We start from the raw sequence: 72,089 nt of genomic DNA, 5'->3' as shown, positions 1-72,089 counted from the left end.
CAGTAGGTTCAGCAAGTACATAAAAATACTTTTAGGTGCCCTGACGGTTGTGTCTAAAGCATCTATGAAACGTGCAGTAGAAGAAATTGTAAATATTAGTGGAACCAGGGACATTGCTGTTGCACTTGATGGGACATGGCAACATCGGGGACATCGTTCCTAGAATGATGTTGTAAGTGCTACTTCTCTGGAGAATGGAAAAGTTGATGTTGAGTGCTTATCTAAGTACTGCCACACCAACCATGGTAACACTGAAGGACATACTGAACACCAGTGTTCTAAGAATTATGATGGTTACAGTGGAGGTATGGAGTGTGATGGAGCTCTAAAAATATTTCAGAGGTCGGTGCCCGTTTATAACATTACATATACGAAGTACCTAGGCGAGGGGGACTCTAAAGCTTTTAATAAAATTAGGGAGTTCAATATTTATGGTGGTACCTTGGTAATAAAACTGGAGTGTTGTGGACATGTGCGAAACAGGATGGGTGCTACATTGAGGAAGCTACAAAGAGGAATGAAAGGAAAGTTGCTGTCTGATGGAAAATCTCTGTCTGGCCGAGGCAGATTGACAAAAACTGAAAAAGACCTTCTTCAGAGTTATTATGCACTCGTCATTAGACGAACTTCACCTCTGAATGGTATTACAGCAATGAGAAAAGCTGTATGGACCACCTAATTTCATAAGTTGTCTACAGATGACCACCCTGTTCACAGACTTTGCCCTAAAGGAGCAGATTCTTGGCGTGGTTACCAAAAAGCAAAAGAAAGTGGTCAAATGTATCATCATAATCATTCTCTTCCTGAGCCTGTTATGAATGAATTAAAACCAATTTTTAGAGACCTGAGTGACCTTGTTTTGCATAGTTAATGTCATCATGGGGACAATCAGAATACAAACGAAAGTTTCAACCACTGCATATGGGAAAGATTACCCAAGAATGTTTCTGTAGGACTAAATACATTAAAAGTTGGTGTACTAAATGCAGTGACATGTTTCAATGATGGAGTGATCGGAAGGTTGGAAGTCCTGAGAAATTTAGGCATAAAATGTGGCTCTAATATGGATGATCAATTTCTTGTGTGTGACAGACAATGGGTGCATGAAGTTGAAAGATTCGCTCTTCAAATTACCAAAGAAGCCAGAAGTGCTAAAAGGAATGCCAAGAGGAAGCTTGAAGATGAAGAAATGCTGCAGGATGAAGACTATGCTTCAGGAATGTTCTGAGGCACAGTTTAAATGGACTCATATCTTCATTTGCAATTTCCTGCAAGTCGTATTTTTCAGAATTCAGGTACAAATGTTCCCTACGGTTTATAAAGCATTGCTCTAATTTTTTCTGTAACTTGCAGTAGTCCATACTTATGTAGTAGACCTAAGGTTGATAGCAGAATCAACCAAATAATAGAAAAAATAACATTTTTATTAGGAAAAAAATTATAAAAATTAAAATGTAAGATGTGATTTTTCTTTATCCTTGTAACATGCATAAGTGGAATTAAATATGTGGAATTAAATAGGTCTAGTATCTCTGCCATCATGTCATGTATATCTGGTAATAATTTGGTTTCTTTCAAATGTATAACATTAGATTAAATGGTACCTCAATTTGAGGAAGCATTTTCGAAAAAAAATGCATCAATTTCTTTGTAATTTTTTAATAACCCTAAGCAGGTTCAAAAATATTCAAAATAATTCTAATTTTTTTAGAAAGTGTGCTGCCTTAGCTGATATCAACAAAAAATCTAAAACATATACATTATAAACAGTGCCTGAAAGAAATAGGTTTTGGTTTTCACATTATATTGAGTTGGAAAAGTACCCTGTATCCTTAATCGATGAGTCCAAACAGTTCCTCATCACCAATTCAAAAATGTGATGACGGCAAAGAGGATATAACAGGTCACAACTGAACAATTTTTCTAGGTTTGTATAGCTGCCATTTACTCAATCTGTATTGCTTGCTGTCGTATCACAGAAAATTGCCTGAATTTTGTCAGTTAAACCCCATTTTTCTAATACCTGGTAAACAGCGATGACTTGATCTTTTCCAGGCGATGTTGAGATTTTAGGGGCTCCTGATAATTGTTCCTTGCCTTGAAAGACCACTAACACAGCCAGTCTACGTTGTCAACGCCTTTAAGCGCTAGGAGGAAAACTTCGTTTTTGCCACATGGCTATTGCAGACTATTAATGTTTCACTACTAATAAAATTGTGATATTTATCATATATTACAATATTAGGATTAAAGTCTAAAAACAGGGCTATTGAAACAAGTATCTCTAACCAAAAGACTTTATATAATAATAATAATGAGGATTCGTGTAATAAAAATAACACAGGAAAAATCGAAACATCATGGTCGATGAGTGCCATCTTGTAGTTATTCGACTGAGCTAAAATTTTGCACCTATAATTTTTTTATTGATTAGAACAAAATAGGCGGATTGGAGCTAAACGTTTAGAAAGTTGAAAAGTAAAGACTATCCGAATCTAAATACATAAGACACGTCGCACATGCTTGTTTATTTCTCTACCATATTACAATACGCCTGTTTCATTGATATTACCTGCGAAGTCTAGTCTGGGCGGGAATTCCACAACTTTTATGTGGTGTCCTTGGATTTGCGCTGGTGCATTTAGTTTGAGATGAACTGGAAATTCTGTTGCTTTGGTACTTACTTTCAATATATTAAAGTAAATACAGTATATGACAGTTGTCTTTGTACGCCTGAGACTTCATTCCCACATACCTACAGCCATACAATGATTCTATGCACACCACCACAGTATGCAAAGGTCTGGCTACGACTGGTAAATACGAGTATGATATAGCTATTCACAGATGTGGTGCAGAACGGAGAATGGAGCAGAGCACGCTAGTTCTTTATTACAGAAAAAAATCAGGAGGTCAAAGGTAAACTGTACTCTGAGTCAAGAAGGTGTTCGCCAATGTATATAGCCCTCTCCCATCTCAAAACCATTCGCCCCAATAATGAAGCAACACATTCAGAAAACCTGCGTTGGGACACACAGTGACAAGTACTGGTCGATGAAACGCCAGTAGGTACAAACATTGTTGCAGTGCAAACCGACTACATCATGTACTTCTGACAGACTAGTTGTCAGAGACCTGTATTTCGGCAAGATTCATCTCAGCAGACAGGAAAAAGAAAAATCAGCAGTCACTCCAAAAGGGCAGCTACGTCAGCAGCCTAAAAAGACAAGCGATTAAAGGGGGAAAACCACATTAGGAGGGTCAAGAAATCCGATTTTTTGTTGCAAAAATCGTTAGCTTAACTATCCAAGAACACGCCGTCAAAATTTCAAAGCGGAATTCGCATTCGTTTAGATTTTATGAGCACCCCGACGTACAGAAGGAAATTCTTCCAATATATGAAGATTTATCAAGGGATGAATTACTGGAGAGATGCTTCGGTGGCCACGCGTAAAATGCAAATGAAAGTTCGGCGATTAGCTCCTAAACACTTGTACTCCGGACTAAAAATCGTTGAACTGGCATCGTATTGAGTAGTGGGCTTATTCAGTGAAGGAAATTCATCCCTTTTATGGTCATGAACGAGACAGGAATTTTAGTAGGCACGCAAAGCTTCAATTATGCCGAATAAATGGATAACCAGCGCGTGAGCCGGCAGAATCGACGTAGTTCATTGGAATCGAAGGAAGGTCGGAAAGCGCGCAAAACGATGGCTATGAGGAAAAAGAAGGATATCATAGATTAATTGGCAAGCATTTTACTTTATTGTTAACTTCCTTGAGTTTCTAGCTTCCGATAATTTATTTTTCAAACGCGTTTATCTCAAAATTGCTTTTTCTACATTTGCGTGCAGTCTAACTCAAAAAGTATAGAACCGATCATTATGAAAACTGACAGTATGATTCTTTATAAAATTACAAATTATATGAACTAACCTGTGAGATGATATCATGATTTTAAGGGTATTTTTCTTTGCATAAGTCGATAAAAAAATCGTTAAAATCGAAGCTAATTGTTCCAACACCTGCAAAATGTTTCATTTTCATTATTTTCACCTCCACTGAGGTTCATATTCTTAGAAAATAAGTTATCAATGTAAAATCTAAACGTTTTGATTTCAGATGAAAATCGGAATGGCTACATTGCACGCAATTGGAGAACATACTCACAACCTTCAGGTACATCACAGCGTAACTTTGTCATTTTTGGCTGAAATTATTCAAAAAAATCCACGAAACCTGTTCGAAATATGAATGAAATGGTGTCAAAATTTGATTAAATTCTAATTAATTCTTCCCATCCAAAAGAAAATCCCAAAAAATCAGTGTCAAACAGTGTGTCACCCCTTAAAAGAAACTATCAAAAATCCTTCAGGAAGCGCACCAAATTCATCATCTCATGTATCTCTGGCAGTCTGTGACAAGTCGTAGGACGACCATATAACTGGAATCTAAAGCCTGGCTTTAGCATCCAGCAAATACTTCTGACAAGCCTCTGACAACATACAGTCAAGGATAATTTAAATTAAATATTTCACATATGATGGATTCAGTGTGTCAGAGGAACGTTGGTGCATTCAGCTGAGGAATTGGAGATCTTGGCATAGTCGAGGCCCATGTGTTTAGTCTCAAAAAATCTCAAGGATCGCGACCGCTCTGTGGTAAATAGCCTCCACAAAAAGGGTTAATTCAGAGGGTGGGATGCTGGAAGTATTGCGGCCACATTTGTCAAAGCCAAATACCATTCGGCGCCTTTTCCCTTCAACGTCTCATATCGTAGTCATATGGAGTGATAGTATGGTCCATCATAAAAAGAGTTCTACACATTGAAACTCTAGACGAAGTGATCAGGCGGTTCCTCCAGTCATTTGTCCTTGAGGAAAATAAAAAAAGAATATCAAGGCATCTTCGACACACAATGGGCCCTGTTCACACGGTGTATGAGAGCTGTGTACCTGTTGAGTGGACGTGACTGCAATCTGAGTGCGTGTAGTGATGCGTCATGCCTGGGTTGTAAGATCTACTCATTTCATATAGGCCCAAGGAGATCGCCTGGCTAAACATTCCCTTGCAACGAACAGACCATCATCAACAGAGTCACACTCTCTTAATCCACGATCAAATGCGCAGAGGTTTGAATTTAATCCAGGCCACTCGTGGAAAGTGTGTCAGGAACTTGGCGCTACCCCATCTACTCTTGCTGGCCAAAAGTCAGTAGCGATAATTTCTTCCACCACCAGGATTTCAAACTGCTATCTCCGAGTCGAGCTACGCCGCAGAGGCTTGCGTCAGCCAGCAGAGGCGGGGCTATGATTTGTTGAGATTGTAAACCACAGCGCGTGTACGAGACACTGCTAGCACATGCCCACTAACGTAAAGTAGCGGAGACGTAATAGAACCTTGTCTTTTGAAAATGGTGCTGATCATGCTCTACAACACTTCTACGAAGTCGTTTGTAACACGGTTTTGCTGAGAATATATAGATCCAGGACTGTGGAGCTCTGGAGAGATTTATATCGTTGATTCGTCACCACTCGTAAAGAGATTAGTTAAATGAAAATGTAGGGTACGACCGATCGCAAAGCTACCTGTAAGTGAGTGTCACGGATAAATTAGGGTTTTCGCGCAAAACTGCCTATCTGTTTGACTGTTCAGCATCAGAGCTCGCAGCCTATAGCTAGTGTTTCATTAGTGCCATGTTTGAATTATTTAGGGACCAGGGAAAAAGGTACAGACGAGTAAGACACATTCTGCATTTGAATAAAATCTCTATATTGCTCTTAAGAAACACGTCAAAAAGCGAGGCAGCCTTCACAGTGAGGGAAAGTAAGCTATCCACGAAAAAAAGAATACATAAATTACACAAGAAAATAAAGGCAAAAGTTCGTTCCAGCCTTCAAGGAAAATTACTCAGTGAACTGAGAGAGAACCAATGAGAAGGAAATAAACAAGCAGTTAACGAGGCACTAAAGCAATAGAGACGGGAAACGAGTACGCGGTCACATGAGAGCATTGCTTACCACAGATGCAATGACGTCCGTAGAACATGATGTGAGGCCGTGCCGTTACCACGATCGCGAACATAGCGTGCTTCTTCTTAGGAGGTAATCGGATTCCTAACGCAAATGTATTGTATGCGCCTGGCTTCAAAGTAATACAGTTCAGGACATGTTGCAACTTAAGTGGCGGCTGATTTCCATGCTAATCTTCTCGATGTACCGAAACGAAGCGACCGCGGCTATGCATACTGCTTCAGAGTGGAGTTCAGGGTGTGGTTCCTGAGCGTATGCCTCTCGGTTTCGTGACCTCGATGGTGACACTGTGAAGTTGCTACCGCGGAGAAAAGTAGTTCCATACTGCCAACTTGATCTGGTAGGCGGCAATGGCCGCTCCTCCAGCATTTCAGGCAGCGAGGTGGGTGAACCCCTGGCGCGTAAATTGGACATTGTGCGGTGGTGCCATACCACCACCCCGGCGAAAAACAGCGTGCCTCTCCCCTGAAGCGTGTGTGCAAAGCGAGGTTCAACTCAACGCTTCATGTCTTCCTTCTCAACGGGCTCTCCATCTTTGAACTATTTTATTACATTGATTTCCAGAAATTTAAAAATTATGTGGACCTTCCTATCCCGTAATCTTTGTCTTTGGCAACCGGTCCAGAACCGCTGAGAAACTACTGTTAAGGATGTTACCTGTCAAATTTATCAGCTCATCATTTATGCATAAAATCAACCTGTGATTTCAGTTGTTTGGATAGTAGTCTATTTATACTCCGACTCTGTACTTGGATATTAAATTAATTAAACATTTCATTTCCCTTGCTACTCGTATATAAGGCTGTAATAAATGGCCGTTGGGACCTCTAAACGTGAGTGTGTGTGCGTTCTAGAAAAGTCTACATTTGCATCTACCTCTACATGACTACTCTCCAATTCACAATTAAGTGCCTTTCAGGGGGTTCACTGAACAACTTCCACGCTATATCTCTACCTTTCCATTCCCGAACAGCAGGCGGCAGAAACGAACTCTTAAATCTCTGTGAGCTCTAATTTCTCTTGTTTTGTTACGATGAAGATGTTTCCCTATGTAGGTGGGTGTCAGCAAAATACACTACTGGCAATTAAAATTGCTACACGACGAAGATGACGTGCTACAGACGCGAAATTTAACTGACAAGAAGAAGATGCTGTGATGTCCAAATGATAAGTTTTTCACAGCATTAACACAAGGTTGGCGCCGGTGGCGACACCTACAACGTGCTGACATGGGGAAAGTTTCCAATCGATTTCTCATACACAATCAGCAGTTGACCGGCGTTGGCGACATCGCGGTGAACGCACATTGGAAGCGTGTATTCGTCATCACCATAATGGCGTATCACCCGGCGTGATGGTATGGGGTGCCCTTGGTTACCAGTCTCGGTCACCGCTTGTTAGCATTGACGGCACTTTGAACAGTGGACGTTACATTTCAGATGTGTTACGACCAGTGGCTCTACCCTTCATTCGATCCCTGCGAAACCCTACATTTCAGCAAGATAATGCACGACCGCATGTTGCAGGTCCTGTACGGGCCTTTCTGGATACAGAAAATGTTCGACTGCTGTCCTGGCCAGCACATTCTCCAGACCTCTCACCAATTGAAAACGTCTGCTCAATGGTGGCCGAGCAACTGGCTCGTCACAATACGCCAGTCACTACTCTTCATGAACTGTGGTATTGTGTTGAAGCTGCATGGGCAGCTGTACCTGTACACGCCATCCAAGCTCTGTTTGACTCAATGCCCAGGCGTATCAAGGCCGTTATTACAGCCAGAGCAGGTTGTTCTGGGTATTGATTTCTCAGGATCTATGCACCGAAATTGCTTGAAAATGTAATCACTTGTCAGTTCTAGTATAATACATTTGTCCAATGAATACCCGTTTATCATCTGCATTTCTACCTGGCGTAGCAATTTTAATGGTCAGTAGTGTATTTTAACATTCGGAGGAGAAATTTGAAGACTGAAAGTTCGTGAAAATATTTTGCCACAACGAAAAACGCCTTTATTTTAATGACTCGCGTATCATTTCGTTAACGCTCTCCCATCTATTTTGCGACAGTCCTCTTGAACTTTTTCGAATTCCTCCGTGAAACCTATATGATAAGGGTCTCTCACCACAGCAAATACTCTAGCAGAGTAGCGTAGTGCAGGCAGTCTCTTTAGTCAATCCGCTGCATCGTGTAAGCGCTCTGCCAATAAAACACAGTCTTTGGTTCGCCTTCCCCGCATCATTATCTGTGTGATCTTCCAAATTTAAGCTGGCCGTAATTGTTATACCTAGTTCTTTACTTGAACTGACAGCCTTTAGATTTGTATGATATATCGTCTACTCGAAATATAACAGATACCTTTCAATATTCAGAAAGTCTCCATTTACAACCATTTACACGCTCCCTGCCATCGATATTTCTAAACGCTCTCCATCCTTCACAGACACTGTTCATGGGGCAGTGATCGACGGTTTGTACTGATCTAACCGCGTAAAGATATGGATATACCAAGCATATCGTGCAATAGTCGAAAGCCAGACGACGAAATTGATGCTCAGCAAGGATATACAGATCTTGTACAGACAGCCGATTGTGCATGCATATCGTCCAGCGATGGATGTACCACATCACGAATGCTGCCGCTACGAAATCTCCAGACTACGCATCTCCCTCTATGGAAGCGAGAGTATCACTCTGAAGTCACGGGGAGACACATGGCTCCGTCATGCTTCAAAGCCTGACGAACTATGGAATCTACGCACATGCCACAAAGCTATTTCGGATGAATGTAAAACAAGACTTTGTGAATGAGATTCCTTTACTTCCGCAGAATACTAATGTTGAATACTTGGCAGCATAAAAGGAACAATACTACAGTTTCAGTGTACCAGATAAATTTTATATACCTTCCTAAGTAGGCCTACACACCGCAACCTCTTCGGCACCGAAGGTTCTAAGCAACGGACAGCAGGGTTGCTCCGAGGCTAGCCCTGATCACGTCTTCTAATTCCGTTTACCAAAAAAACTGTGTGTATTTGATATGAAGCATATGTGACCTTGATGGCAATGGATAGAAGAGACGCAAAAGTCCTCATCTGCTCTAATTTTCTGAGTGCAGTGCGAGGAAAATAGGAAAGAAGATCAGCGTTTCATTCCTCACTGATGGAGAGGTCATTAAACACGAACAAATGGCTGGGATACGAAGGAAACGGGCTCTGTCCAATTTAAAGGAAACCCATGTCAGCATGGCTGCACAGTGATTTAAATTCCAGTGGAATGTGAGTCCACTGCACTCGCCACTGCAGTGGGTCGCTCATTAACCAATTCAAGACATCCACGACATGTCCCCGACAGAGAAACCTTCACAGTCCATCTAGAACAGCCTACATCACTTACAACATCTACCTAAGTTCTATTCCGCTGGGTGCCAGAGAATGTAGTCATCGGGAGCAGGCGGTGGCAATAAAAGAATTGAACGCAACGGCCAACGAGGCCTTACAATGTAATCGCAAATTGTAAAGCTCTCCTACCAAACCATCATGGTGCAGAGCCATGGATCAATGGTAGAAGATGTGGTTCCACATTGGAAAATGCCCTATTTTGAATTGATTCCTCCTCCACTGATAGGAACCGCTAGTGTATGAACTGTGTGTCACATATTTGAAGAGTGCTCTCAGTTAACAATAAATGACAGCGCAGTCCATTATTTGTACAAATACAGTGACTTGACCTCTATTATAACCGATGATGGTCAGAAAGTCATTCTCTAAATTATTTGGGACAGAATAATTAGATCCTCATGCTATGTTACAACAGCCAAGATACCGGGTAGTTATAATTAAACTGCAGGAAATAGAAGAAATATAAAGGTGCTTTATTTATACACTTTTCTTAGAGCTCGACCAACTTCTGAACATGTAATTCCATTCTCAGGTGAACGCAAGCCAATGTTTACCGTAACCAAAAGAGCACGTCAAACGGTCAATCACAAATCAGCTTGAGTTTCCGATTTCTCTTTTGGCTACAGAAACATACTATGGTGTACACTTGAAATAGTAATTGTAGTTTTCGGAACTCGTTGTGCTCTAAGAAATTAAGAAATAAAGCAGTCTTCGAAAAGAAAGAACATTCTAAATATTCAGAAACTTATTAACGAATTCTGTTACCTTACTGCGTATTATGAATATTTTGTTTTATTACGCGATTATTTACTAGGAAGATGAAAACTTTTGTGAGTGGACGCTAATGAGCAAACTTTAGTGCCCCCTCTACCCAAAAACAAAAAACAGGTGTAAAATTCACACATACACAAGATAGTGCCACATCAGACTTCCTCACATACTATCAACAACGGCTAGACTAATGTCTGAAAACATTTTTAGATGTGAGGCTGTTCTCAAATGAGACAGCTGTATCCAAAAGGTCACATGTTTGAAAACTGTTGCGACTCACAGATAATCCGCTTATAATACAAAGACTGGCAACCAAATCTCAGCGTAAACATAAGCAACGATCCTAGATGCTACGTGCTCTTTGATCACCCCCTGGAATCAGTTACAACAGTCTACAGTAGCAGAGAGTATGTAGAAGACGATTTAAGATAGAATGAAAATGCGAATCTCGACCTGCCGAAGGGAGAGGACAGGCAGAAGGTCAAACCGATGTAGTCCATTCACGAAGAACGTAACACAAAACGATAGTTCGACCATTCTTAAGCATTCGTCTTCACCTGTCTCGGACCCTTATCGAGATGGATCAGCAGAAGAGGTAGTGACTGAGTGATTTGTCACGAGTTTGTTAATTGTAAAATTGCTCTGCAAACTCCAATGGGAGACGCCTGTACCATGGCACCATACTTTGCGACTTACTCTCAAAATTTCAACACCTCTCTTTCCTATAAACGAAACATATTATTTAATTCCAACCCTCATCCCCGTACTGATTGCGACAGTAAAATTAGATAAATTGGATATGTACAGAAGGATACCGAAATCATTAGTCCTGTAAAAAGCAAAGTTGTATGGCATGAATGGCTGGGAGACTGAAAGGGACAGATTCAGTTGCCTAACTGGGAAGGTTCTCCCTATCCTTTGCGCCCGCTGGCACCTACAGGTATCCATCGCGAAGTATTAGGGTCGTGTGGGTAAGTGTATTTGTTCAGTGCAGGTGACTTCATGTGTGTCTGTGTGTCGACAAGTGGACATCCCGTCATTTACAACGTATAAAAGCACAAACGTCCGTTACCCACGGTATGATAGCTCACGGAGCGCAAATGCAGATGTTGAAACATAGTGTTTCTTTCTCTCGCGTCTTCTGTGTGAAAAGTTCGCTGTGATATACTGTTGATATACAGAAACTAATAACTGGAGCGATAACGCTGTTCACGTCTCAATACTTTTGTGATAGCAGAACGGGATCATCAGTGGGAGAAGAGGCACTGAATGTGTGATGTGACGCGTGAATACCGCGTGTCCTGACACTGTTATCATCTGCTCCGACTCGTTAACAGTGTTTCCAGGATGACGTGGCTCTCCCACCAAGTTAGGTCAGCCAGGTGTCGTTACAACCAAGTTTCGGCGGGACTTACCCCATTGTAATGAGCTCTCGTCAGACACGGAAGACTCACCCGTTTCTTATTATACCGAGGACAGTACCATCTGTGGCTTTGCTTAAGAACTGTTCTGACATTCACCCAGAATTACTTCAGAGAGCTATTGAATATTCATGTGTGGGTCGTCCTATGCTCACTCCCCGTACTAGTCTGCATATATTCATTTTGCTGACGCGATCGACGCGTTTTGGACGACACTTCGTAAAAATGTCATTTTTACCTTTCTGACTTCTATTCACAGACAGTAAAATAACTAGATACAATACCCAGCAGTAGCTGCGATTGGACTGAGTGCTTTTTGTGTGGACGGGCAAGACAGGAGTCAACAGATACATAACCAATTACAGGTGTTACTTATTGGAAGCGCCTGTTCGTACTGTTTATAAACGGCATATTAACTGGAATTATCTATGGAAAAAATATACGAAGCAAACTGCGAAAAGTGTGTAGTTAGATCTTGACACGCTTTCAATTCAGAAAAATACTGAGGGAAGAATACTTCAGATTTGTCAAAATTAGATTTCAGTCACAAACCTATGAATACTGCCTAACCTACCACATACCGTCTCCGGCAGTAGCATTTCGCGAGAAGACTGCAATGTCTCTAGTCGTCTCTCACTTTCCATACCGGCTAAAATTTTTGATCACGAATACAGAATTTCGTCATTGAATGTATTCGATCTTTCCAGTCTGGGGGAACTTCTTCGGGATTAGGAACGTTGGAACAGCTTTTGTCAAAGAGTCACACTACTTTCGGATATTTTATTTCCTTCGAAGATTCCCTAGAGATTATCAGAACCTGTCCAAGAAGGTGAGTTTTCCCCTACTGATTATTTTAATATCTAAGCCTATTTCTATGACTTCTCACAGAATTACATCAGATTTGATAATGTGGTTAGTCCAGTACCATATCCTAGATGATCTAGCCGAATGTTGTTACATCCTTACTCCCTTTTGTGGTCTTCATCTAGGAAGGCGTACTATCACTTATTTCACTAATAGTCTGAGAAGTCTTAGGATTTTCGCCTGCGTTGCTTTACCGTAAATAATAGCGTTTTCAACGAGCAATCTGAGATGGGCGCTCGCCACGTTTGACAAATCTTTCACGAGGAAGGGGACTTGGTCCACTAGTCATGCTAGTGACTTATTGAAGTTACTTCCTTCTGAAGAAGACAGGCCGTGAACAACAACATTACAACAAATCTTTAATTCTTTTACGTGTATATTAAGATGGTCCATATGCTCGTACTTTGCTTTGCAGAATCGAAAAATTTTGAAAATCTCGATACAGAACATTTGCCTTCTTGGTAAAAAAAATGGCTCTGAGCACTATGGGACTTAACTGTTGAGGTCATCAGTCCCATAGAACTTAGAACTACTTAAACCTAATTAACCTAAGGACATCACACACATCCATGCCCGAGGCAGGATTCGAACCTGCGACCGTAGCAGTCCCGCGGTTCCGGACTGCAGCGCCAGAACCGCTAGACCACCGCTGCCGGCTGCTCATCTTCGCTACTGTGAAACACACCTCACGTACTGAGCAAGTGCTCATAGCTCTTAAGCTATGCACTTTATAGACTATGTTTAATAAACATTTTTTTTTCTTTTTTTGGTCCATACTACCACATCTCAAAATACGGAAAGCAACAAGCTTGTAGTAGAAGAGATCTGTTTTACGATACTGAAGTTGAAGAAGTGCTCATAGCTCGTGAGATATGCATTTCAGAAGCCATGTTTACAGACTCCTTTTTCTTGTTTTGGTCCATACTGCCACCTCTGCAACTCTGTCGGTGGAGTTCTGGTTCATCCTATTTTGTCCTATCGAGCATGACTTTTGAATCACCCTGTCTCTATCGCTGCTGCAAAATAGTGTTTTGATTCCTCCTCCGAACTATTTAACGCCATTTATCTCACCTAAATTCAACTAGTAGTCATCCTAAAAGTCTTATATGAACGAGATTTTAAACATGGCCGCAACAGCAACTGTTGAAATTCTTCACGATAAAGGATGACAGCCAAAACAGTTGCAGGATAAAGATTTGTTAAAATTCTTGACCAAGGCTTCGGTATATATAAATATTCCTTCATCAGAAGTAAAAAATCTAAAATTACATCATGCAATGGAGATTAATAAAACAATTGTGCCAAAGGCGTCGTCAGTAATTAAGACATTATCTCCATTTGTACAACATGACTATGGGCACAGGGTCAATGCGAACAGTTTAGCACCAGTACTTCGCCTATGAACTATCGAGACGAGAGTGTGAAAGCACTAGGGCAGATGGTTTCGCCGAGAGAGGGCACTTGTGGTATGTGCCAGACACTTGCGCATATTAAAATCAATGGATACCTGTGTCCTAGTGTCAAGCAGATGAAGCTTGCGCTATGGAACACATCCAACGAGAGAGGGCACTAGTGTAATGAGCGAGAATCTCGCGTAACGTAGGCGGTGTAATACATACAATGGAGATTAATAAAACTTCTGATGAAGGTATATTTATATATACCGAATGTATTTCACCACCTACGTTACGCGAGATTCTCGCGCATTACACTGTGTGCACCATATAAAATATGCACGAGTGTCTGGCACATACCACAAGTGCCCTCTCTCGGCGAAAACATCTGCCCTAGTGCTTTCACACTCTCGTCTCGATAGTTCATAGGCGAAGTACTGGTGCTAAACTGTTCGCATTGACCCTGTGCCCATAATCATGTTGTACAAATGGAATAGATGTCTTAATTACTGACGACGCCTTTGGCACAATTGTTTTATTAATTTCCATTGCATGATGTAATTTTAGATTTTTTACTTCTGATGAAGGAATATTTATATATACCGAAGCCTTGGCCAAGAATTTTAACAAATCTTTATCCTGCAACTGTTTTGGCTGTCATCCTTTATCGTGAAGCTTATATGAACGGTCTTTTCTGATGTATTCGTTTTGGTACTGTGTCAGTTTTTGCTATTAATAATGATACACTTTGCAGCAGATCAAGAAGACTGGGCTAGACCGAAGCTCTGGTCTCATGCTTGCAGAAAACATCGAATTTGTATGCTCTGCCTTCTTGCAAAAAGATAACTTTTGTGTTTTTTTACGCATTAAAAAATTTTATTCTTACAAGAAGGTGTTCCCTGTTAATTCGTTAGTTTTATTTCTGCTATAGTTATTCTACGTCACAAGAAAGGAGGGACAAAACACAAAGAGTATAGACCTGTCAGCCTGCTCTCCACAATATGTGAGACATTCACTACAATCACTAATCGCGTAGGTAATGTTCTAGCGCCTAGTCACACAAAGGAACTGGTTGGCGTTAGAATTGCGTATAGAACATCGGGCCATTTTCAAGTCGTAATGGAGCCATGAGCACGGATTATGATTTTGAGTGGGATCCATACATTCTGAAAAAGCACCATTTCAGCGAAATCTGTACCAACTGCCCCATAGAAGCAAAGCGCTGACTATAATTACGCGAGTATAATGAAGAATATACGTGTCATGCTGCAGCTAGCTTCCTTCACACTCATCCGAGTTAGTTGTTGCAGTGGCAAGTCACTGGGCCCATCTCGGGATGACGGTGGTGTACCCCCGAGCAGCTGTCCAGATTCAGGTTTTACGTGGTTCCCCCAAAGCCCTTGAGGCAAACGCGGGACTTGTTTCTTTACACGCCTGCGCCAGTTAGTTTACAGTCGTCATGAGTTTTACAGTCGCGAGGTAATACGCCGCCAGGGTAGGCCAGGAGGTCGCCATCGCCCTATAAAATAAGGAAACGCCTCAGCACGTGTCCCAGCTGCACTCAAAATACTCATCCGCGCTGCCCCCAGTTTTGTATTATTATCTTCAAGGCGCTGTTTTCTGAATAGCGTTTCAACTATACCCTCCTCTCCCTCCCCCCTTCCACCACCACCATCTCCTCATGCTCTCCAATCTCCCACTACTTCACGCTTTCATTTGTTCTAGTGAGACACAAAATGCGGGTTGCAGGTGACGTTCATTGGTGTGCACATCATATTTCCTAATAAGGTTAATAATAAGTGTCCGGTAATTAAATTTGCTGCTAGTCGTACTGCTAATGTACCCCCGTCGACGCTCTCTGTTCATTTGGTCGATGAAAATACGACGGATAAGTAATGAATAGAATGCGTATCTAATCCGAAACACAAGTACAAACCATTAGAGCGCAGGTACATGCTAGTTAAGGGTATTGAGTAACTACACCAACAAGCCTTTGTCTTACATTTTAAGGATTCTATAGTATTCTTGAAAAATGTAAAGCATACAATCCTGTATTGTTCGTGCGTTCTTTTCACATTTAACCCTTTAATGCGCTATTTTTTGTATTAAAGATTTTTATAGATGAACTTATGAGTCATGCCGGGTGATCAAAAAGTTAGTATAAATTTGAAAACTGAATAAATCACGGAATAATGTAGATAGAAAGGTACAAATTGACACACATGCTTGGAATGACATGGGGTTTTATTAGAACCAAAAAAATACAAACGTTCAAAAAATGTCCAACAGATGGCGCTTCATCTGATCTGAATAGCAATAATTAGCATAACAAAGTAAGACAAAGCAAAGATGATGTTCTTTACAGGAAATGCTCAATATGTCCACCATCATTCCTCAACAATAGCTGTAGTCGAGGAATAATGTTGTGAACAGCACTGTAAAGCATGTCCGGAGTTATGGTGAGGCATTGGCGTCGGATGTTGTCTTTCAGTATCCCTAGAGATGTCGGTCGATCACGATACACTTGCGACTTCAGGTAACCCCAAAGCCAATAATCGCACGGACTGAGGTCCGGGGACCTGGGAGGCCAAGCATGACGAAAGTGGCGGCTGAGCACACGATCACCACCAAATGACGCGCGCAAGAGATCTTTCACGCGTCTAGCAATACTTTTTTTTTTTTTGTTCTAATAAAACCCCATGTCATTCCAAGCATGTGTGTCAATTTTTACCTGTCTACATTATTTCGTGGTTTATTAAGTTTTCAAATTTATACTGTCTTTTTGATCACCCGGTATATGTCAGGAAGAGTGATCAGCGCGGCAGATGCTGTGCAAAGGGGCCCGGGTTCGATTCCAGGCTGGGTCGGAGATTTTCTCGACTCAGGGGCAGGGTGTTGTGTTGTCTTCATCATCATATAATTTAGTATTTTTGATTAACAGAACAGAACAGTTATACCAGTGCACCAATTTTGTTCGTAATATGATGCAAGGAAATACGTACTTACTTGATGAGTGAAAATTTACGTACGTTCCTGTTTGCTTTTTCTGTGTATGTCCCGACTTTTGGGCTTTTGCCTCGCCGATTTTTTCAACAACTAGAACCTTAGTCCCTACTTTCCATAAAATGGATCTGGCAACAATATTCTTTCCTCTGTCCGAGCTTGCACTCTGTCTTTAATTAAATTTTTGCCGACGGAAGTTTAAGCACTCACCTCCCTTTCTTCGTTAGACTTTATCAGTGTAGCTATATGCTTATGGCTGCAGTCAGTCACATAACGTTGTTAATTAAAATATCCGCTCGGTAGCTGCGTGACAGTCGGCACGGTAGCTCAGTGTGTTCGGTCAGAGGGTTAGCGCTCTCTGTAATAAAAAACTGAGTTAATGGAACGGCGACGAACTTGAATAAGCGTCATGGGACGTCCGGCACGAACGAACAATCACGAACAAAATGAGATAAAAAAAAGTGGTTAGCGCGGTAGAATACCGTGCAAAGCAGTCCGGGTTCCATCCCCGGTGGGTCGGAGGTTTTTTCTCGGCTCGGGGACTGGGTGTTGTGTTGTCTTCATCATCATATTATCCCCATCGACACACAAGTCGCCTAAGTGCTGTCCACTAAAAAGACTTGCACCAGACGACTGGTCTACACGACTAGAGGCCCTAGCCCCACGACACTTTTTTTATTGATTAAAATGATTTTACTGCTTACACGGTCTCAACACTAGGCCGTCTATAAACTGGAGCCTTATTAGATTAAGTGTAACACAAAACACATCAACTGCATATGCTATACAAATACAGTAAAACATATTCCAGCTTAACTCATTGCAGCAGTCTGCTGTTTCTGAAGCCTGACCATGTTCAGCAGCAGGTAGCTAGATGCAGCTGACGCTGTGAATTGATTACAACGATACTGAAGCCACCTTTTATAGAAATACCTGTAAATGTCGCCGAAAAGTTAAACCACCACAGATTGTAAGGAACCAGCACCTGGAGCTGTGCTGTCGCGTTGTTCCTCTTCTTGCCATAAGATGTCGCAACACTACACCAACTTTTTGGAATTACTCTAGCTGTTTTCACAGGCATACATACTACGTCCCACATTTAACCCAAACACTTCTAGTTTCCGCGTGTTCACACTTTACGGGCGTCACTGTTTTCGACTTGCTCCAAAGATACGTACACATCTAAGCTATACTTTTCAAATACTTTGACTATCAATGTTAATAGTCTTGATCGCAATATAAAGTGATAACAAGTAGATGACACTATTTCTCAGTTTACTAACAACCATCCTCATATCTATGGAAACGAAAAGAAAAAATTGCCCATCATTTTATGTAAACCTCTTCTAACAATTTCTTAAAAAACGCGTAAATTTTAATAGAAACATTAAAACATTACAAATAGTAGAAAAACCACCTTAATTACACTACAGTTGGTACCTAAATACTGTGTTAGCAACCACAACATTTTCACTGAGCATAACTTGTGAATATGCAAAGGCTGACCAAAGCATGACTGCCAGCGTGTAAAACTAGTGGGAGGCTACCCTCCCCGTATGCCTGCTCGCAGTCACCATGGTTTGCCAATAACAGTTTACAGATGACGTACCGGCGGCACATTGAGACTTTTAACCCGCACAGTGTGGAGGTTATAGTTTAGGCAGAAAGTGGTTCTGTGATATTTTGAGGGTGTTTTTAGCACCATGACTTGGGCCCGCTCCCCAGGTTCATGTGAACATGAACCAGGATGATTATTTCAACATTCTCCAAGTGTTGCCCTTCTCCGTCTTGGTGATGAGTATGCTGTGAAGATGAAAGCATCCATGCTCACAGGACCGCACGAATATGTTTCCGATTGGACGAACACTTAGGCCCCTCTCACACCTCTAATGGCTCTCTAAATTAATTAATCTTAATGCCATAGAAAAGTCTGTGGCTATCTGGAACAGAAGGAGAAACGTGGCAGTTAACATCCCCGCAGTTTGGCAGTTCTAGTTTACAGTAATAAGTTATGGTTACTGATGTGAATTGGCAGGAGCCAATTCACGGAGTTTGGAGGAAGCCGAAAGGCACGCGTTTAAGCTCACGCAGGCTGGCGTGAGGTCTGGAAAATGACAAGGAATTATAGTAGCCAAAAATAGTACATAGCTTCTGGAATACTTAACTTTAATCCATAATTGGAAGACATCGCTCTTGCTGATACATTAATAACAATCTCAGTATAAACTGGTAATGGCGCCTTGCTAGGTTGTAGCAAATGACGTAGCTGAAGGCTAGGCTAACTATCGTCTCGGCAAATGAGAGCGTATTTGTCAGTGTAGCATCGCTAGCAAAGTCGGCTGTACAACTGGGGCGAGTGCTAGGAAGTCTCTCTAGACCTGCCGTGTGGCGGCGCTCGGTCTGCAATCACTGACAGTGGCGACACGCGGGTCCGACGTATACTAGCGGACCGCGGTCGATTTAAAGGCTACCACCTAGCAAGGGTGGTGTCTGGCGGTGACACCACAGTTACCAAATATTGACACAAATTATTTAGAGGAGAACTAAAAAACAGGTACAGCTGGCTTCGGGGTTCTGCAGAAATTGTGGAACAAGCGAAGCAGTACGGACCCTACGCCTCATTTTAGGAGATAAGTTAAGGAAACGGAAATTGTAAAATGTGAACTTTCACGGCCGCAAATGTCTCAATAAAATGTTCCGGGCTATTATGCCGTGGTCGAATGGATTTCATATTTAAATCTAACTTTTAGTCCCCATCTGTAGATCGTAGCTTCTTCGAGTGTCCGATTCACACCCTGCGCTCGGATATTCAAACATATGACGTCACGCCACTGCGCGGAAACACGCGGAGACGGAATTTTGCCGCAGTCAGTAGCGAGCCAGTGCACGACTCGAAAACCCAAAGAAGCTACAATCCCTTGAAAACATCCTCGGCAGATACGGACGAAACGGTGGATTTAGATGCGAAATACATTCGACCACGGCATAATAGCCCAAAAGAAAAGGCAAACCTAGGTTTATAGCATTTGTAGATTTATAGAAAGTTTTCCACAGTATTGACTGGAACAGATTAATATTGTAAAAGTAGCAGACATTAAATACAGGGACCAAAGAGTTACTTATAACCTGTACAGAAACCAGGCTGCAGTTTTAAGAGCTGGAGGACTTGAAAGAGAAGCAGGGGTTAAAAATGGTTTGAGACAGTGTTACAGCCTATCCGCCACGTCATTCAGTCTGTACACTGAGCAAGCAGTAAAGGAAACCAAGAAAAAACTTGGGAAGGGAGAAGGAATAAAAACTTTGATATTTGCTGATAACACTGGAATTCTGAGACTTTGAAAGACCTGTAAGAGCAGCTGAATGCGGCAAATGTCTCGAAATGAGGTCATAACACGAACAGCTACAAAAGTAAAACACGGGTAATACAATGTAGTCGAGTGAAATCAGGTGATTGTGATAAATTAAGAAATGAGACACTTTGAAAGAATTAAGAAATTGATCAAGAAATGAGACCGTTTGAGCAGCAAAATAATCGACGGTGGCCGAAGTAGAGAGAATATAAAATACTGACTGGCAAAAGCAGGCAAACTGCTTCTGAAAAAGGGAAATATGTTAACATCACTTATACACTGAAGTATCAAAAAGTCATGGATACACATATACAGATGGCGGTAGTACAAAAGGGCAGTGCGGAGCTATGATTTGTAATCAGCTGATTCATGTGAAAAGGTTTCCGATGTGACTATGGCCGCACGACGGGAATTAACAGACTTTGAACGCGGAATGGGAGTTGGAGCTAGAAGCATAGGACATTCCATTTCGGAAATCGTTAGGTAATTCAGTATTCCGAGATCCACGGCGTCAGGAGTGTGCTGAGAAACCAAATTTCAAGCATTACCTGTCACCGCGGACAATGCAGTGGCCGACAGCCTTCGCTTAATGACCGAGGAGAGCGGCGTTTACGTAGAGTTGTCAGTGCTAACAGACAAGCAACACTGCGTGAAATAACGACAGAAATCAATATGAGATGTATGACGAATGTATCCGTTAGAACATTACTGTGAAATTTGGAGTTCATGGGCTATGGCAGCAGAGGACTGACGGCAGTGCGTTTGCTAACAGCACGACATCGTCCACAGCGCCTCTCCTGGGATCGTGCCCGAACAGGTTGGACGCTAGACGACTGGGAAACCGTGGCCTGGTCAGATGTGTCCCGATTTCATTTGGTAAGAATTGATGGTAGGGTTCGAGTGTGGTGCAGATCCCACAAAGCCATAGACCCATGTTGTGAAGGAGGCACTGTGAAAGCTAGTGATGGCTCCATTTTGGTGTAATGGACTGGGTCCTCTGGTCCAACTGAATCGATCATTGACAGGAAATGGTTATGTTCGACTACTTGGAGACCATTTGCAGCCATTCATGGACTTCATGTTCCCAAATAACGACGTAACTTTTATGGATTAGTGTGCAATGTCAACCTGGCCATAATTATTCGCGATTGGTTTGAAGAAAATTCTGGACAGTTTGAGCGAATGATTTTGCCACCCAAATCGCCCAGCATGAATCCCATCGAACATTTATGGAACATAATCGGGAGGTCAGTTCGTGCACAAAATCCTGCACCGACAACACTTCCGCAATGATGGACGGCTTTAGAGGTACCGTGGCTCGGTATCTCTGCAGGGGACTTCCAACGATCTGTTGAGTCCATGCCACGTCGAGTTGTTGCACTACTCCGGGAAAAAGGAAGACCGACACGATATCAGGAGGTATCCCAAGTCTTTTGTGACCTCAGTGTGAATTTAAATGTTCGGAAGTCATTTCTGAAAGTATTTGTCTGCAGTGTAGCCTGGTATGGAAGTGAAACGTGGACGATAAACAGTTCAGCCAAGAAGAGAAAAGGAGCTTTGGAAATTTGGTGCAACAGAAGACTGATGAAGATTAAATGTGTAGATAGGGTAACTAACTTGTTGGGGAAGAAAATGTATGCCACATGTTGACTGCAAGAAGAGAGCGATTGTTAGGACGCTTTCTGGGACATCAAGGAATTGTTAATTTGGTAATGGGAGATAGTGTAGGGGATAAAACCTGTGGAGGGAGACTAAGACTTTAGTACAGTAGGCAGGTTCAAATGGATGTTGGCTGCAGCAGTTATGTAGAGATGAAGAAGCTTGCACAGGGTAGAGTTGCGTGGAGAGCTGCGTCAAACCAGTCTTCTGACTGAAGACCACAACAACTACGCGAGATCTAGTCATCAGTAGCTTCAGGTTGATATGGCATAGCAAAGGTCGTAGCGAAGGGGTGGCGAGAGTACGTCCCCGCCATGGGAACAGACGTAGACGGGGCGCAAGAACTGACCGGAAAATGAAGGAAAGGCTTTAAAAATTAATCGGCAGAGGTACACGAGTTCTGTGTGTGTGTATGAATTCCTAAGGGGACCAAACTGCTGAGGTCGTCGGTCCCTAGACTTACACACTACTTAAACTAATTTACGCTGAGAACAACACATACACACATCCATGCTCGAGGGAGGACTCGAACCTCCGGTGGGAGGGGCCGCGCAATCCGTGTCATAACGCCTCAAACCACGCGGCCATTCCGCGCGGCTCGTGAGTTCTCTCACCTCTCGTGTTCCTATCTTCTGCAAGAAGAAGCGTTTCCCCGGGGTGCGACTGCAAACGCACGCTCTTCTGACATTGTAGTGTTTGAACTAGGGTGCTTCAAAGTATCTGATACAATACTATTTGAATTGGAAAACATATTTCACACATATCACGCCATTTCATCTTACTTTTATTTTTGATCAGGGAAAGTCCTAAATGTATCCTAGATTGAAAAAATCCATATCTCTTTTTTGGTGCGAAATATTGCAGAAATGTTTACACGGAGTCCCAAGTTAGCCGATTTCAAGTTCCAGGTGAATGAGCTGATGAAGATCACTGACAGGAGTACTCATCTTGAATATTTTGATTTTTTTTCCAAAGTATCGGCAAGATGTGTTGACCCAAAAGTCGAAATAGCCTTGATGATATTTATGTCCATGTAATTTACTGCAACATTTTGTGTTTCAGGAAATGAAATACGATAAAAACCGCTTAAGGCCGAGTTTGGGAGATAGCAATCTGTTAAATTCATCTCCATAGAATACTACACAGTTGGTAAACTTCAATTCAGTGATATAATAAATGAGTTTACTTCGTTCAAAGCGAGGATATGCGAAATAAAAGTATAACGAAACAAACCACAGACGTTGGAAAGGAATATTTTCTCAACCCTTTATTATAGCCTCTTTTCTTTTATTTCTAATTCACAATTTATGCACAATTAATAATTTGTGAGGAGCAAATAGAACATGTTATTATTAAACATCACACTAATATAGACCAGTTAATAAAAACACAGGATCATGTGGGAATAATTTTTTGTATTATTCGTTGGAATTTATTAATTGCTATTTTAGTAGATTAACGTGTTGGATTAGAATTCATTCAAGAAGGTTTTTCCTGCAAATAGTATTGATGCCTTATGATTTGTTTGTATTTATTTTCGATTTTCTTCTTTGTCAGAGCGATGGGTTTAAACGTTTTAGGTTAAAAAGACATACACTTTGGTTTAATTTCAGTTCTTTCAGGAAATCTATATAATTTGTAATTTTTTTACTAATATGATACATTTAATTTGTTGTGTGCGATATTTTTCTTGAATGTAGTTCAACTAGGTAATATTTTTCAGTAGTGCTTCATTACTATGAAACCTACTTGCAATATTATAAAATTTGCTGAATCTTCGTAGCAAAAACTGCAGAAAATTAGCTTTACGGGGAGGAGAGACAGAGAACGAGGGCGTAGCGTTGACGTTTCCGACAGAGCCAAGGATCACCTCGGTACGGATCTAGGATTGCCCGGAAATCTTTTGGACTCTTTTATTCGCCGAATTGTGACCATTATCAAGGTTGCTGCTGGTGGTACGGGGTATTAGCGCGATGTCTCCCAGGGGGGCTACCAATTTATCGACCGATCGACCAATTTCGTGGCAACCTACACGCGTCGCGACTGCATTAAGCGATAACAGCGCCGCCGAGTTGTTGTGGTTTGTTTATCTTAAATTCATTGTCTGTATGTTCTGCGAGAACCCACTTATTTTCATACAGAAACAAAAACGTGGTTTACCTTGGCTGTTTTGGAGGTAACAATGCCAAAACAAGACGAGAGAAATCTGTGGGCATAGAAGTGGCTAATACTAGAAATAAAATTGACCCACATTTTGTAAATTAAGGAAATGGAAGCCGATGATTGTCGAAGAATGGTTGAATCATACATTTCGGAGCTGCTGAGCATCATCAAAACATTATTAACGAAAAAGAATTTAGTCATGAGAGAGGCTATACGAGTAAGCTGCGAGGAGCAGCTGTTAGCTACTTTACGATTTGTAGCCAGTGGCAAAAGTTAAGAAGACGTCAAAATTCGGTGTTGTTGTGTCCCCACAATTTGTTCCTGAAATCTGCAACGTGATTAACGGTTGACTGAGGCAATACGTCACTGCAAAGCAAAATAAATCAAACAAAAATCGTTCTTGTAAAATGTATTGGTTTATTAATGTGTGTAGCATAAAAGATACCCCTGTTATTTTAAGAAACTCGTTTCAAAGGAGAAGAAGAAGGCTACAAATGGTGGTAGCGGACATCATCTGATAAATACAACAACAGATATTCAAGAAATGAAGCGATTAGCAACTATGAGAACTGTAAAATAAAAAATTTAAAAAAAGTCATCATTTTTCTCTTAATTGCAGAAGGTTTAGATATAAGCTGAACTTTTTAAAAATTATAAGAACGAAGCAAGTAAATTTTGAGAATAAACGTCCACTGGCTGTGTACATTTCGGTTTTTAAGTTTTACAGTACTTCCGATACGTATCGGAAATGAAATCTAAGATCTAATCTGTCTGCATTTCGGTTCAAAATGGTTCAAATGGCTCTAAGCACTATGAGACTTAACATCTGAGGCCATCAGTCCCCTAGACTTAGAACTACTTAAACCTAACTGACCTAAGGACAACAGACACATCCATGCCCAAGGCAGGATTCGAACCTGCGACCGTAGCAGCAGCGCGGTTCCGTACTGAAACGCCTAGAACCGCTCGGCCACAGCGGCCGGCAGCCTGGTAGGAAAGTGAAACGTGGTCGATAAACAGTTCAGACAAGAAGAGAAAAGGAGCATTTGAAATTTGGTGCTACAGAAGACAAAGGACTGATGACCATAGATGTTAAGACCCATAGTGCTCAGAGAGCCAAGACAGATGAAACAAAAATACAGAATGTCAATGGACTTCTAGTCATGAAATATATACATTTTTTACTTTATATATATTTGTTTCCCGCCCCCCCCCCCCCCCCCATGAACCATGGACCTTGCCGTTGGTGGGGAGGCTTGCGTGCCTCAGCGATACAGATAGCCGTACCGTAGGTACAATCACAACGGAGGGGTATCTGTTGAGAGGCCAGACAAACGTGTGGTTCCTGAAGAGGGGCAGCAGCCTTTTCACTAGTTGCAGGGGCAACAGTCTGGATGACTGACTGATCTGGCCTTGTAACACTAACCAAAACGGCCTTGCTGTGCTGGTAAAGCGAACGGCTGAAAGCGAGGGGAAACTACGGCCGTAATTTTTCCCGAGGGCATGCAGCTTTACTGTATGATTAAATGATGATGGCGTCTTCTTGGGTAAAATATTCCGGAGGTAAAATAGTCCCCCATTCGGATCTCCGGGCGGGGACTACTCAAGAGGATGTCGTTATCAGGAGAAAGAAAACTGGCGTTCTACGGATCGGAGCGTGGAATGTCAGATCCCTTAATCGGGCAGGTAGGTTAGAAAATTTAAAAAGGGAAATGGATAGATTAAAGTTAGATATAGTGGGAATTGGTGAAGTTCGGTGGCAGGAGGAACAAGACTTCTGGTCAGGTGACTACAGGGTTATAAACACAAAGTCAAATAGGGGTAATGCAGGAGTAGGTTTAATAATGAATAGGAAAATAGGAATGCGGGTAAGCTACTACAAACAGCATAGTGAACGCATTATTGTGGCCAAGATAGATACGAAGCCCACACCTACTACAGTAGTACAAGTTTATATGCCAACTAGCTCTGCAGATGACGAAGAAATTGAAGAAATGTATGATGAAATAAAAGAAATTATTCAGATAGTGAAGGGAGACGAAAATTTAATAGTCATGGGTGACTGGAATTCGAGTGTAGGAAAAGGGAGAGAAGGAAACGTAGTAGGTGAATATGGATTGGGGCTAAGAAATGAAAGAGGAAGCCGCCTGGTAGAATTTTGCACAGAGCACAACTTAATCATAGCTAACACTTGGTTTAAGAATCATGATAGAAGGTTGCATACATGGAAGAACCCTGGAGATACTAAAAGGTATCAGATAGATTATATAATGGTAAGACAGAGATCTAGGAACCAGGTTTTAAATTGTAAGACATTTCCAGGGGCAGATGTGGACTCTGACCACAATCTATTGGTTATGACCTGTAGATTAAAACTGAAGAAACTGCAAAAAGGTGGGAATTTAAGGAGATGGGACCTGGATAAACTGAAAGAACCAGAGGTTGTACAGAATTTCAGGGAGAGCATAAGGGAACAATTGACAGGAATGGGGGAAAGAAATACAGTAGAAGAAGAATGGGTAGCTTTGAGGGATGAAGTAGTGAAGGCAGCAGAGGATCAAGTAGGTAAAAAGACGAGGGCTAGTAGAAATCCTTGGGTAACAGAAGAAATATTGAATTTAATTGATGAAAGGAGAAAATATAAAAATGCAGTAAATGAAGCAGGCAAAAAGGAATACAAACGTCTCAAAAATGAGATCGACAGGAAGTGCAAAATGGCTAAGCAGGGATGGCTAGAGGACAAATGTAAGGATGTAGAGGCTTATCTCACTAGGGGTAAGATAGATACTGCCTACAGGAAAATTAAAGAGACCTTTGGAGATAAGAGAACCACTTGTATGAACATCAAGAGCTCAGATGGAAACCCAGTTCTAAGCAAAGAAGGGAAAGCAGAAAGGTGGAAGGAGTATATAGAGGGTCTATACAAGGGCGATGTACGTGAGGACAATATTATGGAAATGGAAGAGGATGTAGATGAAGAAGAAATGGGAGATACGATACTGCGTGAAGAGTTTGACAGAGCACTGAAAGACCTGAGTCGAAACAAGGCCCCCGGAGTAGACAACATTCCAGTAGAACTACTGACGGCCTTGGGAGAGCCAGTCCTGACAAAACTCTACCATCTGGTGAGCAAGATGTATGAAACAGGCGAAATACCCTCAGACTTCAAGAAGAATGTAATAATTCCAATCCCAAAGAAAGCAGGTGTGAAAATTACCGAACAATCAGTTTAATAAGCCACAGCTGCAAAATACTAACACGAATTCTTTACAGACGAATGGAAAAACTAGTAGAAGCCGACCTCGGGGAAGATCAGTTTGGATTCCGTAGAAATACTGGAACACGTGAGGCAATACTGACCTTACGACTTATCTTAGAAGAAAGATTAAGGAAAGGCAAACCTACGTTTCTAGCATTTGTAGACTTAGAGAAAGCTTTTGACAATGTTGACTGGAATACTCTCTTTCAAATTCTAAAGGTGGCAGGGGTAAAATACAGGGAGCGAAAGGCTATTTACAATTTGTACAGAAACCAGATGGCAGTTATAAGAGTCGAGGGGCATGAGAGGGAAGCAGCGGTTGGGAAGGGAGTGAGACAGGGTTGTAGCCTCTCCCCAATGTTATTCAATCTGTATATTGAGCAAGCAGTAAAGGAAACAAAAGAAAAATTTGGAGTAGGTATTAAAATCCATGGAGAAGAAATAAAAACTTTGAGGTTCGCCGATGACATTGTAATTGTGTCAGAGACAGCAAAGAACCTGGAAGAGCAGCTGAACGGAATGAACAGTGTCTTGAAAGGAGGGTATAACATGAACATCAACAAAAGCAAAACGAGGATAATGGAATGTAGTCAAATTCAATCGGGTGATGCTGCGGGAATTAGATTAGGAAAGAGGTGCTTAAAGTAGTAAATGAGTTTTGCTATTTGGGGAGCAAAATAACTGATGATGGTCGAAGTGGAGAGGATGTAAAATGTAGACTGGCAATGGCAAGGAAAGCGTTTCTGAAGAAGAGAAATTTGTTAACATCGAGTATTGATTTAAGTGTCAGGAAGTCATTTCTGAAAGTATTTGTATGGAGTGTAGCCATGTATGGAAGTGAAACATGGACGGTAAATAGTTTGGACAAGAAGCGAATAGAAGCTTTTGAAATGTGGTGCTACAGAAGAATGCTGAAGATTAGATGGGTAGATCACATAACTAATGAGGAAGTATTGAATAGGATTGGGGAGAAGAGAAGTTTGTGGCACAACTTGACCAGAAGAAGGGATCGGTTGGTAGGACATGTTCTGAGGCATCAAGGGATCACCAATTTAGTATTGGAAGGCAGCGTGGAGGGTAAAAATCGTAGGGGGAGACCAAGAGATGAATACACTAAGCAGATTCAGAAGGAGATGAAGAAGCTTGCACAGGATAGAGTAGCATGGAGAGCTGCATCAAACCAGTCTCAGGACTGAAGACAACAACAACATATATTTGTTTAAGTGATGACTGTTCTGTCGGACAAGTCCGACAAAACAGACACCACACACACACACACACACACACACACACACATGCATACACATCTGTAAGAGCGCAACGACTCCTTGACGTTTGTTTCAGTGCGGATACGCTACTACCGTCCGAACTGCTGCGGAAATCAATACTTTGCCAGTAAGGGGTTAATGGACGGTGGACGCTGCATTGCAACGTGCGATACGTTGGAAATTTTAGTCGGTCAGATACCAGGTCCGGATGGCCGAAATGATTGAGGCAACCGGTCGTGAGTTAGCGGTAAGTCCTGGTTCGAGTCCCAGTCCGTTACGAATTTTCAAGTTTCGCCATTGCGTTACCACAATGCCCCGTGCGGCTGGAAGTCACGATATCGCTCTCATCTGTTCCCTTCTTTCTTAATTCTCTATTTCATATAAAACTTTTACTCTCTCTATGTTGCATATAAAGTGCTTCATATCTTGCTTCTTTATTGCTATATTCCTCGCACGACGTGTCCCACAAACATCTCCAGTCTTCGAATGCTTCAGAAACTCTGTCGAAGTTTGGTTCGCCTCGCACTCTGTAGTACAGCATTTAATCCAGCTCGCAGCGATAAAAGTCGGACTTTTGTCGGGAGAGTGGCACGACGGCGTTACGCACGGCACAATTTATTGGGTGAAAGGGGTGGGACGGTGGGGACGGGAGTCGGCTGTCGTCTGGTCCTATAGGCCCGACGTCCCAACATAGTTCGTCGGTCGGTCGGTCGGTCAGAACCCTTACACACGTCTAAATTGTCGGTCTGTCGGTTGGTACGTGTGTAGGGTGATTTAGTTGAAGACGGTAGTGCGTGGTAGGTCCAGAAGAGGGCTTTATCCAGCAGCGGTTGTAAGATGGCTTCTTTGGTAACTTTTCCCGACAGCACTTGCTCCAAACGTGGCGGGTAGATCCCAGGGGAGATGTCAGTGCGTACGAATCGGTTTCCGCCTATGGAAAGAGGCGGGCAGGTCGTTTGCGATGACGGCGCGGGTGACGCGCGCAGACTGCGTGACGGTGGGGGCCGCGGCGTTATAAGCGCGCCTCGGCCGGCTCTCGCGTCAGTCGGCAGAGTCCAGCCTCCAGCAGCAGCAGCAGCAGACATGCCGGGCAGCGCGGACCGCGACCTGCCCCTCTCCACGGTGCCAGCCGTCATACAGCCAGCCAGCGCCAAGTACGTCCGCCGCCTCGCACACCCGCTCTCCTTCGACGCGCATAGCGGGGGTCAGCCGCGATCGCCGAGCCTAATTCGTTTGCACCCAACGAAACGCGCATTCTCAAATTAAATTTCATTTCGAGCGACAATTGTCTCGCCGAACGAGTAAAAAATTCCAGTTGGACCACTTCCGCGCCACCGCAGTAATGTTCAGTGTGATGGTTTTCCGGGTCAATTGCTATACTTCTCCAAAGCGAAATCTTGGTTGTGCTGAAACACTGATCTCCAGCATAGTGTGAGGTATAGGTTAAATCGGAAGATGAGTATTTGATAGGGAATATTCGTTTTATAAATCCGATCCCCTTTTCCTTCCAATAGTGTACAATACACGCTAAAGCTTCGTTTCATCTCTTTACACGAAAAGCATCTTCAGTGGAATTTTTTCTAGTATGTTTCTAAAAGTGATAGAGGGATTCGAAACAGTTAATTTGTAAAAGAACACGGTATTATTCGCTCTGAGGCCCCCCCCCCCCACGCACATTGTAAATGCGCCTGGAATGTAGATTATAAGAAAGGCGTCTGAATTATTTGTTTACTTGCTGCACTAAATGGACGCAACAGCCAACTTACTTGGTCGGGGGTTGGCGCTGTCATCAACTGTGAACGGACATATAGTTTGTGCTAATGGTGATCTGCAACGTATAATTAGAGGTCCACGTTCGTCACTCGTAACGTTTGCCCCATATTATATTTAATGCACTTAATTATGCTACGTGAACCTTGTTTTGATTGCTTCATCCGTTTCTGATTTTGGCAGTAATGTATTATCCAACATTCGCTTCATATTTTGCATATTTATCTTTGTGAACAAAAAAAAATTGAGGGTAAATCTGAGATGCAACGATAAATAACAGAAGTTCCGTCAAATATTTTGGTGCAAATATATATCGCGCATCAACTACGAAAAATGCAGCGAGCGGCCACTACCTATCTTAGGGGTTCTCATTATACTTCCTACTGATTTGATATGGCTCACCACGAATTCATCTCCTTTGCCAGTTTTTTTTTTTTTTCATCTCGGGGTGGCAATTACTTGCTGAATCCAGCCCAGTCTCAGAGGAGGTAAGGTAGTCTAATATAAAACCATAGCTCCTGCAGGGGTTAATTCGTGTTATGCTACTTTATTTTCTCTCGCGGACATAACAAATCGTCAGTAATTTACTTACATATGTATAAAAGCATACTGTAATTACGTAGGAAACTTTCATTTTTCGCTCTTGCTCATCTGGCTGTTCCAAAAATACAGCGGAAAGTACGGTTTGAGGTTTATCATACTTGTGTAAGCTTTGTGTCAAACTTGAATAGAAGACAATTACTTCTAGTGTTTTGTAATCGTCTACTATTACAGTGAGTACCATCACCATATTCTTTAGATTTTAAAGTAGTATAACATAGTCAGTGATGTCATTTTAGTCTTTTATGCTTACATTTGAAAGTGCCTGCATCCTCACACATTTGTCAGGTATTCCTGCCTTAGCCACTGATATTTTGGGGCTATTTCTGCTTGCACTACCTAATTCCGAATGCAACAAGCAACTAAACATATTACTGATATTACACGCCAATTTTCATTAACGGGAGCGTAGTACACAGAGAAACAAATGAACTTAAAAACAATTTCATTGCAAATCAGCGTGCAGAATTTAGAGCAAAGAAGTGATTGTATACTTTGACTGAAACTGATACGTGGTCGAACGAAGACTGTAACTCACGCGTGTACCTAACTGGCCTAGTTTCACAATGCATGGTGCACTATTCACACGTGTATACGACAACAAAAAGTAATATTTGTGGTTATCGCATCGTTCTAAAACACTTGTTTCCTCTCTGCAACAGATATTTTGTGCTAGCTGTTGCCTGGACCTTAGAGCTGTAGCCATATGAAAAGTTTGTTCTGTTATGAGCCGACAGGGTTGCTGATGTAATGTCGCACTTGTGTTGTTGCCTGACGTGAAAACACGTAGAGGCGGTCGCCTATAATTTGACATCACAACGATATGACGCAAGTTTTCAATAAGTTATTCATGATAGTTCTTAAAAAAATTTTATTCAAAAAACTGCATTGATGAATGCACGTCATGAAATAAAAAATGTCGCACGGAAAGAAATTTCAGTAAAATCTAGTTCTCGTTTGTGCCAACAGCTTTGCTGTAGTTGTAAAAGTCGTTATCATCCGCTGCATCTATCAACAATTATTGCAAATTTTGGAAACTATGAACAGAAAGTTGTCTCCTTTTTCAGATAATTTTAGCTAGCAGTTTTTTCGTTATTTCTCTTAGACGCCCGCTGCTAGACGTAATCAGAATATGTCGAAACGTTTCAGGGCTTCCCATCCTAGTACTCGTGCGACGGGTTTCTCTCCAGTTAAACATCTACGTTTTATGGACTGTAGTCTATGGTAAGACTAGAAAACAATTTTGCTATAGATAAAGTAGGGGTAGTGTATTATTTGAAGGGATACTAAGTTCATGTCGTTCGCATAAATATATCGCAATGATGGAGAAACGAGTCAGTTCCTTTTTCTTCGTGTCAGTAAAATTACTTTAGGCAACGCCAGAACAGACCTCATTCGTAAATATTCACATTACGCACGTTTTGGCTAGTATGTAGTATACCTTCATAAGTGTACGTAATGTCAGTCACACATTTAAGACATAAGATACCAACGTTCTCAGTTTTGAGTTATCTGCGGATTGTGAAATTAAAATTTTAAGTGGTACTTGTTTTAGTGATATGTCGATCCAGTCATATTTCTAATGGAACAAGGTATATACAGTTTAAAAGATCATTGCAACTGCGATTTTCGTCATGAACTGGTTTTAAGGTGTTTACTCTGTGCTACGACACTGACACTACGTTGCCAATAGATTTTGCAATAGCCTTAAAATTTCAGGCCCTCAAATTAGTTACTAGTTTACAACTAGTTTCACAACCTTGGATTCTGTATGAAATTTAGTTGGAGGGATTAATAAACTCATTTTCTAAAACATTAAATTACGTTCTCTTGTCAGATTGAAAATTCGCTGAGCCGGCGCGGACTAATTTCCTAGCCCGAACGTTCAAGAAGACTAGTGCGGTGTCGTGTACTCACTGAGCACACTAATGAAGTAGCAGCACAGTTAGATACATTCTGCCGCGACCTTGAAGGGACTGCTGTTCGTTTTTGAAGAAGCAATGCGGATTGCTGAAATATTTGAACTTAGCTGCTTCCTAATGTCTGTCTTGTTCACTGAACTACCGGAAAGTTACCCGGGTTTCTAAGCACTATCTGAACATACGCGAATATAGTTCTTGGCGTCGCCGAATTTCGCAGCAAGTGAAGGATATGCTGTGAGCTAACGTCCCGTGTGGTGCAAAACGTAAGAAGCAGTGAAAGCGAGGGGTAGGCTCTGCTCCTGCTCTCGGTTGCCACACTGTTTGTGGCAGGGCGCCTTTCCCGCTGTTGACAAACAGTGCTGCAATTTTGTGCTGTCCTCGACGATTAAGGCCGGCCGGAACTTGGCCGTGTTAATACCTGCACCATGCAGAGGCTGCGCGATAATCTACACAAATCATTGAAATGCGTGGCAGAGGGTAGGTCCCGTTGTACTAATTATTAGGGTTTTTCATCTTTCCGTTCACGTAAGGAGCAGGGGAAAGAGTTGTTTAAATGCCTCTGTTCGTGCTGTAATTAATCGCTAGGGGTGATACGTAGAGGGCTCTAGTGTATTCCTAGAGTCATCATATGTCGCTCCTTGAAACTTCGCAGGCAGGCTTCATCGGGGTAATTTACGTCCATTTCAAAGAATCTGCTAGTTCAGTTTCTACAGGTTCTGTGACTCTCCTAGGGATAAAACATGTGATCATTTGCGCTGCCCTTCTGTTTTCGTTCAGTATCCTCCCTTAGTCCTTAGCGGGACTAATGACCTCGCCGTTTGGTCCAATAGCGCGTCTCAATCTACCTTAGTCCTATTTGTTACGGCTCCCACACACTCCAACAATATTCTAGGTTGGGTTGCTGGAGTAATTTGTAGGAAGTCTCCTTAGTAGCCTTGTTGAATTTCCCCAGTATTCTACCAATAAACCATTCTAACATCTGATGTTTCCACGATTGGAACAATTTGATCATTCCACTTCGCGTCCCCACATTGTTACACTTGTTTGTATGATCTGACAGATTCCATTTGACTCTTTGGGACTATGTTCATAGGCTACTCCGTTTTGTGTGTAAGTATAGTTTTACATCTCTGAACATTTAAAACAAATTGCCAGATTGGCATCACTTTGAAACGCTATCAAGATCTGATTAAATATTTATGCAGCTTCTTTCAGACAGTATTTCGTTAGAGGTAACTGCGTTCTCAGCAAAGAGAGTTAATATTACCATTCACCGCAAGATCGTTAATATATAAAAGAACAAGAACAAGAGTAAGGGTATAACGTATGAACTCGGAATATGTAAAAGATTTTACAACAAATGTCAAGTATACTGGACAGAAGTTTTGTGGATAACTTCTACCACCCTTCTTCTAAGTGGATTTCTTCAAACTACTGGGTGCGGTGACTTATTCAACGAATCAGACAAATTGTAGTTAAAAGGGGCTAACTCAGCCGGAAGTTTAGTACAGAATCTGAGGGTTCCCTCGGGAACTGGAACTTTGAGTTTCAACGATCTCGGATGTTTCTCAACGCCACTAACACTTTTCACTCAGTCTCCAACATTGTTCTAGTCATAAAGACGCTGTAAATAACATCGGTAGAAACGCGTCGACTGTATTTCTCACATCTGTTCTAGTACTTCATAATTTGTGGATGGTACCATTTGGTTCGTGTGCCTCATCGAAACTTTAGACTTAACGCTGAACTGTAGCCTACCCCAAAGTTTAGGTTAGTTTGAAAAATGATTTGAATTAGCGAAGCAAGGGTAACAGGTAAGGAGCGTAACACATTATGCAATGCGATTTTCGTGTTAAATGACTAAAACCTGAAACGTAAATTCAGAAAAGTACTATTACGTAATAGGCAGATCTGTATGTTAATGCATATTATCTAGAGGGCGTACATCACTAGCAGCGCATGGGCAAGGGGGACGAATGTAACTTTCCACCCGGTTCAGAGATTTTTAGCTTATGAGAAAGTTTTAATATTACGAAAGTTACCTGAGCGTTATTTTTAACGATAAAGGGTAGAGAGGATTTTATTGCTATAAGAGACGAGGCAGCTAGGACAGGCTTCTCAATATACCCGAAAATAGCAAATATATGGAGGTGCTGTTTTCGTTAACTTAAAGCGGACAATGCGAGGGACTTCCAGACGTACACTAATTTTAGCGTTTATTGCTGTCTAATTGACACAGCTGTCTTGGAAAAAATGAACTATATACTTAGTAAGATTTTGTACAGAATGTCCTGAAAGTACTCTTACTTGGACGACGTTAGGGTGTCGCGAACAACTGTTCCTCCGTCAGAAGATCCTGCAAACGTATAGCCTACTGTGTAGAATGTAACCAAATACGGTTCGTATATATTGACTCTCCAGTATAGTCGGGCATCTTCGAATTACTGCCGCAATGTGTGTTATGAACTGTAGGTAATTGTGGTACTTAGTCCATCAATAAAACCGGGGACAATGACACGATTTTTGGAAGCCCGCAGCACATTTTGACGGATTGCTTATCCGCTTCTGACATTTTCGACTGACCAGTAGCGCATATTGTGAACATTGATTTGTTCATGGCTTGAAAAAAGCTCAATCTGTAAACAAAACGTTGCACAAAAGAGCGCCATCATCTTAGTTTTCGTAGACGTTATTCGGATAATAATTTGTCATTGCCATGAAACTGTTGATGGAGCGAAAAGTGGAAAAGATTAATTTTTTTTTGGAACGTGCTACTAGCAAGACACTACTTCGGCTCATCCAAATCGCCACCTCGTAGTGGCATGTGGACTGCGTTGAGATGCTAAAATCTTAACTGCATTTCTCATCAGTTCCTGATTTTTTTCATTGGTGTATTTTATTCTTCACATTTCCAAATTCTTGAAATTTTTAATAATGGTTGCAGAAATGGGTCTTGAGGGTCTGGCACGAACATGACCTCTTTCAGCGTACAACCGCCCCGCTGCTCTAACATTTAAATGGATTTTCCCATAAATGAAAACCATACTCACTTCTTCGACAGTCGTATACTTAGCAAAAGCTACAGCTTAATGAACAAGTTGCACGGTCCCTAAAACAGACAGATGGGATTAAAGAGCGCGGGACAGTAATTTTCGGCGCTGTTATCAAGTTACTGTTCGATCAGGTTTGTGTAAAGGTTAAAATGTAGAGCCTAGGAAAGCCTACAGCCGCACAATTTATAGCGAATTAAGGTCAAAAATATCTACGCGGCTCTAAATAAGACAATTGACTCAAGTTGAATTCGAAAGCTCGTCCCTCACGTTCGTAAACCGCCAGCCTCGACCATTGAAACAGAATTGAAACGCTAATAGTTGCAGTAGTTCTACCCTCGTGTTCCTATATTTCAACAGTTTCTACGTCTTCGAATAATTTTCAAAAAATGACCCGATGAGGTAAACTGAAATGAATCTCGACATACTGTTCACTATTATATTGCTTATCTTTGACGATGTCAACACCTAACTGAAGCTCCACAGACCGCTAGAGCTGTGAACACCGAGTCTTCTGAACTCGGGCGTGCGCATATCTGTTCTTGGACTGTTAAGTTATTAGGACTGGACAATCTTTTCGCTTCTCATTGTACATGGTTTCATTACACAAGTGTCATTCGGCAGCTATGAATACAACGTAGGAGGAAGTGTACTTAAAAATAAAGTACGGCAGCAAACTGGAAGAGCTTATCTCTGCATTGTTTTTATGAGCCGTGTTTTGAAACTGAATTGTTTTCCTCTTTCAGTCCTGTTTCACCTGGCCCTGTGAACGATTTTCAGTGGGTCCCAATACATTTCTTCAAATTTTGAAAAACAAATATTCGACGGTCACTAACAAATATATTAGGTCTTCTGACGAAATTAAGCCGTTGGACACATTAGGCCTTACTGGTCTTAATGTGTTTATCAACAACATTCTCATTTGTTCATTGTACAAACCTACTTAAAGACGCTAATAGGACGGAGTGAAACTTGTTTGGGTAACAAACAGCTCAGTGGCAAACGATGCTGGTCATTTAGGAAAACGTCCGAACAAAGGCTTAAACAGTTTATATAGCAACTAAAGAACACTGCTACAGTACGGGAAGAAAGGAAGTCCCTCTAATACTGAATTCCTGCTCGGTGAAAGTGGATCCCATTTTACTCAGAGGCTGACAATTTTCTGCTGACGAAAATTAGTGGTTCTATGGCCAAAATACCGAATACTGCTTGCAAATGTTGGTGGTTGTGAGCAACATCAAAAAGTGCTTGAGGTAACAACCGTGTGCTATTTGAATAAGAACTGATTTTTTTCATAGGTATTTAACTCAATAATCCACTGTATTTTATGGCGGAGGGTGCATGCTGTGGCAGTCCTTCCCTCTATTCCATTTGTAAATTGTGCACGGAAGGAAATGGCAATATATAGTCAGTATGAAACACTTTAATTCTAAGATTGTACGTGTGGCATAGTAGTGACTCCCAGAAGATGAATTCTGAGTTTGCCGTAGTGACATTCACATCATCAGGAATTAACAGTATCTCACAGGCTTTATTTTAATGAATAAGCCTAGGAAAATGATTCTTTGGATATTGTTTCCTATTTAAAGATACCGATAGCTAAGGTATGCAAAATAGTTAGGCAGGTTTTTGTAGCAATGTTGCGAATGATTCACACGACCACAAACCTAACTGTAGAGAAAGTAGATCAAACGTACAATTATTTTGAAATTGTAACTTTATCAATCATTATACAGAGATCTGATCGTTTATATGTAAACATTACTTTGCCAGCAGTTGATAAGCTTCCGTCGTCACAACTTTCTAGGGAATCCAACACTTCGTATTACAAGCGAAGTCTGAGAGGTGCCATTTTTATGGTGATTCATTATGTATATCATAGTTACTGCCTCGAAAAATCTCAGATGTTACTTAAGCATGACGTTTGTCGGCTGAAGTTAGTGTTGTCTACTAAGATCCACAGATATTGACAAACACATTAAAGTATTCTGTAACATCCTGTTTACTGAGCGGGAAGTTTGGAAAGGTCAGTGGCTATTCGAAAGTCAGAGAATGCTGATTAGCTCCGTTTTGTAAACGTATAAAACTGAGTTTACGAGCACTGTTTTCGTAATCTATTCGTATTCCAAGATTAAATTATTAAAAACGTCATACGAATATGATGTTCCATTATTAAATAAAATGTAGTGATATTGTTACTCATAGCCTGTGACTAGTTTGAAGACTACCTTCACTTTCCTTCAGTTACAAGGGATGACCTCTTCGCACTGAAAAGCAATCGCAACATAATGCAACGGTTGTTCTCCATATTGATTGCTACATTCAATGCTCTCGTTTCAGGAATTCATTCCCACACATGACTGAACCGAGACCCACATGAAGAAATTAAAAACCGTTGCTCCTGAAGTCCTTACACTTCACAAACCACTGACCGCTGAAATTAGCAAATTTGGAAGGGTGAAGATTGACGTCCTGTTTTAGAATACTGAGATTACAGAATTAGACTAGAATTTTCACACTTCTGATGGCTAACATTTGGGCAAAGTGTTCAGTGTTCTGATTATTTCGAATAGTAGTCTAAACTTTTTGGCGTTTGTATTAAGTTATAACGTAATATAAAAATGACTTTCGGTCACTTTCATTTTGGCTACAACACTATAGTTTCTCTTCGAATTTGTCTCCCTAAACTTCAGGTATGTTCTACAAAGGTTTGTTTCAGACCGTTGATTTCTCACCCACTCACTGGTTCGGCATCATTGCATCCGAGTCTGGTCATTTCTCTACCTTGAGGGTTCGATATGGACAGAAATAACTTAAAGGTTTTGAAAGTTAGAAAATCCAATCGTTGAACTGCGTGCTTAGTGGTTAAACTGTATGCGCTGCCCTTCCTTGAGAAACATAAATGTCGCGAGTACAAGAGAGGGAACTTCAGTTTTCTGGCGTGGATGATTCGAAAAGGACGACTGCCTAACTCTTTTCCACAATTCTGCGATTGACACAACGGCCTGCAGCTGTCCTGGTTGGCCTGTATGAGAGCAAAGTGTTGTTACGTCATAGCCTCAAACGGTCGGTTTCTTCTGACTGCAGCGGTGTTGGTGTGTTACGCAGATTGTCTTCACAGGAGACCCGCACCGTGAAGGTGCTGAGGAAAGCGTGTTGCATACATAATAGTGCGCAACGTCACCAAAACTAAAAGGGGTGACTTTTGTTTCGCTCAGCTTCTGTACGCACCTTCCTGGTGGCTCTATTCCGGAAAAGTCGCCCAAAACTGAAATCTTTCTCGTACATGTGACCTTTTGAGACGGACAAGTGGTAGATAAGATGTAATCAAATGGCAGTGAATGAAACATTCGTCGTATCAGTTTTGAAAAGTTAAAATCAAATTAAGATTCGGTTGAAGCTGTTTCTTACGTGGTCAAATGATGGCCTCACACTCGTCTAACGGGGAAAAGCCAAAATGCCGTATGCGGCTAATACTAGGCTATACGCAGCAGCCCGCCATGTACCTGCGCATAGGAAATTCACAATCTCGCACGCTCTCCTGAGGATTCATAGGTCAGAATTGATCAGAACATTATCGAACAAAAGACTGCAATGACGGACTCAACTGGTGACATCTGCTTCTGCTGTGCGCTTCCCGTCAATGAGACGGGAAAAGAAACTAATAGCATCTTCTTCGATGAACTGCTGCGATTTGCAGTGCCAGTTTATTTGCCCATATTGGTAAACATATTTTCGTTACGGAAAGAAATTTGTGCTCTGAAATTAGCAAATATTTTAGGTTCGTAAAATCATGCTCATGTCACCTTAACACTTTATAAAGTGGTGGTACCAGTTTCTTCCCCAAACGCTTTTTGGATATTAAAAGCTATTTCCTGCTGATTAATGTAACTTTGCAATAAATCAATGGCACACACTAATGCAGTTTTACACAATTTCCCAATTTCACCGATCGATGGCATAATTGTTAAATGCGTTATTTACACTCGCTAATTGTGAAATTAGTAACAGCTTTCAGTTTCTCACATCACTAGATCACTATCACAGCTCCCTTGATGTAAAGGCCTGAAACACAATATATTTTGTGCCAGCGTTTCGTCAGCAGCCTCGCCTGCGTACGTAAGTTTCAAACAGTCACATATATACCACATTTACTTCACATTGCTCTATGAATTCCTGAGTTACGTAGTCTTGTCACTCCTTTCCACCCCAACCCTCGGCCATAGAAGCGCTGGGATCTCCTAGCATCCCAGGAAAGTGATTTTTCCACCAGGCTTTGTAGAAAGAAATTGCTTCAGGCATAAGAGAGAAGGTATATCATTGTCTTCGCTCCCCTCCCCTCCCCCTTCCAACGCCCACTCCTGGGGGTGAAACGTCACCTGTCACCAATGAGCCTAGCGGCTTCGAAAACTATGAATTCGACTCTAAATTCGTCTTTATTGAATATTTTTTCATGTCACTGCTTCTCGCAAACCACTCCTCCTCCCCCCTCAAGTATGGTAGTGATATAGTAACTAAAGTTTTTTTGTACAAAAATAATGTATATACAAAATTTGGTAGAAATTGCTTCAGAGGTTTGAGCTAATGTTTCTTTTCACTCCCCCCGCTCACCCTTCTTTACAGTGATGGGTACGTAATTTGGTTGAACTATAGCAAGTAATTTGGGATAAGAAACGTCCGTAAGTATATTTTTATAGAATATGACGTCATGAAAATTGGACACCACCGTCCCGACATAGATTCTAGGCGTGCTGCTGTGTCCAATATCCATAACTGTGTGTGTTAATTTACATGCCGTAGGTCATGTTAGGAAATACAGGCTGCATCTTGGTTCTAACACTCCTGTGTTCTCACAAAGTAGAAAGCTGAATGATTGAAAGCAAAACCTTGGAATCTGTAGTATATGTTCCTACATCGCAAAAATTTGTGCGAATCTGGTGCTCAAACCATATAAGAATATAATTTGCACAATAGACTCCTTCGCTCTGGAACACAACTAACATACAGTACGGAAATTATTAAATACGTCACACGACTCACCTACAAAGTCTTCTGTGGCGTCATCCCCGTAAAAAAAGATTGTCAGAGTGCTTTCATCGTTGAATTAACATTTCGTGGAATGTTTAGGCTTAAAAGGAACACCTAGAGTGCGAGTTACAAAAGGCAAATGATGTTTACGGCATTCGACGCCCCTCACTATCCACCATGCAATTACAATATTGGCTGCTAATGGCAACAGGGAGCTGCACTGAAGGTATGAAATGGTGAACACAGCGGGAGGCTTCGGAATGTTGTTAAACTCCTCAATTGATGAGTAACTCAGAACGGTGTCACAGTGCTAGTGATATTGATAGAGTAATGGCAACGATAAACAGCGCAAATATTGCATTTACATCTACAACAGATGACGAAGTTATTTGGTCAGGAAGCAACCCAATGAAGTTCGCAGAATGAGAAAGAATTGCCAGATGAAATATTAGCATTTCTGCAACATGCCAGTGGAATGTGTGGTGTCGTGCACGCTAGAATATGCCGGCTATGTACGTGAGTATAATCACGATCCGTGCTTAATTGAGTGTGACACTGAGACGTGTCGAGCCGTGTAGTTCATCCTTGCCGAAAAGGGAGCCACAAATCCCGCCTTCATCGACAGGTAGTAAGACTTTTTTTGTCAAAATAATCACATACAAGGAAAATCATCCGCCGCATGGTAAAGAAACTGTTATGGACACATTCGAATAAGCCCGCAGCAATATGGCAGTAGGGCTTAAACTACGGATATTAAAGGGAGGACACTTGTTACAAAAACTGGTGTTTAGCACCTTTCAAGGATGTTAGATACAATTTAGACAGTGCATGACAGTAACCTATGTTATGCACATCAAACTGCGCACAACAGATCAGTGATTTCAAAGGAAGCAGTGGATGGTTCCAGAACTTCAAAGAGTGCTCCAGAACTGAAAGTAGTAACATAACGAAATTTCAAAGCGTCAACTTTATGACGCATAGCAAATAGTGGAATCGGCCCGAAAATTTCTAGATATAAACTTTCCCATCGTTCAGTAAGGAATTTGTTTTCCACTCAGACCAATTGTTATTTGAAGAGTAAACACACATGAAAGGGTCAAAATGGCTCTGAGCACTATGGGAGTTAACATCTGAGGTCATCAGTCCCCTAGAACTTAGAACTACTTAAACGTAGCTAACCTAAGGACATCACACACATCCATGCCCGAGGCAGGATTCGAACCTGCGACCGTAGCGGCCACGCGGTTCGAGACTGAAGCGCCTAGAACCGCTCGGCCACTCTGGCCGGCTCACATGAAAGAAACTGTGGAAATGAGGTACTAAGAGTTGTATCAACATCAACTAATATAAATGGTTTAACGCAATTCTACATAATTGTGCTGACTGTTAATCTGCATGGTAAATTCGCTAGAAAGTTATTTGTATTGTGAGAGGTTGTTCTGCGTCTCCCCCCCCCCCCCCCCCCCCCGAGTTTTCCTCGTGTGCGTGATCTTGCAAGGGCGTTAAGGAATATTTGCGTCACATCGAGCAACAATGGTAAAATGGGCGTAAGAGAACTGCAGCTATGGTATTAGCACTGCTGTTGGTCAATAGCTAGCGAAAGTAACTTGCTTTTGCTTCATTCTTGGTTGAGTCATGTCATCTTAGAGCAAATTATCCCCCTGAAGTGTGATATTGCAATTCATACCATCTGGAAGCACTGGACAAACTCAGCCTCTGGATATGTTTTTCCGTGCCTATAAAACATACTATGGTACTATCTGCAGCTACGCCTTACATTGTTTCACAAAAAGCTGCACGACAGGCTAGTTCGTATTCGGTTGCGCACCACTACATTCAGCCAGTTCTAATCACCCCGTTACACCAATATGATTCTTATATGCATTCTTTGAGTGAGTGGATATCTAGCTGAGAGTCGTGCTCCGTTTGCAACGCCCAAGCCGTTCGCCTTCGGTCTTGATTGTGCGAACTGTTATCACTGTGGCACACAATTTCTCATTCGGTGTTAGTGGTGCAAGTTCATGGTTTCTTTTGAACATTTCTTTGAATGTAAATTTCCATTTTTTGAAATGTAATCGCATCACAGAGGTTGACCTCTGCACCTCCTGGGCACTCATTCTGTCGCTCTGCTGATTCACATGGCGAGTCATTAACACCTAATATTTTACCTGTCATAATTATTAACACAACACTTTCGAATGAGCTTCACTAAAAACTGAACCGACGACCTCGCACTCAGTTTCTTTTTAATCAGGATTAATTTAAAACGCACCTTTACTTCTGACTGAAAACTGGTACTTCAGAAAATACTTTAGAGAGAATGTAAAATAAGACATTAGAGTAACTTGCTGATGGCACACAGGACAAGATGTCCGCTCAGGTAAAAGTGCTACTACAGGAATAGGAAGGGCATCTGCCTGTGTCCAAACTGAGCATATTTTGGTCATGCGTGACAAAACTGTAAGAGGAAAATACTGACACTGCAATTTGGAGTAAGATGGAGAGGATTCAGGATGCAGTAGCGCTGGTTACGCCTAGAATCAGTCAGATCATTAAGACGATGTTTGCACTGACTCGTATCCTTGTCTGTTCCTAGTTCCCCATCTGCCTGCTTTTCGCGCTAGTTTTCATTGCTTTGTTTTAGACTTCAGAGTTTTATTTACTACTCCCCCGTTCCGTTTGTCCAACTAGGGATGTCACATCCTACGTAAAATTCTCGACGTGTCAATTTACCATTAACGAGACCCTTCCCTCAAAGCAAAAGGACTGTTCACACAAACCAGCTAAATGCGTCATGATCTTGAATATGTGTGCGTATGTATTAGGTTGGTACAAAAGTTCGTAGAGTTTTTTCAATAATTTAAACGGATACACACTCTTTAGTCATCAACAATACATCATCCATTATTTACAACAGTCTGCCAACGCTGGGGTAACATTCACATTTCGAGACTAGAAATCTCGTCGCTTTCGGGCGAAGAACTCCCCCCATGTTCCCAGCGCCTTTTCACCCTGCAAGGAAGTTCCTTTGAAGGTTGTTGGATCATCAAAAGTGAAAATCTGAAGATGCCAAGATCAGGTGAATAAAGTGAATGCGGAATAACTTCCCAACCCAACTGTTGTATGGCGTTCTTTTTCTAGCAGAATGTGGGCAGGCTTCATTGTGGAGTAGCATAACTTCACGCAATCTTCCTGGTTGTTGTGCTCGGACTGCGTCTACAAGACGCCTCAGTAGTTAACAAATATCAGCAGTGATAGTTACTCATCGGGGAAGCAATTCGTAGTACACCACACCGCCGCTGTTCCACAAGACGCACAATTTCCTATTGTGGATGCGCGCAGGGCATTGTCTGGAAAGTTACTGCTTTCAGCTTCTAACAGTACCACCACTTGCAAAGTAGTTTAGAAATCAGATTAATAATGTTTCTCACGCAGCATATGTTTGCTTTATCGGGCAACAACAAAGTTGACTGTGGATGGTATCGTCAGAATGGAAACAATGAAGTCACTGTAAAAAAAGTCATTAATTCTGGCATTTATCTTGAATGGATTCCCACGTAGATTTCGTCGAAGTTGATATGGTTCATCTTGTGATTCTAGAGTGATTCCACTTTGACTGCTAGAAGGTCCAGGTATTTTAGCAATATTTGAAGACCTAACAAACGCGTTTTTCAGGAAAATCTTAATGGTCAATCTCAGATCAAAACAATGTTATGGTAGAAATAATTTTTGACTTGGTGTTCACGATACACATTTTTATTAAACTTCTTGTAAATTCGCTTATACTTCTTGTCACATCATCAAGAAAAAGTTTTGTATCAATCTGCATATGTTTAATTTCCACTTCAAACAAACACAAGACTTGACTGTTAGTTTGCAAAGCGGAATAACAACTTCACTTCTGCAAAGTGAAATAGAGACTGCTCTGTGCGCATTCGCGCCAAAACGGTTACAAGTAAGTCAGATTATGACAGTCTCACAGAAATGAATACACAAGAACCATATCACTATAATATATCGATACATAGGAGTACCTATACATTAATAAAACCAAATGTGAATATTGTTATAAAAATGTCTTACTTCGCAGAAAAGTAGTAAGATATTACTGGTATCGAGAAGTGGGGTTGGAGTGCCATAATGGTCACGTAGATAACCATTACAAGCTCAACCATGCCTTTTCCTTAAGTTAGCATAAAGAATGGTCGGTGTTAGTCAACTGATATCTAGCGAGCAGAGTTTCACAAATTGTCATCCGCTGTTTTTTTTAATTTCCGCATAGAGGATGCGGTGGTACACACACGCTCGATTTTTTAATGTTCCCCACTGAATGCAAATGTCGCACGCTGGTGTAATGATTAGTTAAAAAAAATTGCCAGTTCTCGAGTACACAGACATGGACCATTGTGAACTAATGCGTTTAAGAGATAATGCCCCGAAGGTCTTCCTGAACGTGGAGCCACTAATGTGAAAACGACCCTCCATAATCAGAGAAAACTATTTTCTCTCGATGCGCTGTCCAGTGGCATTATCTCCATACACGGCGCAGTGTCTGGCTGCCTCCGCTGCTGTCAACCCTCTTGAAAAATACTAAAATGTCGGAAACGTTTAGACTTCTCCACTTCGCACCCCATTTTCTAGCGTCCCTGCTTCTCTCTCTCTCTCTCTCTCTCTCTCTCTCTCTCTCTCTCTCTCTCTCTCTCTCTGACCATATGTAAATACAAATAAAAAATGCGAATAGCTACACACACACACACACACACACACACACACACACACACACACACACACACACACACACACACACAAACCGAAATCCCAACTTGCAAAACAAAAGCGCTATGGACTTATGCCCCAACGTAATACATATATTCTTTAAACTATGGCAGTCGCGGGCTTAGGACGAGAATCGGCTGGGGCATGGTAATCGTAATAATCTGATTCTGCTCTTCGATATTTTGGTTCGTGAGTGACGCATCAGCAGACAGCTGTAGAAAACATTGACAAACGAAAGTTTATTGCGCCCTAAAACACAACAAAACAATTGACAAAAGAAGCCAGAAATATAGATTAGTATCATAACGCCTTTGTCATCCCAGCTGAATTGTAAAATTTCGCCAGAATTAGAAATGCTACACTCATGCTCATAAATTAAGGATAATGCTGATACATGGTGAAACAACGCTCTGGTGGGCAGTTTGCGGGTTTAAATCACCTCGGGGTACGACCATGCGGTGCATCTGACCTGCGCTCGTCGCACGGTGGCGCTGGCAGCAGTCCACATACGCAGAGGTGTGTTGGTGCATGTCAGAGTACGGAGCAGCGAGTAAGTGTGCAGACGTTTTTAGACGTGCTAATGGTGACTGTGTGTTGAAAGGGGCCCAAAGAACACACGTTGATGACGTTGAGGGGTACAATACTACCGCGACTGGAGGTTGGTCAAACACAGCAGGTCGTAGCACGGGCCCTCCGTGTGCCACAAAGTGTGATCTCAAGATTATGGCAACGATTCAGACAGACATGAAACGTGTGCAGGCGCTACAGTACGGGACGTCCAGTGTACAACACAAGAAGCCGATATCTCAGCGTCAGTGCCCGCAGACGGCCACGGAGTACTGTAGGTAGCCTTGCTCGGGACCTTACCGCAGCCACTGGAACAGTTGTCTCCGGATACGCAGTCTACAGACGACTGAACAGACATGCTTTATTCGTCCGCAGACCTGCAAGGTGCATTCCACTGACCCCTGGTCACAGGAGAGCCCGTAAAGCCTGATGTCAAGGACACAGTACATGGTCATTGGAACAGTGGTCCCAGGTTATGTTCACGGACGAGTACAGGTATAGTCTGAACAGGGATTCTCGCCGAGTCTTCATCTGGCGTGAACCAGGAACCAGATACCAACCCATTAATGTCCTTGAAAAGGACCTGTATAGAGGTCGTAGGTTGATGGTGTGGGATGGGATTATGATTGGTGCACGTACACCCCTGCATGTCATTAACAGGGGAACTGTAACAGGTCAGGTATATCGCGATGGCATTTTGCACCAGTAGGTCCGCCTTTTCAGGGTGCAGTGGGTCCCACCTTCCTCCTGATGAATGGATGATAACGCACGGCCCGACCGAGCTGCCATCGTGCGGGAGTACCTTGAAACACGATATCAGGCGAATGGAGTGACCTGCCTGTTCTCCAGATCTAAACCCAATCGAGCACGTCTGTGATGCTCTCGGTCGACGTATCGCTGCACTCTTCAAACCCCTCCGACACTTTAGGAGCTGCGACAGGCACTGGTGCAAGAATGGGAGGCTATGCCCCAGCAGTGCCAGTGCTCGACCACCTGATCCAGAGTATGCCAACCCGTTGTGCGGCCTGTGTACGTGTGCATCGGGATCATATCCCATATTGGTGTTGGGGTACACGCGCAGTAAACAGTGGCATTTTGTAGCACGTTTCGGGACGGTTTTCTCAACTTATCACTAATACTGCGGTCTTACAGATCTTATAACACTCCCTAACTGCTACTGCTATACCTTAACCTCGAAGCTGGAGGCAGTTTGCAAAACAGAATTATTTAGTTATAGCAATTATGGTATAAAGCAACTGAGCAGTGTTACCCTCTGAGAGGAATTTTATGTTGACCGTGTTGTTCCTAACGGAGGTGGCTTATCGGAAATGAGTCAGAATTACTTAAATATTTGAACAGTAACAAACGGAATTTTGCCTATCTGTACTGTTTAATGGATAAAGAAAATGGTCGCCAGCCTAACTAGGCAAGAGAATGATTAACATTCTCGTTCAAGAAAATATTTATTAGTAATTTTAGTGGATAAACACAACCTATACTTTGTTACACGGGAGTGCAGTGAACTCTGACACACTTATGTTTTAAGATTGAAGCTAACAACTGGAACAGCACAAACTATTTGCAAAAATTATAAGAGGTACCGAAACACCCTATTACTTTCAGGCTTACATAAATTATGGTTTTACTAATTAGTGGTCTTTCCGTTACTTGATACTCAGCATTAATACATAGACAAACTGTGGATCTTGTTATATTATTAATATGCACTTCATATACACAAGAGACATACACTTAACAAATATGAGCATATAATGTTTCACAACTGCAGTTTTCCACTTTTACTACAGCGAAACACAATGTTGACAAAATTTCAAGAAACTGACTCACCTTTTTGAATTTACTACAGATATCCAGGTGATCATTTGCTAAGCAAAACTTTAGAAGCCTCAGTCTTAAGAACCTTTAATTTTGCAGTTGGCAACAGCACTTTAATAAGCAGTTTTAATAGGAAAATTATTTTCAGCAAACAATATTTACTTTAACTCACTCTCTTGCCACATTAACTTTAACTTTTTTACTAAGTTCAAGAGACATTAATTAGCAAGACTCTAGGCTTTAATTTCTTTTAGTAAGGACACTCGGATATCACTTTAGCTCAAACGGAGAGGAGCCTGAGAGGTGTTATGATGAGGAGAAAAATCAGGGTAGGTACATAAATTGATATAAATTACCTTATATTTGAGCACAATAACACATCCATTAAGCTGATCCTTCACTGTACATCATAGTATTACGTTACAGTGATTGCGCAACGTGGTGGCAACTGCGTGTTGGTAGGTGGATTCGCAGACAGAATTGCTGGACTCTGTCATTTCTTGGTGGCGATGATAAATACAAATTCCAGAATAATTCCAGTTATTTATCCATCCATTCATCCGAGGCTTTGGAAAGAAGCGGGAAAAGCCTCTCTCGGAATCAGCACAATATGCATCTGTTACATGGCAGTGCACGGACTCGTAGCTCGTATCCGACTGCTGGCTCGTCCCCGACTATCAGTTCCACCTTTTCTACATAGGCCAACCACAATTTGCGCGCGCTACAGTGTTCCGTTCCCGAGGGGAACCACTACACGTTTACATACAAACTAAGAACCCTAAGTGAGGATCAGCAGTTTACATAACAGTAACCAAATACGTTAAATAAAACAGAACATTTTCACATATTGACACTTCTACAAAAAATTATTCACACAAAATTATAATTATATACAGTAAGTTTTGTTCCCTCCAAATGGGACAAAGAATTTTAAATTACAGATACACTACTTTGCATAGAATCAAATCACGACATCAAAGGTTTGACAAAGAAAAGAGTACACAATTTTGTTATCGATTTAAACACATTTACAGACGATCAACAATGTAACATTAAATAAAGCAAAAAATAAATAAATCCATACAGCATAAGAGCTGTGGTGTTACAATCTGTGTCGTGTTTCCTATGTGCCTATGATTTTAGCGCCAGTTTTGTGTAGCGCCACGTTATGTGGCACCACATACTGCAATTATCCTTAATTTATGAACATGAGTGTAGATTGTCTGGATTTTCAGTGTCCGTATAATCCGTAGAGGAGCATTTGAACTTCGTTTCTCTATCTCGATGCGATACGTAAGCAAATTATCCCCAAATTAAAGGCAAAAACGTCGCTACTGCTGACAATAAATGATCGTTACGTAAAGTAGCTAATGTAGTTATATGGGGATTTTGGTCATACTAACGCCCTGGTTAGAATGTCTGTCTGATCATAAATGTGAATCTGTGCTTAGACATGTCTGATTTTTGGGGCACTCTAGCTTTTTTCCGGAATTGTCTGGTGATGGTATTTCTGAATGATTCACTAGATATCATTAAACTGACGTTTCGTTTACATCTGTGAATTGTTTGGGGAAAACTCTCTGGAATGCAGTCACGACCTAAAAATAAATTACTTAAAACTTAGGAATGCCATGAATAACAATTACTGTCAGGCATATTATTCCTTGGCACTCACGAAAATTGTTGATGCCTTTGGATCTCTCAATCTGGTGCGTTTTGTAAATAAAAAGCTATTCGTGAGCTGATAGGTGGGTAGGAAGTACTGAACTTACCGATACTATTCGTTTGTTTCGAACCATGACGACTTTCAAATGATATAAACTACTCACCGGAGTTGATCATGCATGAAATACACTATACAAAAACAATACTACAAGAATAGCAGAAGATGGCTGATAACCCCAGCCAACCAATATTTAACGATACGTTTCCTGTGGAGGCGAAAAAGATTAACATCCCACTCTTGTCACAGCCGGAAATCGCGGAAAGTACTATCAATGAATGGGAACACTGCTGGCAAAAAGTATCCCCTAAAAATGCCTGAAACAGCCCTGCAGCCAGCAGAAACCCCTTGGATTTGACAAGCTTCGAGCGATTTAGACTACCCTGAATCTCATTCGAATAGGACATAAAAGATATGCACACATTCTCCGTAAGTGGGGCATATTATTAGTCCCACAAGCCACTGCATACTAAAGGGCCATTGAGTAGCATATCGTAAATTAAGATTGCGTACCTTTTTCATTCCTTCTGTGGCGACATGAAGACAATAATTAAGACAAAACTTGTGTAGATTTTGCCATAGAATCGATATATGCAGTAAAAAAGGAATTCCCATTCAGATTTCAAAGTTGGCCTCCGGCACCACCCTGCACCGTGGGGGGGAGAGGGTCGAATGTAGTACTACTGGATGTTCTCTCCCCCCCCCCCCCCCCTCCCAGGACACAAACTGGAATTATAACTTTTTGATCCGATGTGTAGTCTTGAGATGTTCCAGTGCCTTCAGTTAATATTGATAACCTTTATACATTGAAGTGCCAAAGGAACTGGTATAGGCATACGTATAAAAGTAGAGATACGTAAACAGGCACAATACAGCGATGCGATTGGCAACGCCTGTATAAGAAGTGTGTCTGGCGCGGTTGTCAGATCGGTTACTGCTGTTACAATGGCAGGTTATAAAGATTAGAGTTTGAACGTGGTGTTATGGTCGGCGCACGAGTGATGGGACACAGTATCACCAAGGTAGACATGAAGTGGGGATTGTCCCGTACGACCATTTCACAAGTGTACCGTGAATGTCGGAACATCGCTGCGGCCAGAGAGATTCTGCAAGAACAGGACCGACGACGATTGAAGAGAATCTTTGAACGTGACAACTGCAACCCTTCAGCAAATTGCTGCAAATTTCAATACTGAGCGATCAAAGTGTCAACGTGCGAACCATTCAACGATACACCATCGATATGGTCTTTCGGCAGCCGAAGGCCCACTCGTGTACCTTTTCTGGCTGCACAACACAAAGCTTTACGCCTCGCCTGTGTCTGTCAATACCAACTATGGACTGCTGATGACTGGAAACATGTCTGGTTGGACTGAGTCTCGTTTCAAATTGTATAGAGCAGATGGGCGTGTACAGCTATGGAGACAACCTCATGAATCCATGGATCTGAATGTCAGTAAGGGACGTTTCAAGCTGGTGGAGGCTCTAATGATGAGGTGTATGCAGTTGGAGTAATATGGGACCCCTGATATGTCTAGATGAGAATCTAACAGGTGACACATACGTAAGCATTCTGTCTGATCACCTGCATCCATTCATGTCCAGTGTGCATTGCGACGGACTACGGTAATGTAGGACAATGTGACACCCCACACGCCTAGAATTGCTAGAGTGGCTCCAGGAACACTCCTCTGAGTTTAATCACTTCAGCTGGCCCCCAAACTAAACAGACATTATCATTACTGACCATATCTGGGATGCCTTGCAACGTGCTGTTCAGAAGAGATCTCCACCCCCTCGTACTCTCACGGATTTATGGACAGCCCATGCAGGGTTCATAGTCGATTTCTTCCAGCACTACGCGTACTAGGCAGATGTACCAGTTTCTTTGGCTCTTAACTGTATATAATCTTGCTAGTGTACGGACTGTCATCGTTCAGTTAAACATTTCATCCCCAGTGTCACATTAAGTTTATCGTGGCTTTTAGCTTTATCTTGAAATTCGTAAAATATATTCACTAACAATATTTATGAAGTTGCCTGTATCGTGAAGATTTAGTTGGAAAATGTTCTGAACAATACAGATGGAATGCTAATGTCAGTCCTTCTAAAAACTATCCTGTAATTACAAAATGGGAATTGTTTGTTAAATATCGATTAGTACGTCAAACCAGCGCAGAGGTTCATGTATGTCTGCTAAAGGTGCAATACAATTGACAGAATATAAGTCGGCAAAATAAATTGAATTCTAAAATAACCATATAATTGTAATAACATTGTTAGAAAAATTTTGTGTATTGGCAAGCCTGTAAATGGGGTAGGCTGACACCCGAGGCAAACAGTTCATCTACATCTATATTCCGCAAGGCACCCAACGGTGTGTGGCGGAGGGCACTTTACGTGCCCTTTCCTGTTCGTCTCGTATGGTTCGCGGTAAGAAAGACTGCCGGAAAGCCCCCGTGCGCGCTCGAATCTCTAATTTTACATTCGTGATCTCCTCTGGAGGTAGAAGTAGGGGGAAGCAATACATTGGATACATCGTCCAGAAACGCACTCTCTCGAAACCTGGACAGCAAGCTACACCGCGATGCAGAGCGCCTCTCTTGAAGTGTCTGCCACTTGAGTTTGCTAAACATCTCCGTAACGCTATCACGGTTACCAAATAACCCTGTGACGAAACGCGCCGCTCTTCTTTGGATCTTCTCTATCTCCTCTGTCAACCCGACCTGGTACGGATCCCAAACTGATGAGCAATACTCAAGTATAGGTCAAACGAGTGTTCTGTAACCCACCTCCTTTGTTGGACTACATTTTCTAAGGACTCTCCCAATGAATCTCAACCTGGTACCCGCCATACCAACAATTAATTTTATATGATCATTCCACTCCAAATCCTTCCGCACGCATACGCCTAGATATTTTACAGAAGTAACTGCTACCAGTGTTTGTTCCGCTGTCATATAATCATACAATAAAGGATCCTTCTTTCTATGTATTCGCAATACATTTGTCTAAGGGTCAGTTGCCACTCCCTGCACCAAGTGCCTATCCGCTGCATATCTTCCTGCATTTCGCTGCAATTTCTTAATGCTGCAACTTCTCTGTATACTAGGGCATCATCCGCGAAAAGCCGCATGGAACTTCCGGCACTACTACTAGGTCATTTATATATATTGTGAAAAGCAATGGTCCCATAACACTCACTTGTGGCACGCCAGAGGTTACTTTGTCTGTAGACGTCTCTCAATTGAGAACATGCTGTGTTCTGTTTGCTAAAAACTCTTCAATCCAGCCACACAGCTGGTCTGATATTCCGTACGCTCTTACTTTATCAGACGACAGTGCGGAACTGTATCGAACGCCTTCCGGAAGTCAAGGAAAATGGCGCCTAGCTGGGAGCCTGTATCTAATATTTTCTGGGTCTCATGAACAAATAAAGCGAGTTGGGTCTCCCACGATCGCTGTTTCCGGAATCCATGTTGATTCCTACATAGTAGATTCTGGGTTTCCAGAAATGACATGATACGCGAGCAAAAAAGTTCTAAAATTCTGCAACAGATGTCAGATATAGGCATATAGTTTTGCGCATCTGCTCGACGACTGTTCTTGAAAAACTGGAACTACATGTGCTCTTTTCCAATCATTTGTAACCTTCCGTTCCTCTAGAGACTTGCGGTACACGGCTGTAAGAAGGGGGGCAAGTTCTTTCGCGTACTCTGGGTAGATTCGAATTGGTATCCCGTCAGGTCCAGTGGACTTTCCTCTCTTGAGTGATTCCAGTTGCTTTTCTATTCCTTGTACACTTATTTCGATGTCAGCCATTTTTTCGTTCGTGCGACGATTTAGAGAAGATACTGCAGTGTGGTCTTCCTCTGTGAAACACCTTTGGAAAAAGGTGTTTAGTATTTCAGCTTTACGCGTGTCATCCTCTGTTTCAGTGCCGTTATCATCCCAGAGTGTCTGGACATGCTGTTTCGTTCCACTTTCCGATTTAACGGAAGATCAGAACTTCCTAGGATTTTCTGTCAAGTCGGTACATGGAATTTTACTTTAGAATTCACTGAACGCTTCACGCATAGCCCTCCTTAAGCTAACTTTGAAATCGTTTAGCTTCTGTTTGTCTGAGAGGTTTTGGCTGCGTTTAAACTTGCGGCGAAGCTCTTTGCTTTCGCAGTAATTTCCTAACTTTGTTGTTGAACCACGGTGGGTTTTTCCCGTCCCTCACAGTTTTACTCGGCACGTACCTGTCTAAAACGCAATTTACGAACTTCTTCCATAAACACTCAACATTGTCAGTGTCGGAACAGAAATTTTCGTTTTGATCTGTTACGTAGTCTGAAATCTGCCTCTTATTAATCTTGCTAAACAGATAAACCTGCCTCCCTTTTTTTTATATTCCTATTTACTTCGGTATTCCTATTTACTTCGGTATTCCTATTTACTTCGGTATTCCTATTTACTTCGGTATTCCTATTTACTTCGGTATTCCTATTTACTTCGGTATTCCTATTTACTTCGGTATTCCTATTTACTTCGGTATTCCTATTTACTTCGGTATTCCTATTTACTTCGGTATTCCTATTTACTTCGGTATTCCTATTTACTTCGGTATTCCTATTTACTTCGGTATTCCTATTTACTTCGGTATTCCTATTTACTTCGGTATTCCTATTTACTTCGGTATTCCTATTTACTTCGGTATTCCTATTTACTTCGGTATTCCTATTTACTTCGGTATTCCTATTTACTTCGGTATTCCTATTTACTTCGGTATTCCTATTTACTTCGGTACTCCTATTTACTTCGGTACTCCTATTTACTTCGGTACTCCTATTTACTTCGGTACTCCTATTTACTTCGGTACTCCTATTTACTTCGGTACTCCTATTTACTTCGGTATTCCTATTTACTTCGGTATTCCTATTTACTTCGGTATTCCTATTTACTTCGGTATTCCTATTTACTTCGGTATTCCTATTTACTTCGGTATTCCTATTTACTTCGGTATTCCTATTTACTTCGGTATTCCTATTTACTTCGGTATTCCTATTTACTTCGGTATTCCTATTTACTTCGGTATTCCTATTTACTTCGGTATTCAGGGATGCTGCAACGGCCTTATGATCACTGATTCCATGTTCTGCGCTTACAGAGTCGAAAAGTATTGTGTATTATCGTTACAATGGTATGTTTCGAGTTTATCTTCGAAAGTTAATGAGGTGTTGGGTGCGGAACAGGGCGATGCCGGTGACGTCGGTGTCTGCGGCGGCTCCGGTGGCAGAGCGCGAGTCGCTGGCGGCGGCCGCCGAGGCGGAGGCGGGCTCCCGGTGGTGGGCGAGCGCGCCGGACCGCCGGCGCCACGGCCGCTGGCTGCGGGAGGCCGCCGAGCTGCTGCTCGAGGGCGCCGTGCTGGGCGGCACGCGGCGCGCCGGCCCCGTCTCCACGTGGCGGGAGCCCCGCCAGCTGCGGGAGGCGCTGCCGCTCCAGCTCGCCGACGAGCCGCTGTCGCACGACCAGCTGCTGCAGCTCGTGCGCGACGTCATCCGCTACAGCGTCAAGACCGGCCACCCCTACTTCGTCAACCAGCTCTACTCCGGGTAAGTCTTAATAATACTCCTCAGTTCACTAATTCGAAAGAACTACATATTATACTAGTCTACAATAAGTTTAGTTAACTTAAAACTGTATCTACCAAGGGCTTTCTGTGATTTGTCAAAGGAATTAGATTGTGTGAACCACAATATCCTTTTAAATAAATTATAATTCTATGGTGTGATGGGCAGTGCTGCAAAATGGTTAGTCATACCTCGCTAACAGGAAACAAAGGGTGTCAGTGCAAAGGACTAGTGAATTAAGTCATCAGAATGGGAAGAAATTACATGTGATGTACCACAAGGATCCATCTTAGGGCCATTGCTTCTTGTGTACATTAATCTCTCATCAGTTACACTACCAGAAGCAGAGTTCGTTTTGTTTGCAGATGACACAAGTATTGCAATAAATAGTATGTAGAGCGTAGATCTAGAAATATCTGCGAATAATATTTTCATGGATATGAATAAATGGTTTAAAGCCAACTCACTGACATTAAACTTCGAAGAGACTCACTATATGCAATTCAGAACCTGTAAGAGGTTTCCATCCAGCATGTGCATAAAGTACGAAGAAGAGCAGATACAAGAGGTCGACAGTCTTAAATTCCTGGGATTACAACTTGATAATAAATTCAGTTGGGAGCAGCACACCATGGAACTGCAGAAACGCCTTAACAAATCTGTATTTACAATTCGAGCGTTAGCAGACATAGGCGACATAAAAATGAAAAAGCTTGCATACTTTGCCTACTTTCATTTCATAATGTCATATGGTATAATATTTTGGGGTAACTCTTAAAGTCAAACAAGTTTTCAGAGTCCAAAAGCGTGTAATACGTATTATTTGTGGAGTAAGTTCACAGACGTCGTGTAGAAACCTGTTCAAAGAACTGGGTGTAGTAACTACTGCCTCTCAGTATATTTACTGCTTAATGAAATTCCTCATAAATAATCTTTTTCCAACAAACGCCTGATTTCATACATACCAGGAACAAAAATGATCTGCACAAGGACTTACAAGCCCTTTAGTTCAAAAAGGGGTCCACTACTCAGGAACATTCGTCTTCAATAATATGCCAGCAAACATAAAAAATTGGAGCCTGAAACACTTACTAGTGGTCAACTCCTACTCCATTGACAAATTTTTTAATAGAAACAAGTTATGTATATATTCATACTATCTATATTTCAGCTTAAAAAAGACATGTTCCACATCCACGAGGATACCCTCAGCACGGATCTATGGAACGAAAAACTAATCTAATCAACTAAATGCAACACAGGCTTCTTTCTGAAAGCAGGTTGCATTTACTCAGGAATCCAGTACACCATTTTATTCCCCTGTCTTCTGGCTACAAAACTATTTTTCGGCGATGTCACGACCTTACATCACCTTATTGGCAGGGCCTGTATGCCCACATGGTACCACTGTACGGGTAGACTTAGGAGCCAACGTCTTCCTGCATCAATCTGTCAATCATCTACTTGCTGCTTCCTGTGGAGTGTATCCTTCAATGGGCCAAACGGTGAACTCTAAAAGTGCGAGATCCGGGCTGTATGGTGGATTAGAGAACAGTAAAATGACGTTTTGTGAGCTGCTCTCGGGTGCAGACTTGCGTAAAGACTTGTTGTCAAGGAGAAAAAGTTCGTTTGCCCTTTCTGGTGGCGAACAAGCCAAAGTAGTTTCTTCAATAGTACAATATACTTAAACTGATCGTTGCACCGAGAGGGAAGACATCAAACACAATCCCAGGAAAAAGTCTCCTTGAATTCACTTGCTGAGGGCACAGCTTTCAACTTTTTCTTCAGAGGAGGGTTGTTGTGGCACCAGTGAGTGGATTCAGATTATGTTTATAGTTAGAACTGATGAACCCATGTTTCATCGCCTGTGACAATGTTTGACAAATTGTCAAGATCGGCCTTGTAACGCACAAGCAATTCCGCACAATAGCCCTCCGTCGCTCTTTATGGTCTTCCTTCCTCCAAACCGCCGAAGAGCCCAGAGGAGACACGCGCGCACGCGCACATCTAGCTACCTTTGAGTACCCCAATTGCTGAATGAGTGTCATTACTAGCAACACGACTCCACTAGGGCAGCGGGGTGATAGTGATCAGTCGATCACCTCTAATGGATGTCTACACGTTCAAACATTCCACAAGTCACAGCTGTGTGCAGTCGGCAGGTACGTGGGAGACTGGGCAGGATTGCGTGACGTCGCTTTGGAGACGAGACCCCTCTACCCATGACTCTCCGTGCTTTTGTTCATTGCTTGGTATCCGTGTGCATTCCGCGAGAGCATATGAATATCGGCGACGCTCTGGTTTTCCTCCAAAAGCAGCTCAATGATCGCTCTCTGCTTGGAACGCACCTCTGTTACAGATGCCATTTTGAAGGCTATATATTGCGCTCCCATCTATGAAAATTTCATGAAACTATAGACTAAAACGGGAATATTCAGCGCTGTCCCACAACTAATTCCACATTTTTAGACCGAAACTGACAGAAAAAAGTGTTGCATTACTTACTGAACGTCCCTCGTACTATGCATCACTCGTTACTTGCTGACGTTTCCTCTCTGCCGAACTTATGAAGCAAAGCTGCATTCATAACACACGTAAAAACATTCAAATACCAAACGACACAAAAGGAATTTTCATAATTTTAAGCAGTTGTAGTAAAATTCATTAGCTACAAGTTAAGGACTCAACAAGTTAAAAGTATTTTCACCTGCGAAAATGCTCTCAAAATCATTCACCAAATGAGTCTCCAAACTGTGTTCGTATTTTTGGTTCTTGATTTGTACTCCTGAAATTCTTTTGTTCACTTTCGCTGTCCACGTTTCTAGATGCCCATAAATACAAGCAAATAAGTATCAGTTAAGGCTCGACGTATAAAGTCAAACAACTAAAATGAGCACAGTCCAACTGGCGTAGGCTGACTTCAACAGATTACATACGGCGCTGACATAACATGTACCGGTACTATAAATGTTACCACAGCCTTTGGCAATTACACCTGCTAACCTCGGCAGCTCAAAACCATATTCATCCTTCAACGTAACCCAGACCTTGGGCTATGTACAGATCAGCCAGTCATGATAAAATCGACGAATTTGTCAAACGTTAGTTGCAGCGTACTCACTTTTAGCGACTCATAGCATGAAGTCATAGATTTTTACAATCTCTTTGTTAATTTTGCCTTTCTTGATGTGCGGTATCGCTGATACAGGGCCTCCGCTAAAATAATTGACTCTTGCGAGACGAACTGGCTTGAATCAATCTACTTTTTTGAAAAGTAGAAACTAACTGGAACATCATATGAAGGAATATACAGGTACGAGTAATATTTCAAATTTACTCAATCGCCAATTTTTCACTCTTACTTGCCGTAAAACCCGATACACCATTCTACGGCAGCGATTCCTCATTTAAACGGAAAAGACAGTGAACAATTAGACTTCAATAGAAGTATCCAGTAGCTTCTTCGGTAGTGAACATCTTAAGAGTTACAAAATATAAATTGTCACTGCTCGCACTGCTCTATAAGGCATATTTGCCACTGTTCTGAAGCACGACCGTTCAAGCCTCCTGCCAATGAGATTCCAATGTGCTTTGCCCACGGCCTGTCTGTGCCACGCCGCTCCTGTGGGTATCGCGCCTTCCATCTCCCCTGTGACCTTAAGCCGTCGGCACACGGACCGTGCTGTCGAACGTTAACGTTGAACGTGCCAAGTTCAACGTGCAGCTGAACGCTCAGAAACGATGCGACTTGTGCATACGGTACGTTGGCCCCAACGTGGTATACGCGATCGCAACGCACTCCAGCGGCAGTTGAGGGATGTTTCTAGCTCGTAAATCGCACTGTTCACTCAACGGGCCCGCGTAAAATTCCCACGTTAGCTCTATTAAAGAGCACATTTCCGCCATCGTCCACGAAAAGGAAAGTACCATGTCCAGTCAATAAGGACACAGGCTTATAAAAGTTCCATTACAAACAGTGCGCTACAAATTTGGAATACTTCCCCGCATAAGAACAATAAATGTTTATTTCATCATTCCCACGTTTTAGTAAAACCCCAAGGTCAGTCCTACTTGATCACTGTTCCTACACAGTAGCAGAATCTTTGCAACATGTGAATTGCGAAGCGTAAAAGAAAAAAGAGCAGAAGATCTTTATACAAGTAGCGCAAGCTGTCTAGTAGATAAAGCCAATCTAACATTCAGAAAAAGGTGAACTTATATTTACATAACATCAAATATTATAGTATATACTTAAACTAATAAGTATCAAAACCTAATAATAAAAACGCGATCGATATGAAAAACTTGGAAGTGTCAAGTCGCGAACCACTGCCCCGTCAAACAATGCGCTCGGTGACAGTGATTCTACCCATTACGCTAAGCCACAACACTTCGTCTAAATCATAGTTTGTTACTATTTGCTGAAAACCTTAATCGTAGATACGTTAATAATTGAAATTATAACAAATTGTACCAAGAGCAATGCATTTTGAGTGGATCTTCAGTGTGTCGCTGTCTTCAAATAGCCTACTCTCAAAATACGCAAGTTACAATTCTTTTGCCACGAATATGTTTCTCATTATTTTATTTGAAAGAATCACACAGTTAACGGGTTTTCCAGTGATTCTCAATTTGCTGGTGCTCAGAAACGGCATATACACATATAGGCTTGAAATGAATTCCAATATGGCGCCTAACAACTCTGTACTGAAGAGACGGCCTGCGTGTCACGTAGTGGCGTTGTGCCACGTCATTGGTCAACGCTCAGAATATCTGACATGCCAGATACTGCTCTGCACGTTCGGAAAGACTCCAGAACGTGCAATTCCACGCTATGACGTCAGAAACTCGGCACGCTCAACGTTCGGACGCACGGTCCGTGTGCCGACGGCTTTAGCATATGCAGCCTAAAAAGTGCTGTCGCAGTAACCTTCTAATACACTGAGGTAATAAATCATGGGATAGTGATGGGCACATATACAAATGGCGGTAGTATAGCGTACTCAAGGTGTAAAAGGGAAGTGCATTGGCGGAACTGTCATCTGCACCCAGGTCATTCATGTGAAAAGATGTCCGACGCGCTTATGGGCGCACGATGGGAATTAACATATTGAGCGTGGAATGGTAGTTCGACGCATGGGACATTTTATTTCGAAAATAGTTAGGGAATTTAATATTCAGAGAGCCACATTGACAAATGTGTCGAAAATACCAAATTTCAGGCATTACCTCTCACCACGGACAACGCAGCGGCCGACGACCTTCACTTAACGACCGAGAAAAGTGGCGTTCGCGTAGAGTTGTCAGTACTAGCAAACAGGCAACACTTCGTGAAATAACTACAGAAATCAACGTGGGACGTACGACAAACTTATCCGTTTGGACAATGCGGCGACATTTGGCGTCGATTGGCTATGGCATCAACCGGCGTGAGTGCCTTCTATATGAGCACGACGTCGTCTGCAGAGCCTCTCCTGGGCTCGTGACCCTATACGACTGGAAACGTGCCCTTGTCACAAGAGCCCAGATCCAATCGATAAGAGCTGATGCTATGGTTAGGCTGGCACAGACGTCACGAAGCCATGGATCAAAGTTGTCAACAAGGCACTGTGCAGGCTGGTGGTGGCTCCATAATGGTGTGCACTGTGTTCAAATGGAATTAACTGGGCCGTCTGGCTCAACAGGACTGATTGACTGGAAATGGTCATATTCAGCTACATAGAGGCCATTTGCAACCATTCATGGACTTAATTTTCCCAAATGATGTCACTGGGACACAACTGTTCCTGATTGTTTTGAAGAACAGTCTGGACTAATCGAGAGAATGATTCGGCCACACAGATTGCCCAACATGACTCCCAATTAACATTTATGGGACAAATCGAAAGGTCACTTACTACACAAAATTCTGCTCTGGCAACACTTTCGCAGTTATGGTTGGCTCTTGAGGCAGCACGGCTCAGTATTTCTTCAGGAGACTTAAAAAGTGAGTCGATGCCATGTCGAGTTGCTCCACTATGCTGGGAAACGGTCCCACACGATATTGGAAGGTATTCCATGACTTTAGTCACTTCAGTATAGAATTTGGAGTGCCGCCACAGGTCAAGGTACTTACATAGCCTACAACTGAACTTTATTGCGTGCTAAACATAAAGATTTTCTGTTGTGCGAAACTATTAATTTTCTCTTTACTCAGATTTAGAGGTAGGTGGTGTTTTGGAAAAAATGTTCTCGCCACTTGTCCAGATTTTTCTGCCAGGAAATTAGGTAAGCATTACTACAATCATTTGGGCCATATTGTCATAACAAGAGTAGTATGTTGCAGTCTATACAGTGTGCCTGTGGGGCGGCAGGTAATAAGCAAATGGTCATTCTTAGTTACGTCGCTATGAAGAGACTCCTAAATTTTCTCTATGTGCTTTCCACCAACCTTCGCCGTCTAAAAGAGCCTGAAATCTATTTTTTGTCATCCAGAGAGCGATGGAGAACATACTGACCATAATGTCCAGTCTCAAAGTCAGTTATTCTGTGCTAACTGAAAGAAAATCTGGTTCTTGCTGATTCATGAAAGGATCGCAAACTAAGACTAAAAGTTTAATTTTAACTGGTGAACAGTATGTAGAAGTTCATACGCACGAAATGTCTTACATTTGTAGCTAATATCCCTATCGGAAATAGCACTATTGACAGTTTAGAGGCGACCTCTTTGAGAAACTCGGATAGTCTATCGCCCTAACTTCTAATCACTAAAATACAATTGTCGCATGGAAAGTGGAAAATAATCTCGCCGCTTGCCATGCGGTTTTGTCAACATTACGGGCGGCAAACAAACGGTTACTTCCGTCAAACCTAAGCGATCCAGGACAGTGTACAGACTTAGCGAGGTCAATTCCCACTTTTACCGAAAACTGATTAGTCTGGAATCACATGAACCGCAACGTACGCGGTCGTTTGACACGGATAGCTTGATATCTCGGTTCAAAGTGTCTTACCACTGCATCTCTGCCTGTATTTACACTACTGGCCATTAAAATTGCTACACCAATAAGAAATGCAGATGATAAACGGGTATTCATTGGACAAATATATTATGCTGGAACTGATACGTGATTACATTTTCACGCAGTTTGGGTGCATAGATCCTGATAAATCAGTACCCAGAACCACCTCTGGCCCTAATAACGGGCTTGATACGCCTGGGCATTGAGTCAAACAGAGCTTGGAAGGCGTGTACAAGTACAGTTCCCCATGCAGCTGTTCATAGTGCAGTCAGTGCGAACAAGAGGTGACAGACGTGTAATAAATGGCATCCCATACCATCACGCCGGGTGATACGCCAGTATGGCGATGACTAATACACGCTTCCAATGTGCGTTCACCGTGATGTCGACAAACACGGATGCGACCATAGTGATCCTGTAAACAGAACCTGAATTCATCCGAAAAAATGACGTTTTGCCATTCGTGCACCCAGGTTCGTCCTCGAGTACACCGTCACAGGCGCTCCTGTCTGTGATACAGCGTCAAGGGTAACCGCAGCCGTGGTCTCCGAGCTGATAGTCCATGCTGCTGCAGACGTCGTCGAACTGTTCGTGCAGATGGTTGTCTTGCAAACGTCCCCATCTGTTGACTCAGGGATCGAGACGTGGCTGCACGACCCGTTACAGTCATGCGGATAAGATGCATGTCATCTCGACTGCTAGTGACACGAGGCCGTTGGGATCCAGCACGGCGTTCCGTATCACCCTCCTGAACCCACCGATTCCATATTCTGCTAACAGTCATTGGATCTCGACCAACGCGAGCAGCAATGTCGCGATACGATGAACCGCAATGGCGATAGGCTACAATCCGACCTTTATCAAAGTCGGAAACGTGATGGCACGCATTTCTCCTCCTTGCACGAGGCATCACAACGTTTCACCAGGCAACGCCGTCAACTGCTGTTTATGAGAAATCGGTTGGAAACTTTTGTCATGTCAGCACGTTGTAGGTGTTGCCACCGACGCCAACCTTGTGTGAATGCTCTGAAAATCTAATCATTTGTATATCACAGTATCTTCTTCCTGTCGGTTAAATTTCGCGTCTGTAGCAAGTCCTCTTCGTGGTGTAGCAATTTTAATGGCCAGTAGTGTATATAAGAGTGCAGTGGACCGCAAAACGGTACATAAACGGCCCTGGACACTAGAAGCAGTATTTAAATGGCCCCCATTGTTGTACATGCATTAATGTCTGTCAATTCATAATTTAAAATCTTAATTCTTATAAATACTTCAGTTTGCTTTAGTTACTGAAAAATATTAGCTCGTCTGCGTTTAAACTTAGCCGGCTAGAATTATTACAACGGATCAGAAAGAACATGACTTCTGATGTGCCTTTTCAAGATTTCTTCTGACCATTATTTACAATAATTTTGAAACTTTGTAAAACTGAATTTCACGAATGTGGTAATGCTGTAATTGTAATTTTCTATTGCAGATGATAGACGTTTTCGTTCCACATTTGGGTTTTAGTAAAAAAAACTTGAAACTCACAATTAGCTTATTGGTGTCACGTATTTAATGCGTAAACTTAAAACTGAAGCTACATACGAATTTTCAGCTTCAGAGTCACACTGAGCGGATTCAATTTTCGTAAAAACGCAGCTTTTAACCAAAGTATTACATACTGATATAGTTGAAATGGTTAACTTTGAATTGACACACATTTGCATATTCTGACCAATTTTTAGCTTTCTAGTCATATTATTCAGCGCTACTTTTTCTTAAGATCGTATATTTTTGCCTAACATTAATTTGGTCATTCTGAGAGTTTACTATGTTAACATTCTTAGGCATAAAATGACTAGGTCTGGAAAAGTTATTTTAATTTTTGACTCTTTAGTTATGGTCCAGTCCTTTGTGTGAACTATGGTAAGCCCCAGGATACTGCTCGCCTTCGTACCTCTAACAGTATTACAGTGCTTGTTTCGTCTCGTGCTACATATCCTAAAATCTCGATAACAGAAGACCAGAGTAGGAGGCTGTTGATTTAATATGATGCTTTCTTTTCTGACCTCTAAAGATGTTGAAACATTGATAACGCTACGTTGAAACTACATTTGTACTCTGCAAGCAACTGTGCAGAAGCATCTCATTCAGCAGCAAAATGTAATTTTGTCATATATCAAATTTAGAGCCAGAAAAGGAAATTTTCTATAAATTGCCACTGGCTGGCTGGTACATAATTCAGATTTGGAAAGCTTATAATTATTTGGGGAGGAAAGTGAAATTGCACCTTGCTAAAGACTGACAAATTTCTATTACAATGATCCATTACTACCTACAGGTAAGGTTAATTCAGTGTAGAGATTTTCTTATGGCTCCTTGTTCAACATCAGTGTATGCAGAAATTGTTGAAAGCTAGGACTTGTAATCATGCCCTGTACTGTTGCCTTACTGATGACTTACTGTTTCAGTGTGGATCCCTATGGTCTGGTGGGGCAGTGGTTGAGTGATGCACTTAATCCCAGTGTCTACACATATGAGGTAGCACCAGTGTTTACGCTGATGGAGGAAACTGTCCTGCAGCAGATGCGGCAAATAGTTGGATTTCCAGGAGGCTGTGGTGATGGCATTTTCTGCCCAGGAGGATCTGTGGCCAATGGATATGCAATAAGCTGTGCACGCTACCATGCAGCGCCACATATAAAGGTAATACAAAAGATGTTTCCTGAGATGGTATTAGCAGCACTTTTCTACTTTGCATTTAGTTCTTGGTCATCTAATCTTCATTGTCTTTACTCAGTACCATTACTTCCCTCTTTGCATTTTCTCACCCCATTTGAATACACAATCACTTTTATCCACTTTCTGCCTTCATTTTCTACAAAATTATAAGTATGTTTCAGTAAACTAAAAGCTAAAGGAACAGGAGTAACTTGGGTAAGTTAACCTTCAAATGAAACATACAGTATGTAACCATATTTTTAACAGTCTCTTGAAATCTCGTAATACACCTCCACAGCAGATCTCAAAATTACACATCTAATACCCACATTATAGAAGATTCCTTGAAAACTTATGATATTGCTCTATTTTGTTGCCTCTAAAGTTCATATACTTCACCATTCTGTAGAACAAAAAGGAAGGCCTTAATTGTGATGCACCAGATAACCTGCAAGTTTTCCAATTTGAGTAATTAGTTTCTAAATTACATGCTCCTTCCTCCTTGATGATCATTACTTCTGTACATACAAACAGTAATGTCCTAAGAAGCTGTGCTTTACTAAAAGTCAACTCAAAGCTAGACATCTTTGAACTGGATCTTATTTTATTTGAAAACTTGACTACATTCGAATTGCTAGTTCACAATAACAGCTTGTGACTTGTTTTTGGATGCTAGAGTATCTGTTTAAAAACCGATCTAATCAAACATGAGGATTTTTCACTCATCTGTTCAGCTTGTAATTTGGCAAAATTATATTTTAAGATTAGCAAGTAAATTACACTTGGAGGCAACAGCCCATGTCCTGACCTATCTATTCTAGTGTCTTCCATATTTCTTTTGATACCTGTTTTTTCTGACACTCCTTCATTTTGTGCTATGTGAAGTGTTCTCAGCCTAAACTGTTGCAGACTCACAAATTATATGCTGTTTAATAATCTGTAAATTGTTTTTTCCCCCACTTTCAGAAAAAAGGTCTTCATGGTCTTCCACGGATGGTCCTTTTTACATCACAGGATGCTCACTATTCTGTGAAGAAAATGGCTTCTTTCCTTGGACTTGGTTCTGACAATGTGTATCTCATAGAATGTGATGCTAGAGGAAAAATGGATGTGAAACACCTAGAACAGGAAATCCAAAGAGCACTGAATGAAGGAGCACTGCCTTTTATGGTTTCAGCAACAGCTGGTATGTACACAACAAAATATCCTGTTATTAATGAGTTTCCCATTTTCAAAAGTGTGGCTGAAATTGCTATAAATCTGAAATACCTTACAATAGTCTATAATTTCACATTTAAGGCAGTGATAAAATGATTGTGGGTGTAGAACTGCATCAAACCAGTCTTTGGACTGCATACCACATTGTCTGTACATATTATGTAATATGTAACATAGTGCACATTTATTTCCTGTGTTTAAATTGCTTCATTACAAATCATACCTATTTACAGGTACAACAGTTCTTGGTGCATTTGATCCAATCCCAGAGATAGCTGACCTGTGTAAAAAGTATAATTTGTGGCTTCATGTTGATGCAGCATGGGGTGGTGGAGCTCTCATGTCTAAGAAGCACCGTCACTTGCTAAAGGGAATAGAATTGTAAGTTGAGAAAAAACTTACTATGATTCATACTTCAGTCTTCAATGATTTAAAATATAAATGTTCCTTATAACTAGTATTTTCTGTTTTGTGCTTTTGTTAAGAATGTTCTATGATCTTGAGTTCTGAGTATTAAATAATGAGATATTTGGAACTGAGACTGGAAAAGCTGAGATGTTGTAAACCTGATGGACTGAGATGTCACAAACCTCAAATTTATAGTCATAGCTACACAGTCTAAAATTTTTGACCACATTTATTAAAATAATTCCCAGAAAACAGTTTTGGAAACTATAGTTTCATGTGCTTCAGATTCTCGACTCTTAATTTTTTACATTTTATGGAACAGCTACAAAGTGGTTCTATCGCATAAAATATTTGCTACTTCATTGAAATTCTCAACAGTAATGAAGGGTTACAGCTCACTTTGAAATATAATTTAGTGTCTATGTATCAATATATTTATCAACATTATTTCAGAGCTGATTCTGTGACATGGAATCCACACAAACTGCTAACAGCACCACAGCAGTGTTCAACATTCTTGTTGAGACATGAAAATATTTTAGCTGACTGCCACTCAGAAAGTGCTCAGTATCTATTTCAAAAGGATAAATTTTATGACACTAAATATGACACAGGAGATAAGCATGTGCAGTGTGGCAGGAGAGCAGATGTCATAAAATTCTGGATGATGTGGAAAGCAAAGGTAGAATATTTATGTGCATTAATTTCATTTAAATTCAAGGAATTGCTTCTAAAAGTGTTTCCTGTATTAATATACATTTAATTCTGATAATAAAAATAAAATGTAAGTGAATATTTTCCATGCAGGGCACTAATGGTTTGGAAAAACATATTGACACAGTGTTTGATAATGCTGAATATTTCACAAGACAAATTAAACAGAGAGAAGACTTCAGAATGGTTTTAAATGAACCAGAGTGCACAAATATATGTTTCTGGTACATTCCACCATCTCTCCATGGCAAAGAAAATGAAGCAGATTTTAAAGACAAATTACACAAGGTAAGTTCTTCCTCCACTGCAAACTACTCTTGTAAATAATTTGTTCAGTTCAGCTGACACACCCAAATACTTAGTTACTTCATGCCCCTAAATTGAAATGAAAGTTCATAATTCTTCAAAAAGATATCTTTTTATCAATCTTATTCTCCCATGTTAACCAATTACTATCTTCTGATTATCAGATGGTTTGTTTTCCAAAGAGTTGATAAGCCTATATGCCTGGGGAAATGAGTTCTTTTTATTCTTACACTCTCTTCAGAGGCATAATGGATTTCTTTCCTGCAGGAGCTTATGGGAACAAATATTTTACACCACAGATCATCCACTGTTCAAAATTGTTACCGTGCTTGAAAAATTATAAATTACTCCCCTTTGCCATCCTTTGTTGCATTTAGCTGTTGCAACTTCTCCTTTCCCTTCAATTTTTTCTCATTTCTGGCTCTTATCAACTCTAATTTTATGCTTTTCCCCTGCCACTGGGAAGACATATGCATGTGTGTACATAATAGGACACTAGACTGTGGCCACCCACCTACTGAACTTCCTTTCACCTCTATAATACTGGTGATCCTACTAAAGCTCATTACCTTGTTAGCCTTATCACTTTTACTATTATAGATCTTTCACTGAGAAAGCATAATTTGTGTTACTGCCTTAGTCTTTTGTCTGGTCAGTATGGGTGAATAATGATTTGGGGAAGGGGAGAGATGTGGGTGAGGTATCTTGCCATAGATGAGGTGTGAGAAGTACTCACCTGCTCTGATCTGCATACTGGCCTGTTCTACATAATTTTTTATCTCTCAACATTGCTCCTCATAGCTGACATCAATATTGCTTTCAATGCCTAGATTTTACCTGTTTCTTACTGTGAAAATTTCGTTAAATTTCTGGCTGACATCACTAACTCGAGGGACTACCTATTGAATGAGGGACTGATAATCTTTCTGCTCAGTCGCTTAACTCTTCCACCCCTATCCAGCTCTTAAGTTACACCACTCTAGAAATAAACTGTAATGCGCAACATGTGCCAATTACATCTAACTTGTATGTCTCAACAGGTTATCATGTATATTGAAATACTATTTACAAAATCTATCTTTAGGTGTCCTGCATCACCATGAATTATTTGCTAATTCGATATAAAATAAACAGAAATAAATGGAAGTAATATTTCATGTTATATACCTTTTTAATTTGATTTCAGGTGGCTCCCAAAATTAAGGAAAGAATGATGAAGGAAGGTACAATGATGATTACATATCAGCCACTGAATGATCACCCAAACTTCTTCCGTTTAGTCCTCCAGAATTCTGCCTTAACTCACACTGATATGGATTACTTTGTGGAAGAAATTGAGAGACTTGGAAAAGACTTGTGAAACTTTCCTGCTGTCATAATTTTGTTTGTGAAATGACTGTGATGACACAAGATATGCATGCCTGACGAGTGTTTGTATCAAATGCATGGTATACAGTCTGCAAAGACTAAATTGCATCCTAGAGGTCTTACCTCACAATGTATAAACATTTTAACACTATTTATTTATGGAGACTGACAAATGTTAAGAGCTGTAGGATGAACATTAAAAGTAATTTTAGTGAAACGGTGTCTTCTTTTAAGTATAACTGATAACCAACAATCATCTCATCTACTAAATAGTTCAAAATAAAATTTTAATATCATCTTGACCTCTCTCTCCTAGTCTTCAATACAGTGTCTGCCTCCACAGCTGAGTGGTAACTTCATCATTAACTTGCAGATACAATATGAACATATTTGAAATATAGGCATAAACAATTAAAATAACACAAAATTGAAACCTTTTACAAACTGTCAAAATATTCTGCTGTCCAGATCACTGTTACTACACAAATACATTAACCAGAACTCATATGGTAATTAATCCTAATAGAGACTCTTAAAACAATTTATTAAAATACTAAAACAGTTTATTAATGTTCATGTAAGAGCCGTCTTAGGAATGTCAGTGACAAACTAACAGCCCAAAAAATTAAAACTTCCTGTCCACCTCTTAGTTCCGCTAGACTAATTTACCATATCTAGATCACATACCCTATATCTTAGAGAACCATGTTCATATTCTTAGTGTTGTATAGTTGCAGCAAACAGATTAAATTTCTTGTGTGTTTATAGAACACTAGTAGTAAAAGAGTTCCTAGTATATTAGATATGTTTCTAATTTTCATAACAGCAACATTATATGGAAAATCTGTAATAAATTTGCTTGTTGGTCACCGCAACTGAAAAGTCTTGCCTAAGTTTCCCTAAATGCTTGTAGAAATATTCCTGAGATGAACATAAATATCCTACTCAAATATATTTGCAGACACCATATGCTACAGCAAAATAACACTCTCTCTCGTAAACTGTTTAGACCTTGATTAAATTTAAAGCATGCTATTAGGAAGTTACTAATTTGCCAGTTGGCCATCTATGAACCACAAATACAAATCAGAATACGGAATTGGGTTATAGGTAGCATAAAACTGAACATAGATATCGAAGTACAAAATACACCTTATTCCAAATTTTTTCACAAATTAGTGGTAGAACATGGAAGATACTGAAATTAGCAAAGTGTGTTTTTAGCCTGTCATTTACAGCAAGCTTTTACTTGAAAAGTGCTTCAAAAAGGTGCACACTTTAATAATGCAAATCCACTTGCTCCAATTAAATTCCAGCGAGTCTGTTTTCTGTGAGATTCTGGAAAATATATAAAATCTGTTTTCATAAGGTCAGTGACATAGCAATCTCTACCTTTTCTGACTTTTGCGTTCCTTGATGAACAGTATTGCTGATATAGGACCTACACTACAATAATTAACGCCCTTGGGAGACAAACCAGCTTGAATCAATCAGCTTTTATGGAAAGTTCAAATGCACTCGGAGCGTTAAATGGAGGAACTTACAGGTACGAGTAATACAGGGTGTACATAAAGTCCAGGAACACTTGCACACACTTGTGCACAAGACCCACACATTGTACAGGTATCATACAGATCTCATTTTGAAGAGAAACCCTGGAAGTTTCTCATGTATACTGCCACAGCGTAGTTTGGTAATATGCCGATAGTCAGCGCTAGTCGTAAACACAAAGCTACCGCATCGATGGGTCAGCAGTGCTGCAGAAGGGGACAGCTGTTCCATAAAATGGGCTCCCTGATCACCATATTTCTGTGTGACTTTGTGTCCCCACAGCAAAAAAATCTGGTGCATGTGCCGCCTCTACCACGTGATGTAGCAGAGCTCTGGGAGAGAATATGGAAAGCGACTGCCACAGTCGATGATGCCACGCTGGGACAGGTAGGGCAAGTTATCGATTACCGAACTGACGTCTGCCGGGCCACTCATGGTTCGCAAATCGAATGTTTATAAAAAAAAACATTGTTTCTCTTTAAAATACAATATGTATGGCATCTGTGCAATGTTTAGTTCTTGTACAATAAATGTGTTCCCGGACTTTATGCACACCCTGTACTTGAAATTCATTCTTAATTTCCGATTTTTCACACGTACTTACGCCTCTTCCATTATGTGGGCCAAGCTCCATTCCTCAATTTCCGGCCGACTATATTTACCGTCGTAGTGGAGCATATTGCTCTCTAACACCTTGGGCCGCTATTTTGCGGAGATTTCGAGCTCCACCCTCTATCACCCTGCCTTCCTCCATTGGAAACGAGTGGAGGTGGCTGGGGCGACTCTCTTCTCTCAGAATCGCGAGTGCTACAACGCTGCTTTTATTGAAGGAGCTAGATTATGCTCTCGCTTCATCCTTATCCTCTGATCCGTGGGTAGACGATGTTCATTCAGATGCTGCAGCCCCTTTCTCTTGTGGGCAAGAACTTTCTCCTTCATATGTAAAATTGCATCTGGGCAGAGATTACCTTCCCCAGACGCTCGCGTGAAGCCAGTGATGTCCATACCTAGGCCCAGTAAGGACAAACGCCTTACTTCTAGCTACTACCCAATTTCTCTCATCAGCCGTGTTTGTAAGGTGATGGAATGATGATTCATGCCAGGCTGCTATGGTGGGTCAAATCTCGCAATTTACTAACCACTGCACAACGCGGATTTCGAGCTATCTGTTCTGCAGTTACATTTTCCACCCATGTCATGAATGGTTTTCTGCGGAAATACCAAACTGAGGTCATGGTTTATCTGGAGAAAACCGAAGACACCTGCTTGAGGACTGGTATCCTCCGTACTATCTACATGTGGGGTTCAGAGGCCGCCTGCCCAATTTTCTTCTCGAATTTTTAAAACTA

At 41.4% G+C, this 72,089-nt stretch overlaps 1 protein-coding gene across 1 annotated transcript; it reads left to right on the top strand.

The window, feature by feature from the left end:
• Positions 1 to 29,514: 29,514 nt before the first annotated feature.
• LOC126176453 (cysteine sulfinic acid decarboxylase) lies at positions 29,515 to 69,407 on the top strand. Its single transcript, XM_049923610.1, has 8 exons — positions 29,515 to 29,735; positions 55,091 to 55,450; positions 64,926 to 65,160; positions 66,142 to 66,361; positions 66,627 to 66,774; positions 67,255 to 67,483; positions 67,609 to 67,803; positions 69,008 to 69,407. Exons 1-8 carry the CDS (start codon positions 29,515 to 29,517, stop codon positions 69,179 to 69,181), a joined length of 1,782 nt encoding a protein of 593 aa, XP_049779567.1. The 3' UTR covers positions 69,182 to 69,407.
• The last annotated feature ends 2,682 nt before the right edge of the window (positions 69,408 to 72,089 follow it).

Source organism: Schistocerca cancellata, chromosome 3 (assembly GCF_023864275.1).
Source record: "Schistocerca cancellata isolate TAMUIC-IGC-003103 chromosome 3, iqSchCanc2.1, whole genome shotgun sequence".
NCBI lineage: Eukaryota > Metazoa > Arthropoda > Insecta > Orthoptera > Acrididae > Schistocerca > Schistocerca cancellata.
This window is presented reverse-complemented; position numbering and strand designations above follow the sequence as displayed.

Coding starts and splice junctions, on each gene's coding strand:
- LOC126176453 (XM_049923610.1), top strand. CDS start 29,515: ATGGAAAGAGGCGGGCAGGTCGTTTGCGATGACGGCGCGGGTGACGCG. Junction 65,161..66,141: donor ATGCAGCGCCACATATAAAG/GTAATACAAAAG, acceptor CCCCACTTTCAG/AAAAAAGGTCTTCATGGTCT. Junction 67,484..67,608: donor GGATGATGTGGAAAGCAAAG/GTAGAATATTTA, acceptor TTTTCCATGCAG/GGCACTAATGGTTTGGAAAA.